General features: G+C 38.0%; 1 protein-coding gene across 2 annotated transcripts; it reads right to left on the bottom strand.

The window, feature by feature from the left end:
* Positions 1 to 15,175: 15,175 nt before the first annotated feature.
* On the bottom strand, positions 15,176 to 55,190 carry UPRT (uracil phosphoribosyltransferase homolog). 2 transcript variants are annotated; one of them, XM_027095603.1, is made up of 7 exons: positions 54,706 to 55,190; positions 26,432 to 26,474; positions 23,641 to 23,710; positions 22,507 to 22,569; positions 20,358 to 20,519; positions 18,361 to 18,459; positions 15,176 to 16,196 (listed from the first exon to the last, which is right to left on the bottom strand). In XM_027095603.1, the coding sequence occupies exons 1-7, from the start codon at positions 55,083 to 55,085 to the stop codon at positions 16,090 to 16,092; spliced, it is 924 nt and encodes a 307-aa protein (XP_026951404.1). In that variant the 5' UTR covers positions 55,086 to 55,190; the 3' UTR covers positions 15,176 to 16,089. The 2 variants fall into 2 exon arrangements, with proteins under 2 accessions (XP_026951404.1, XP_026951405.1); XM_027095604.1 differs by lacking the exon at positions 54,706 to 55,190 and adding an exon at positions 26,591 to 27,605.
* Positions 55,191 to 72,089: the final 16,899 nt, after the last annotated feature.

Below are 72,089 nucleotides of genomic sequence, written 5' to 3'. Positions count from 1 at the left end.
TATGTATATGTGTATATATATACATATGTATATGTTTATATTTATATTATTCAGCCATAAAAATGAGGAAATCCTACCATTTGCAACAACATGAATGGACCTTGAACACATTATGCTGTGTGAAATAAGTCAGGCCAAGAAAGACAAATACTGTATGATTTCACTTATAGGTGGAATCTAAAAAAACAAAACTCCCCAAAACCCCACCCAACTCATAGAAAATGAGATCAGATTTGTAGTCACCAGAGGTGGGGTTGGGGTGAGGGATAGGGAACTGGAGGAAAACAGTCAAAATGTACAAACTTCCTGTTTAAGACAAATAAGTACTAGAGATGTAATGTACAGCATGATGACTCTAGTTAACACTGCTGTATGATATATAGGAAAGTTAAGAGAATAGATTCTAAGAGTTTCATCACAAGGAGAATTTTTTTCTTTTCTTTTGTTGTATCTGTATGAGATGACATATGTTCACTAAACCAATTGTGATAATCATTTCACAATATATGTAAATCAAACCATCATGCTGTACACCTTAAACTTATAGAGTGATGCATGTCAATTATTTATCAATAGAATTGGAATAAAATAAAATAAGAAATGAAAGGGAGCCATTACCATCAACCTTACAGAAATTAAAAGGATTATAAGAGACTACTATGAAGAACTGTACACCGACTAATTAGATAACCTAGATGAAATGGACATATTCCTAGAAACACACAAATTATTTACACTGACTCAGAAAGAAACAGAAAACCTGAGCACCTATGACAAGTAAGGAGACTGAATCAAAACCTTCTAACAAAGAAAAGCCCTAGAACAGGTGGTTTCATTGGTGAATTCTACCAAGCATTGAAAGAAGAATTAACACCAATCCTTCTCAAACCCTTCCCAATAAGTGAAAAGGAAGGGACAATTCCTATCTCATTCTATGAGGCCAGTATTATTCTGATACCAAAGCCAAATAAAAATATCATAAGGAAAGAAAATTACATACCATTATCCATTATGGTTATAGATGGAAACATCCTTGACAAAATACTGGTAAACTGAATCAAATAGCATATTAAAAGGATTATACACTCTGACCAAGTGGGATTTATTCCAGAAATGCAAGGGTGGTTTAACATGAGAAAATCAATCAATACCTTATATTGATAGAACGAAGGAAAAAAAAAACATGATTATCTCAATTAATGCAGAAAGGCATTTGACAAGATCTAACACTTTCATGAAAGAACACTCAGAACATTAGAACAGAAAGGAAATTCCTCAGTATTATAAAGGGCACTAATGAAAACCCCAAAAGTAACCTCATATTCAATGGGAAAAGACTGAAAGCCTTCTCCCTAAGATCAGGGATAAGTATTCCCACTTTTGCCACTGTTATTCAACACTGTATTGTAAATTCTAGCCAGAGCAATTAGACAAAAGAAAGAAATAAAAGGCACCCAAATTGGAAAGTAAAATGTAAAACTACCCTATTTACAGATGATATGATCCTATATAGGGAAAACAACAAGGAATCTGCAAGAAAGCTACTAGAGCTAATAAATGATTTTAACAAAGTTGTAGGGTACAAGAACAATACACACAAATCAGTTTTGTTTCTATAAATCAGCAATTAACAATCTGAGAAAAGAAATAAAGCAATTCCATTTATAATAACATCTGAAAGAATAAAATAACTAGGACTAAATTTAACCAAGGAGATGAAAGTCCTGTACACTGAAAAACTACAAAACAGTGCTGATAGAAATTAAAGAAAACCTAAATAAATGAAGAGACATCAAGCGTTTATTGACAGGAATACTTAACATTGTCAAGACCTTCATACTACTCAAAACAATCTACAGATTTAATATAATTTCTATCAATATTCCAAAAGCCTATTTAGCGGATATGGAAAAGTTGATCCTTAAATTCATATGGAATTGCAAAGGGCTCCAAACAACCAAACAATCTTGAAAAAGAAGAACAAATTAAGAAGACTCACACTTCTTGATATCAAACCTTACTACTAAGTTATAGTAATGAAAACAGTGACAGTGTGCTGCTAGGATAAGGACTGACATATAGACAGTGCAATAGAAATGAGAGGCCAGAAATAAGCTCATATGTCTATGGCTGGTTGATTTTTCATAAGTGTGCTAAGTCCATTCAGTGAGGAAAGAATAGCCTCTCAACAGATGGTACTGGGATGACTGGATATCCACATGCAAAAGAATGAAGTTGGACACTTACCTCAAACCATATAAAAAAGTTAACTCAAAATGGATCAAAGACCTAAACATAGAGCTACAACCACAAAATTCTTAAAAGAAAACATAGAGGGAAATATTCATGACCTTGGATTTGGCAATGGATTCTTAGATATGACACCCAAAGTACAAGCAACAATAACCAAAACTACATAAGTTGCATGTCATCAAATTGAAAAGCTTTTGTGCATCAACAGATATTAACAATAAAAGCAAAAATATTATCTACAGAATAGGAGAAAATATTTGCAAATCATATAACTGGTAAGGGCTTAATATTGTTTATATAAGTACTCCCACAACTGAATAGCAAACAAACAACCCAATTTAAAAATGGGCAAAGAACTAGAATAGACATTTCTGCAAAGAAGATATACAAATGGGCAATAAGCACAAGAGAAGATGATCAAAATCCAGTCATCAGGAAAATTCAAATCAAAACTACAATGAGATATCACTTCACACCCATTAGGATGGCTATTATATATATAATTACAAGTGTTAGTGAGGATGTAGATAAATTGGAACCCTTGTACATTGCTGTTGAAAATGTAAAATAGTACAGCTGCTGTGAAAAGTTTACCAACTCCACAAAAAACTAAACATAGAATTACCATATGATCCGGCAATTCCACTCCTACATGTATGTCCAAAAAATTGAAAACAGGGACTCAAACAGATACTTGTATGTTAATGCCCACTGCAGCCGTATCACAATAGCCAAAAGGTAGAAGCAAGCCAAGTGTCCATCATCAGATAAATGAATAAACAGATACTGTTATTTACATACAGTGGAATATCATTCAGCCTTAGAGGAATGAAGTTCTGACACATGCTAAAATGTGGATGAACTTTGAAAAATTATGCCAGACACAAAAGGATACATATTGTATGATTTCACTTACATGAAATATCTAGATTAGGCAAATTCATAGAGAGAGAAAGAAGATATAAGGTTACCAGGGTCTGGAGGGAGAGAATGGGGAATTATTGCTTAATGGTTAGAGTTTCTGTTTGGATAACAAAAAATGAAATAGTGGCTTGGTTGTACAACACTGTAAATATAATTAATGCCAGTGAAATGTGCACTTAAAATGATTAAAATGGCAAGTTTTATGTTATATATATTTTACCATGATAAAAAACAGAAATAAATACATTCCTAGACAAACAAGAAAGAGAGAATATGTTGCTAGCAGGCCTGCTTAGTAAGAAATGTGAAAGAAAGTTCTTTGGTATGAAAACAAGTGACCTCAGACAGTAATTCAAATCCCCACACACACAGAGTACCAGTAAAGGTAATTATAATTATATGTAATATAAATATACACAATTAAAATTCATAATATAATTATAAATGTATAAATGCATATTTTTTCCTTTCTTAACTGATAAAAGCAATTGTACAAAACAATTTGTATACAATGTACTGTTGGACCTATAACATATAATAATATTATATATTTGGCAATTGAAGCACAAGGGAGGTAGGGGGGAGCAAAGCCATATCAGAGTAAGGAGATGATACAAGATAGTAAGTTGAATCTATACAAAACAATGAGAAAAGAAGAAATGATAAATAGGAAGGTTAATATAACAAACTCTGTGACTATATATTTATTCTTTCTTAGGTTCTTTAAAAGACATCAAATTATACAAAGTAACAATTGTAACAATGAACTGTTGGGTTTGTAACATTTAGATGTAATATATATAACAATAATAGCACAAAGAGGGGGAAGAGGGAATAGAGCTATACAGGAGTAACATTTCTATATGTCATTGGAATTCAGTATGAATCTAAAGTAGATTCTGGTTGAGATGTATATGGTAAGCCCTGGAGTCTAAAGTAACCAATAAGAAAATAACACAAAAATATAGTGAACAATAATTAAAGTATAATATTATAAAACTTAATGCAAAAGAAAGTAGGGAAGGGAGAATGGAGGAACAAGAAAGATATAAGACATACAGAAAAGAAAAAGTAAAATGGCAGACATAAACCCAAGTATTGATACATCGATAATAATATTAAATGTGAATGAATTAATCAATACAATTAAAAGGCAGAGATTGTCAGAATGGATAAAATAATATCCAACTACATGCTGTAAACAGGAGAGACAGTTTAGATTCAAAAATAAAAATAGGCTGAAAGTAAAGACATATCATGCAAAGAGCAACCTTAAGAAAACTGAAGTGAGTATACTATTATCAGCCAAAATAGACTTCAAACAAAACATGTTAAGAGAGATGAAGAGGTATACATTTTATAATGATACTCAATGATGAAATTCTGAAATTATCCCCCCCTAAGATCAGGAACAAGACAAAGATGTCTGCTTTCACCACTTCTTTTCAACATTATAATGGAAATTCTACCCACAAGAATTTGGCAAAAAAGAAATAAAAGGCATTCAAATTGAAAAGGAAGAAGTAAAATTATTTCTATATGCATATAACATAACCTTATATATAGAAAATCCTAAAGATTACACACACACAAAAACCTTTTAGTGCTAATAAACAAATTCAGCAAAGTTGCAGGATATAAGATCAACTCAGGGACTTCCCCGGTGGTCCAGTGGTTAAGACTTCACCTTCCAATGCAGGGGGTGTGGGTTTAATCCCTGGTCAGGGAGCTAAGATCCCACATGCCTCATGGCCAAAACACCAAGACATAAAAACAGAAGCAATATTGTAACAAATTCAATAAAGACTTTAAAAATGGTCCACATCAAAAAACTTTAAAGAAAAAAATAAACATCAACACAGAAAATCACTACTATACCTATACAGTAGCAATGAACATTCTGAAAGGAAATTAAGAAAACAATTCCATTTACAATGGCATCAAAATGAATAAAATACTTAGGGATAAATTTAACCAAGGAGGTACAAGACTTGTACAATGAAAACTACAAAACATTGTTGAAAGAAATTAAAGACACAAATAAACGGAAAGATCTCATGTTCATGAATTGGAAAACAATATTGTTAAGATGTCAACATTACTCAAAGTGACCTGCAGATTCAATGTAATCCATATCAAAATCCCAGTGGCCCATTTTGCAGAAATGGAAAAGCTTATCTTAAAATTCATAAGGAATTGCAAGGGATTCCAAGTAGCCAAAATAATCCTAAAGAAGAAAAAAGTAGAAGAACTCAAACTTCCTGATATCAAAACTTACTAAAAAACTACAGTAATCAAAACTGACATAAGGGTAGACATATACAACAATGAAACAGAATTGAGAGTCCAAAAGTATACTCTTACATTTATGGTCAATTAATTTTTGACAGGGTACCAAGACAATTCAGTGGGGAATAAATACTTTTTAACAAATGGTGCTGAGATAACTGGATAACTACAAAATGCAAAAGAATAAAGTCAGGAACTTCCCTGGCAGTCCAGTGGTTAAGACTCTGTGCTTCCACTGCAGGGGCTGCAGGTTTGATCCCTGGTTGGGGAACTAAGATCCTGCATGCCACACACAGCTCAGCCAAAAAGAAAAAAAAAGAATAAAGTCGAACTCTTTCCTTACAATATACATGAAAATCAACTGAAAACGGATCACATATTATACGATTACATTTATATCAAAGTTCAGAATAGGCAAATCCGAAAAGACAGGAAGTAGATTAGTGGTTTCCAGGGACTGATGGAGGGAAAATGGAGAGTGACTACTACAGTAAGTCCCCTACATACGAACCTTCAAGTTGCGAACTTTCAAAGATGTGAACGTATGTTTGCATGTCGAATCACGTAATTCACATGTCTGGCATATGTTGTCACATGTGTGTATCTTCTACAAGTGGTTGTGCTTTTGTGTACTTTATTGTACAGTACTGTATAGAGGACAGTAGTACAGCATCTTTATTTCAAGCCCAGGATGACGAGAAAAAAAGAGCTACTACCCAGACATCACTGGATCGTTTTTTCAAGAGGGTAGATAGAATTGAATCCAGCAAGGAACCAGAACCTGTGCCATCAACATCAGGTGTGAGTGAAACTGCAGCTTGCCCTTCGTCTCCTATTGCTGAGGATCCTTCAGCTCTACCATCTCCCACCTCCTCTCCCTCCTCCAGTCAGTAACTCTTCTTGCCTGTTCACTCGATGCCTGCCCCTGTATGCCAGCTGTTGTACTGGACTACTGTACTTTTCAAGGTACTGTACTGTAAGATTAAAAATGTTTTATTTTTTTGTGTTTATGTATTATTTGTGTAAAAAGTATTATAAACCTATTACAGTACAGTACTATACAGCCTATTGTGTTAGTTGGGTACCTAAGCTAACTTTGTTGGACTTACAAATTGGACTTATGAAAAATGCTCTTGGAACGGAAATTGTTCGTATGTAGGGGACTTTCTGTAATGAATACAGGGTTTCTTACTGAGTTGATGAAAATGTTCTGGTAGGCTTGTATCCCCACAGGAAATGACCTTACCTTGAGACAAGGAGGGCCCGGTGAGGCCTTTATGGCATACTCAGAGTAAATTGCATCTCGGTGTGACTACTACACATATAACCTTAGTATGGGGGAGCCAACATTTTTGGGTACAAAACATGTATCCTAATCAAACTCAGGCAATTAGTGTGCAATGGCAACAACATGCCTGGTAGATTGGTCCATGAGATAGGAGACATTGGTCATGATATAGAAGAGAGCTGTAGGAGAGATAGGTGCCAGTTTAAGCATCAAAGGGCAAACTCAATTCACTTTTTTTTTTTTTTTTTTTTTTTTTTTTTTTTTTTTAAATTTATTTATTTTTATTTTATTTTTGGCTGCGTTGGGCCTTCAGTTGCGGTGCGCGGGCTTCTCATCGCGCTGGCTGCTCTTGTTTCGGAGCATGGGCTCTAGGCACGTGGGCTTCGGTAGTTGTGGTGCACAGGCTTAGTTGCTCCGCGGCATGTGGGATCTTCCCGGACCAGGGCTCGAACCCGTGTCCCCTGCATTGGCAGGCGGATTCTTAACCACTGCGTCACCAGGGAAGTCCCTCAATTCACTTTTAATGAGTGGCAATCAGAAGAAAAAGTTGTGTTAGTGAGGACAGACCAATTAGAAGGGATTCTCTTTCAGAAGAAAGGAAAAGAATGGGAATCAGCCTGGGAAGATGATGAGGCTTTAGTGAACTAAACCAGGCAGATTCAATGAATAATGCTGGACAATGCTAGGCCTTGATGTTGGGAAAGGGCTTGTACCCTAATCCCCAACAGGGTCTCTTGATTATTTTAAAACAGATTCAGCCTTAAGTAGCAATGGAGCAATGACTCTTCACCTAGGGCACATTTATGAAAACTTTTGGACCTTCAGACGTATGGAAGTTCTCTAGGGGCAAAGAGTAATTTCCATTGATGCAACTCTGCTAGCCCTCATCCCAAGAATGGATCAAAATCAGATATACCCCGTAATGCAGTCAGCAGGAGTAAGAACCATACTGAATTACACTCTTGTCCTTGCCATAGGAAAGAGATGGGCCCTGCTACACAACAGCACATAATGGAAACAGTCTCAGTAAAATCATGTAAACGCCAAAAAGATGACTAGCTTTGTCTCCCTATTAGGGACAAAATCATATGTTGAAGCCTTAACCCCCAGTAACTCTGAGTGTGACTGTACAGGAGACAAGGCCTTTAAGGGGGTGATTAAGTTAAAGTGGGGCCATTAGGGTGGGCCCTTATCTAATATGACTGGTATCCTTATAAGAAGAGGAAATTAGGACACACAAGGGGAGACCAGGGATATGTACACACAGAGGAAAGACCATGTGAGGACAGAGAAGACAGCCATCTGCAAGCTAAGAAGAGAGTCCTCAGAAGACACTAAACCTGCCAACACCTTCATCTTAGACTTCTAGACTCCAAAACTGAGAAAATAAAATTCTGTTGTTTAAGCTACTCAGTCTATGATATTTTGTTATGACAACACTAGCAAATTAATACATGTGACTTAGAACCTGGAAATAACCCAATCCTGGCCAGTTGCGACAATACCCATCCATAATAACACCTTGTAAACGAGCAAAGGTCAGTTATGCTGGGAAGGTATAAGTACCTCTCTTGATTCTTACTGGCCTGTGGAATGAAACAAAACTGGACTATAACCATAGTGTGATACAGTTTAATATTGGCATTGCTCCTAAGATTCAATTATCTCATATATATATTGATAAGTGTATGTATTGGGAAACTGAATTAAAGCCTCGCCAGGATGTGAAATCAATGGGAAATGGTTGATGTTAAGAGGAATCTGATGTAGTTAACATCAGTTAATTAATGTGCTAAATAGTTCTACACAAGTTTATCATAAGGTACAAATAACTATAGGCCAAAGACAAATTAATAAAAAAATATGGAGATTTATATAATGGCTTTATAGGATGGACTAGTTGCTTCTTCATGTCTATCCCTATCCTGCACTGGCTCCTCCATGCTGGGCATACTCATGTTAATATATTACTACATCTTTTATATCAATATAAATGCTAAACTAAATGTAGGTACTCAGAAAAATACAATCATTTTCCTGTAAGAGAGCCAAAGGCCAAGAGGGTGAATTTTGCAGAAAGAGTTGACTTAGCAGGTCTAAGTTGCTCAAAATCTGCACATTCCCATTAAGAGTCTGTTTTCATAAATGGCCCTTGTCCAACTACCAGGAATTGAGCTCTTAGAATATTTTAACTCATAAAAGTGTTTTTGCACACTTGGAGGTTTGAAACACAGTCTATCAATATGTTTAGATAGTCTGTAAATAATGTAATTTATGGTGAACACTTGCTTTCCTTAAGGTGGTCTGTTTTGATAACTGTGATCAATCATGCAGGCATTGGGTACCTATGTGACCAAACCTCAATAAAAACTCTGGAATCTTAAGCAAGTGAACTTCTCTGGTAGACTACACTTCACACATGTTACAATCTATAGATAGAGGAATTAAGTGCATCCTGTGCAGTTCTACTGGAAGAGGACTCTTGGAAGCTTGTACCTGATTTCCTCCAGACTTTGCCCCATGTGCCTTTCCCTTTGCTGATTGTGCTTCATATTCTTTTGCTGTAACAAATCATAACCATAATTATAATGAATTCTGAGACCTAATGAGCCCTGAGAGTGGTCTTGAAGATATCTGACACAGGCACACTAGAAAATATCCAATTAACATAAAAGAAAGCAGTAATGGAGGAACAGAGGAACAAAATAGATATATAAGACATAGAAAACAAATAGCAAAATGGCAGATGTAAATCCTACTTTATCAGTAATTGCATTAAACATAAATGGAAGAATAACAGCAGACCTATCAATAACATGACAAGAAGGAGAGTGAAGCAACATCTTTATGGTACTGAAAGAGAAAAAACTGCCAAGCTAAAATTCCACACTGGAGAAATATCTTTCAAAAGCAGAGGTGAAATAAACTTTTTCATACACACAAAAGCTGAAAGAATCTCTTACTAGGAGACCTGCACTATAAGAAATGTTAAAGGAAGTCCTTTGGGTAGAAGGAAAATAATATGTGATGGAAACCTGGATCTACACAAAGAAATAGAAAGCACCCAAAATAGATAAATTAAAATGACTTCTTTTTTTTTTCTTATTTCTTTTTACATCTCTTTAAAAGATAACTGTTGAAAGCAAAATATAATAGCAATGAATTGTGGAGTGTAACACATGTAGAAGTAAAATGTATGACAATAATAGCACAAAGGCTGGGGAGGGGGGAATGGAAGTACAATATATTGTTTAAGTTCTGAAATGTGAAATAGATTGTGATAAGTTAAAGATGTATACTATAAGCCCGAAAGGAACCACTAAAAAACAAAGCATTATATCTAATAAGCCATTAAAAGAGACAAAATGGAATCATAAATATTCAATTAATCCAAAGAAGGTCAAAAAAGAGGAAAAAGCAAATGGGACTAATAGAAGACAAATAGCAAAATGGTAGATTTAAAAACCAAGCATATCAATAATCACATTAAATTAAAATGATCTAAACATCCCAATTAAAAAAGAGACTTGGATGAAAAAGCAAGATCCAACTCTAGGCTGCCTGCAGGAAATCCAGAATAAACATAAAACACAATAGGTTAAAAGTAAAAGGATGAAAAAAACAAATACCATACTAACACTATCAAAAGAAAGCTGGAATGTTTATATTTACAGCAGCCAAAGTAGATTTCAGAACAAAGAATATTACTAGGGATAAAAGGAGACATTTCATAATGACAAAGTATCAATCCATCAAGAGGACATAGCAATCCTAAAAGTTTATGCACCTAACAACAGAGCTTCAAAATACATGAAGGAAAAACTGATAGAACTGAAATGAGAAACAGACAAATCCAGAATTTAAGTCAGCGATTTCAACACCCCTCTCAATAATTGATAGAATAAACAGAAAATTTGTAAATAAATCAAAGACCTGAACAACACCATCAATCAACATGAGCTAACTGACATAGAACATTCCACCCAACAACAGTAGTATACACATACTTTTAAAGCACACAGGGAAGATTTACCAAGAGAGACTATATTATGGGCCATAAGACAAATAAATTTAAAATTGAAAAGGATTCAAATTATATGATGTATATTCTCTGAATTAAATTAGGAATCAATACCAAAAAGAAATCTAGAAAATCCAATAAATATTTGAAGATTAAATAGCACACTTCTAAATAGCCCTAGATCAAAGAAGGAATCAAAAGGGAAATGAAAAAAGTATTTTGACCCAAATGAAAATGAAAACACAACATATCAAAATTTGTGGGGTATAACCAAACCAGTATTTATAGGGAAATTTGTATAATTAAATGCTTATATAAGAAATGTCTCAAATCAAGTTGTGGCCACCCAACCAGCAACATCAGTATCACCTAGGAACTTAGATATGCAAGTCCTTGGGACCTACTCCAGACCTACTGAATCAGAAACTCTAGGTGTGAGGCCCAGCCATCTGTGGCCCTCCAGGTGATTCTGATGCACATTCAACTTTTGATAGACACTCATGTATACTGCTTCTTGTTTTTATTGTGTTAGGGTTTCTTTCTTCAATAAGGAATCTACACAGTTTATACTGTTGTGAAGTTCACGTCCTTAAAAACAATCTAGTTTAAAAAAAAACAATCTAGTTTTGAATAGACTGTTGATTTTGTGTCATTTAGAAAATTTCATGGGTTCAAAAGAGTCCTGCAATTGGTTAACCCTACAAATAATGCCTCATTTGCTAAAAAGATTCAAACTTCAAAAGACATAGTTACAACTGCTCTTGAAATCTGCAGAGGGGTAGAGGACAATCACCAGTGGGAAATGTGACCCCACTGAATAATTCCTACTGCTTATAGTAGGAATTCCGTTTATGTGGGAACCAAATGTAGTCAATTCCCAATCATGTTCAGTGATGAAAAGGAACAGAGACACATTAAATTTAAATGGCTGATAATATAAAATTAATTTGCTTGAAATATTTTTATACCTATACTCGAATATGAATTTGTCTAATGTTCTGGAAAGTCACTTCAAACAAAATACTGAAACCCTAATATAAGCACTAACTCAGAAGCACTGATTCCTACAGTGGTAGACATCACCTTTCCAAACTAATTCAGTGCATCAACCTGAAGCAGATCTGGTCTCTATCTAAATTTGCTGGCTCACATCTTTCCTGGGACAAGGAGATAAAGATCTTGGTTTTAATGGGCTTCAGTTAGAGCTTCTGCTAATCAGTAGTAAACAAAATCTACACTGTATCAACATACTTAACTGACAAATACAGATGATAATTTCAACAAGAACATGAGACCAACATTTGCCTTGGAAGAATTGTAATATGGGTAATCTATCAATTAATCTCAGTTTATTATGACAGTCTTCAAAAATAAAGGGAAAAATATAGTGAAGTCCTTCTAGGCTCCAAAGGGAAAAATGCAGTCCATTCTATACCAGCTTTCCTTCCTTTCCCGGAATTTTTGCTGACTTCTGTCAGCTTTGATTCTAAGAAATGGGCTTCTGTTCTTTTCTGCTTTTTTTTTTTTTTAAAAAAACAGAAGGCCACAAGAGCTGCCTATGGGGCTATAGGAGTATAATTAATCAAGTAATCAGCCAGCCACCATTGTTAAAATGTTTTAATATCAATGTAAAATGAGATCAGGGTTTTACAAGCAAGTTTCAGAACATGAACATCCTTTCCTAAAATGATTTATCTTCCTTTCAGAAGCCTAAATATGAACACATATAAATCTTAGGGATTTTTTTTTAATATCATGGTATTTTTTCCCATTTTAATACATCTAGAATTGACAAACATGCAAAAGAACTAAGTTCCAAATTAAAAGCCTCTAGTAGAAACATCCAAATTAAAAATGAAGCAGTTTATTTTTTTCACGTGGGAGATTTTTTTTTACATCTTTATTAGAGTATAATTGCTTTACAATGGTGTGTTAGTTTCTGCTTTATAACAAAGTGAATCAGTTATACATATACATATGTTCCCATATCTCTTCCCTCTTGCATCTCCCTCCCTCCCACTCCCCCTATCCCACCCCTCCAGGTGGCCACAAAGCACCAAACTGATCTACCTGTGCTATGCTGCTGCTTCCCACTAGCTATCTACCTTACATTTGGTAGTGTATATATATATGTCCATGCCTCTCTCTCGCTTTGTCACAGCTCACCCTTCCCCCTCCCCATATCCTCAAGTCCATTCTCTAGTAGGTCTGTGTCTTTATTCCTGTCTTACCCCTAGGTTCTTCATGATTTTTTTTTCTTAAATTCCATATATATGTGTTAGCATACGGTATTTGTCTTTCGCTTTATCACTTACTTCACTCTGTATGACAGACTCTAGGTCCAACCACCTCATTACAAATAGCTCAATTTCGTTTCTTTTTATGGCTGAGTAATATTCCATTGTATATATGTGCCACATCTTCTTTATCCATTCATCCGATGATGGACACTTAGGTTGTTTCCATCTCCGGGCTATTGTAAATAGAGCTGCAATGAACATTTTGGTACATGACTCTTTCTGAATTATGGTTTTCTCAGGGTATGTGCCCAGTAGTGGGATTGCTGGGTCATATGGTAGTTCTATTTGTAGGTTTTTAAGGAACCTCCATACTGTTCTCCACAGTGGCTGTACCAATTCACATTCCCACGAGCAGTGCAAGAGTGTTCCCTTTTCTCCACACCCTCTCCAGCATTTATTGTTTCTAGATTTTTTGATGATGGCCATTCTGACTGGTGTGAGATGATATTTCATTGTAGTTTTGATTTGCATTTCTCTAATGATTAATGATGTTGAGCATTCTTTCATGTGTTTGTTGGCAGTCTGTATATCTTCTTTGGAGAAATGTCTATTTAGTTCTTCTGCCCATTTTTGGATTGGGTTGTTTGTTTTTTTGTTATTGAGCTGCATGAGCTGCTTATAAATTTTGAAGATTAATCCTTTGTCAGTTGCTCCATTTGCAAATATTTTCTCCCATTCTGAGGGTTGTCTTTTGGTCTTGTTTAGTTTCCTTTGCTGTGCAAAAGCTTTGAAGTTTCATTACGTCCCATGTGTTTATTTTTGGTTTTATTTCCATTTCTCTAGGAGGTGGGTCAAAAAGGATCTTGCTGTGATTTATGTCATAGAGTGTTCTGCCTATGTCTTCCTCTAAGAGTTTGATAGTTCTGCCAATAAAATGTACAATCTGGAAGAAACGAATAAAGTCTTAGGAATTCACAACCTGCCAAGACTGAATCAGGAAGAAATAGAAAATATGAACAGACCAATCACAAGCACTGAAATTGAAACTGTGATTAAAAATCTTCCAACAAACAAAAGCCCAGGACCAGATGGCTTCACAGGCGAATTCTATCAAACATTTAGAGAAAAGCTAACACCTATCCTTCTCAAACTCTTCCAAAATATAGCAGAGGGAGGAACACCCCCAAACTCATTCTACGAGGCCACCATCAGCCTGATACCAAAACCAGTCAAGGATGTCACAAAGAAAGAAAACTACAGGCCAATATCACTGATGAACATAGATGCAAAAATCCTCAACAAAATACTAGCAAATAGAATGCATCAGCACATTAAAAGGATCATACACCATGATCAAGTAGGGTTTATTCCAGGAATGCAAGGATTCTTCAATATACACAAATCAATCAATGTGATAAACCATATTAACAAATTGAAGGAGAAAAACCATATGATCATCTCAATAGATGCAGAGAAAGCTTTTGACAAAATTCAACACCCATTTATGATAAAAACCCTGCAGAAAGTAGGCATAGAGGGAACTTTCCTCAACATAATACAGGCCATATATGACAAGCCCACAGCAAACATCATCCTCAATGGTGAAAAACTGAAAGCATTTCAAGTAAGATCAGGAACAAGACAAGGTTGCCCACTCTCACCACTCTTATTCAACATAGTTTGGAAGTTTCAGACACAGCAATCAGAGAAGAAAAGCAAATAAAAGGAATCCAAATCGGAAAAGAAGTAAAGCTGTCACTGTTTGCAGATGACATGATACTATACATAGAGGATCCTATATATGCTACCAGAAAACTACTAGAGCTAATCAATGAATCTGGTAAAGTAGCAGGATACAAAATTAATGCACAGAAATCTCTGGCATTCCTATACACTAATGATGAAAAATCTGAAAGTGAAATCAAGAAAACACTCCTATTTACCATTGCAACAAAAATAATAAAATATCTAGGAATAAACCTACCTAAGGAGACAAAAGACCTGTATGCAGAAAATTATAAGACACTGATGAAAGAAATTAAAGATGATACAAACAGATGGAGAGATATACCATGTTCTTGGATTGGACGAATCAACATTGTGAAAATGACTCTACTACACAAAGCAATCTACAGATTCAATGCAATCCCTGTCAAACTACCACTGGCATTTTTCACAGAACTAGAACAAAAAATTTCACAATTTATATGAAAACACAAAAATGAAGCATTTTAATTTACTTATTGGCCATACGCCCAGCAATAAACCATCCATTCCCCCACACCTCAGAAAAATCACCACCAATTCATTTCTAGGTCATTGATGGCATTAACAGTATTTAGCCCTCCCTTGTCAACATCCAGACATCCCTGGTTCAATCTGAGCAATTAGTGTTACATTTCCAGTTGCTGGAATGCCCCACCATCGTCTTCACTGCATTACACTTGACAAGGCACCTACCAACAATGCACATGGTAGGAAGTGAGCCATGAAGAACATAATGGCTTGAACGAAGAGCTAACTGTATACCCTGGATCTGCCAACTGAGTAAGGACACTAATGGAAACGTAAAATTATATGAGGCATTCTTTATTCATCCTCTCCAAGTTACCAGTGTGTATTGTACTAGGAAGTAAAGAGTAGAGGAAGGTGACAACAGCCACATATATGAAATCTCCCTAGAACTAAAAGCAAACTAAACAAAATGCAAACTAGAGTGGGCCAATGAACTGACTCCCATTTGGGTTTTACTTGTGGCTGCAAGCAACCTCTAAACTGAGGTTCATAAATTAGGGAACAGTTTAATGCACTGATGGATCAGCAATTTGCATAAGAACATTATTAAAATATTTTTGAAGAGCTGCGTGTGCTTCATTGCTGAATTTGGTGCCAACGGTCAAGAAATAGCTAAATAAAAAAACAAACCTCAAGTATTTCCTTTTAATATACCTATTTCCAAAACTTACAAAGTATCTTTAAAATGATTTTCTATGTCATTCCTCAAGTGAATTAGTCAAACAGGTAGAAACTCATAACTGTAATATTACACAATAGAATAATTTTCCTTCAATAACTTAGTCTGTTCCAAAGTATTTCTGTCCAAAATGTGTAGGTGCAACAGGATGAACTTCAGTAGTTAAAATTGTGATCTCTGGAAACTCTTGAATGATTGATTTGGCACCTTCAAAAAATAAAAGAGAATTGTCATTATGGCAGAATTTTTTGATAACATTACTTGGAATTCAGTAATTTTATAATCAGTCACTAGGTCTAATATTGACAGACCAAGAGCAATGACCTTTGGACACATAGTCAGACTTGGTTAATCTCTTAGTTTATATAATGTCTGTATCTGAAAAATTTTGATAGTAGTCAGACTATGTTTCCACCCACTCACTAATAAATTCTTAGAATCAAATTGTTTTCTATCCAAGATTTGAAAAATATATTCAGTTATAGCAACTTTTCCCCTGAAGGGTCTTTTTTTGTTTTATTTTAAAGGCAGCTGGAATACAGAGAATACAGTCCTTTCTGGAAACAGGATCATACATAAGATGCTGGTTTCTCAACTGGAACACTGTTGAAACAAGTGCAAAGACTTCTTTGTTATGTTAGAGAAAGCTAGCTTTTGAGAAGTTATGACTCTAGCTTGGGTGGGGAGGAGATGGAGGAAAAAAGGAAAGGGACTAGCTAGGATGCCAGTCAAACTAAAAAGCCATAGCAAGGCTGCCACGGAATAAGATTTTTTCATCTATAATGTCAAAGAATTAGTATACTATTCTAATGTATACTATTACAACTAACATGGTTACTTTTCTACTCCCAAAGACAGAAAACCCAATAATTATTTGGTTATCTCAGTGTTTACAATGCCACCTCTGTTATATGGATGGATAACCAAGCAAATTACCCTTTGTCACCATCAACATTTGAACTACAGGTAATTTTTTATTATGAAACAGCAAGATAATCAATGGCATACTAAATGCAGCCATCCCAACTGGTTTCTCTGTAGCCTCTTCAGGGTTGGCTGAGACTTGGAACCTTTGGAAATGAGGAAACGCCCTAACTAGAAGCCACATATTTCTTTCTTTTCGATTATGAAACAAATACAAATTCATTGTAGAACATTTGGAAAATACAAAAAAAAAGCTTAAAAAAGAAAATGAATCACTTAGAATCCCACCACCCTAAGACAACCACTATTAATATTATGTGATTTAAAATGAAAATTGAAATAGTATTGTGCATCTGTCTAGCCTTTCATGCTGAGGAAAGATTTATTAGGTCCCATCTTAATCCAAGTCTGATTTTGGTAGTCATAATAGTCATAATTTGTATTAGTCATCTCTAAACTTGGTGATGACATTTTATACTATTCTAATGCTGTTGTTTATTCTGCTCTTACATTTACCAGATTCTTTGATGTCATTAAATGTTTTTTCAAAAACATGATCTAACAGTTATATAATATTATACTCTTTGAATATACAGTTGACCCTTGAACAACATGGGGGTTAATCCATATATATAACTTATAGTTGACCCTCTGTATCTGCAGTTCCTCTGCATACATGAATTCAACCAACCATGGACTGTGTAGTACTGTAGTTTTCAGTATTGAAAAATATCCACGTATAAGTGGACCAACGCAGTTCAAACCCACGTTGTTCAAGGGTCAACTGTATATTTATTTAACCATTTCCAAGTAAGTCATTTATATACTTTCAAATTTTCTCTTACATGAAATACAGCTTTACAGTGACTATCCTAAATGCTGAATTTCTACATGCCTTTATGATTATTTTCTTAGGATACTTTCACAATCGTCTTAGATTACATGGCAAAAAAAACTAGGGTCGTAAATTAGGCTTACCTCTCTCAGGAAATAGAGGACACAAGTTCTTTCACTGTGCCCTTTGAGCAGAAGTCTAACTTTACAAACTTTTGATCTTTGCTTCACACTGCAAAGCTTACTTCAGTAAGACCACAGGGCTAGCTAGAACCTCGAGTTTCTTGCTGTTTGAGAGCAGTTTTCAGGCTCAGGTCGGGAGGCAGGAGAAATAGTGACCTTTCAGCCATTTGCAAGCTCTACTCAAACAGGGCCACCATGAAAACAACTGCAATCCCCTTCAATGGAATTAGTTCATACTTCTTCATTTGAATTTGAACAACAGTAGAATGGTGTAAAGTATTACCACTAAGCTTAGAGATGACAAACACAAGTTATAACTACCAAAATTCAATTTGAATTTAATGTGGAAGCAAATGAACTTTTCCTCAGGATAAGAGGCTGGGCAGATGTACACTTAACCACCCCATGACCATCAAGAGCATGAACTCACCATGAGGAGTGGAGAACAGACTGAGTAGGATAATAACACTAGGTTGAACTCCATGTTCTATGAGAACCTTTACAGCTTCAATTACAGTGTTTCCAGTGCCTGAAATAAAATGACAACCAAATGCATTGGCAACTTTAACATTCATCTCAAAATGTCTTTGAGTTTCTTTGAAGTAAAGGCAGTTTAGTAATGTAATACAAGATACTACTAGAGGGCTTCCCTGGTGGCGCAGTGGTTGAGAATCTGCCTGCCAATGCAGGGGACACGGGTTCAAGCCCTGGTCTGGGAAGATCCCACATGCCGCGGAGCAACTGGGCCCATGAGCCACAATTACTGAGCCTGCGCGTCTGGAGCCTGTGCTCCGCAGAGAACAAGAGAGGCAGCGATAGTGAGAGGCCCGCGCACCGCAATGAAGAGTGGCCCCCACTTACCACAACTAGAGAAAGCCCTCGCACAAAAATGAAGACCCAACACAGCCATAAATTAATTAATTAATTTAAAAAAAAGATACTACTAGACACCTTGAGAAAACCATAGTTCAAAAAGAGTCATGGACCACAATGTTCATTGAAGCTGTATTTACAACAGCCAGGACATGGAAGCAACCTAAGTGTCCATCAACAGATGAATGGATAAAGAAGATGTGGCACAACCTAGAGGGGTGGGATAGGGAGGGTGGGAGGGAGGGAGACGCAAGAGGGAAGAGATATGGAAACATGTATATGTATAACTGATTCACTTTGTTATAAAGCAGAAACTAACACACCATTGTAAAGCAATTATACTCCAATAAAGATGTAAAAAATAGATAAATAAATAAAAAATAAAATAAAATGATGTGGCACATATATACAATGGAATATTACTCAGCCATAAAAAGAAGCAAAATTGAGTTATATGTAGTGAGGTGGATGGACCTAGAGTCTGTCATACAATGCAGTAAGTCAGAAAGAGAAAAACAAATACCATATGCTAACACATATATATGGAATCTAAAAAAAAAAAAGGGTTCTGAAGAACCTAGGGGCAGGACAGGAATAAAGATGCAGATGTAGGGAATGGACTTAAGGACACAGGGAGGGGGAAGGGTAAGCTGGGACGAAGTGAGAGAGTGGCATGGACATATATACACTACCAATTGTAAAACAGATAGCCAGTGAGAAGCAGCCGCATAGCACAGAGAGATCAGCTCGGTGCTTTGTGACCACCTAAACGGGTGGGATAGGGAGGGTGGGAGGGAGATGCAAGAGGAAGGAGATATGGGGTATATGTATATGTATAGCTGATTCACTCTGTTATAAAGCAGAAACTAACACGCCATTGTAAAGGAATTATACTCCAATAAAGCTGTTAAAAAAAAAAGATACTACAAGACAAAGCTTCATTTGAAGGTGCCTGTTTTTTATCAATGATGTTATTTTCAATAACAGACATAACCCATATACTTTTCAGTTTTCAAATGCACAACAAGCCCTAAATTCGTTCAGTATTTGAGATATCAAATATAACACCCACCCACCACCCCTAACCCCAGGATATGAGTAAGCTTAGGAAACAGACTAGAATAGGAAAAAAAAAATTACCTCCAAAGAGGATAAATCCTTGAGAAAATCATTGCTATACTCATTGGGCTAGAGAAGGGACATATTTCAATGTATTTTCTGTGTTCTATATATTTTGCCTCATTAAATCCTTTGCTTCAATGTGTTAATTTTAAGATAGAAGTTTTTGGAGCTAATAAAGTTTGACTAATGTGTATTCTCTTATTACACAATAAGAATTCCCCAGAGAACTGCCCAGGGCAACTCCAAATCAAAACAAAACATTTAGAACAAAACAAAACATTTAGAAATGGCTTTCTAAAGAATGGTTTTTGAGAAAAACAAAAAACACATTTAGAAATGGTTTTCGCCTTTATATAAGGGTACCTAGAAGGCAGGCACTAAGTTGAATTTAAACCCTAACCAAAGGTTACAAATTAAACACAAGCCACTCACTGAGAATCGGATACATCAGAAGGACTTTTCTCCTGTAAATGTCTGGGGGGAACTTGGCATAATATACTTTGGCTCTTTGTGTCTCCTCATCACTCTGAATCAGGATCTTTCCAATTCGTATGGATCGACAGCAGTCTCGTAAACCTTGTTCCATTGCCTCACCTTGAAGAAGGAAATAAAAAAGAAGGAAAGAGGGATTAGGAGGAGATACAGTGAAAGTCCAAGAATAGGCCAAAGCAGAGTTTTTGACTGTTATTAATACAATAAATAAAGACATTGTCAAAATGGAAGCAATTCTTCTTAAGCTAACAGCTTTTACTTCGGATATGCTCATATTTTATACTTAGTTCAGGTCAATGAAACTAGGATACGCTAGTTTTATTGCTGGCTTGCAAGTTTTAGAGCTGTCATGCTTCCATGATTACAGTAAATAAAGTGTTTTATTAAGCTGCTCCTTGAACTTTTCTAATATCAGGAACATTTTACTCCTATTATTTTAAAGAAACTGTGTTACTTTCATCTGGCAAAAATATAAAATATTTATGGAAGAATGGGGGCTACAGACCAAAGGCTCTCCATTTAGATTAAGCTGGCGTCAAGAGATATCACTTAGACCCAGCAATGACTTCAATGGCAGAGGCTTCATTGGCAAACAGTGAAAAAGTAATATATGTTCCCTCTCCCCGCTAGAGAACCACAACCAACACCACCACCACACCCTTGGTTTCTGAACACAGAGCTATTTTTGAGTCTGAATTCCTTTAAGGAAGTGTTTGCCAAAGGTCAACCATTTTCATACCATCGTCAAGATTTTAGGCCACATCAAAATTCTACTTGTATGGTTATTTACTTAATATTTTTCTTTAAATTAACTGGTTTTTTTACATTTATTTTAAAAGGAAACTTTATATCACTAGTGAAAATATAAAAACAGTTTCTTTCTATTAGGTATGAAAATCAACCAATAGCTATTAAGGTTAAAAACACCCTGTCTATGCATCACCCCCAAGGTCATCCTGTATACACTAGGGGTGCGAGGACCATGCTGCTGCCTTTAGGGCAGAAGCTGGACTAAAACAGAAGAAATTGTGCCTTAAAAGCCCATCTCCATTGTCTTCACCAGTTTTAAAAGGTTGAACACCATTGTCCTGAAAATCCTATCGTTGCTTAAGAGCTACCTTCTATAAAAAAGGGAGCTTAAAGCTCCTATTTTATTGGAGATATTCAATTGTTCACAAACAGAACTTCATAGCCAGAGAAGAAAAGGGAATGTTTATATGTGAAATAAAAATCCGGGGACTTCCCTGGTGGTCCAGTGGTTAAGACTCCATGCTGCCACTGCAGGGGACACAGGTTGGATCCTTAGGGGAACTAAGATCCCACATGCTGCATGGTGTGGCAAAAAAAAAAAATCTGTTTCCAATGCAAGCAAGTGGGGCTTCTACCATACCTTGGATCCTGTACAAAGAATAATTAAGGAATTAAGTTGCTGAACGGAAATAATCATCCCCATGTAACAGGTATAGGTCCTAATTACAGGCATGTGATTTTGCTGCACAAAGGTTGGTTTAGAAGGATAATCGGTTGGACTCAAAACACAAATATTTATAAGACTAGCAATTGGAAATACCTAGAGTTAATCACAGTTAAGTTCTTTTGCCTACATAGTCACATACTCATCAAATATAAAACTAAAAATATTAAACAAGCCATTCAGTCCAGTTCCTGACAGGGTAGGACTGTTCCTCACAAAAGAAATTAAAAAAAACAGAAAAAAGATTTTCTCTAGTTGGGTGCTCAGAGTTCTGCAGGCCTGAATTTGTGCTGTATTCCCTCAAAATTCAAGCTGCCCTGTTCTCTCCAAGATAGCATCATTGCATCCTCTTGTTCTCCCACCCTCCTCTGAATCTTTCAAAGCTGGCTTGCCCATGGGGATAGGCCACTAGGGAAGATGCTCTGCAGTTAAAATTAGCCAAACTCGGCGATACATAGGCTATGATTTCAAGGCACCATGAGGATAGACAACACAGGTGGTGAGATTTAAGCTAAGGAAGGCTGCAATTGTGACAGACAAGACCGCCTCTCTCCTGGAAAATAGCAACTGCATCTATGCACGCAAAGAGACAAAGTCACACATATGCAAACCTACCGCTTCTCATTATGCTGACCCCACAGTTTCCCTTCTCAAATTTCACTCCTTCATACTTGTACCCTGTTGGGGAATAAAACCAAAGAATTTATCTTTCATCATTGGAGAGACCTACTTATTTAATAAAGTATCTAAGCTTTAAAGCAGATGGGTACAGAGCAACTCTTGTCCAGACATACTGTATAACATCATAGGTTCCCTGTGAAAGTAATAAGAAGAGCCATGATTTTTCATATTTACTTTTTAATTCTTCATAAAAAACCTGTGGGAATAATTGGGAGAGAGGTAGACTTCATCGACTGGGAACAGGCCTTATGATAGAATGATATTCACATACATGTTCCTCAAACTGAATTCAGACAAGAATTGTACTCCAAGAATGCTAGAAAGCCCATCAATTCAAACTGGGACCCCACTGTGAGCCACAGCAGAGAGCCTCCTCATTCCGGTCCCTTTTTATGAGCCTCCATTCTGCATTAAAAAGCAGAAGAGAAAGGTTGAAGTAATTATCAAGACATGTTCATGCCTTGGTCTCATCCTGAATTTGTATCAATTATGATGCAGCAAATTCAGCCCCCAATTTTCATAAAATCAACCTTTGGATATAACAGCTTCCATTATTTACTAAAGAACCAAATCAGAATTTCAAATCCCTAAAATAGGGATCCTTGGTTTCTTTCTATTAGAGCAGAACAAAGCCCCTTCTCTAATCCTCATCATTTTTAGTTTTCCTTTTTTTTTTTTTTTTTTACTTTTCATCCCTTTACCTGGAGTTTCAATGCCAAACCAGCCCACCCATTTGTTAACACCAGAAGCTTCCCTACAGAGGTGAAGATAAGCTGCCAGCAATTCTTAGCTCTGGTCCCAATGTGCCATCATCAAAGGCAACACCTGCATGCTGAAGAATATTTATTAACCTTTAACTTGAACTGACCAGCAAGCCATTAACAAAAGGTCATCCACATAAATTTCTTTGCTAAATGTCTCCAAGTTTATTAAGTTGTTTAAAAGAACAGCTCCACATAGACTCCTCATTTTGCATACTGATTTACTCAGACTGCTTTTTTTCCATTTTCCCCCAATTCTATCTCAGAATTTTTATGAGGCGAATATGAGAGTAACAGCCCTGGTTACCTGTTGGAGTGGTCACCATGCATTCTTTATATGGTAGCTGATTCAATCCCTCTTCCACAACAAGTCTGATCTAGAGAGTCAAAGGAAGAATAAGTTGAGAACTTGCTAAGAATCTCCTGTTAGCTGTAAGCCTCAGGAGCTGAAAACTAGGCAAAAAGTCAGTAACATACTAGGCAAGGATTTAGCTTATGGAAGTAGGAAGGGGGCCCCTATCATGTGTTAGATACAGAGATAGAAACAAATGCCAGGCTGCTTGCTGCTAGGTATCCAACCTCGGTTAGGCACATGATTGCCACTAAAAGGCTCAAGTATGCTTTCTGATTCTCATTCAGTCAGTCCAGGCTATATTATGAGAAATGCAATACTACAGCAAGTGTCAAGAGTCATGGCAGGAACACTTGGAAGTAATATACTTCTGGCTACTCTAGAAATAGTGCTCACTGGAAACTTCTTTGCCTTGTTTAGTACTCTGAAACTGTCAAGTCAGATACTTTTTAACAAAGGCCCACCATAATGCAAAATAAAGCCTGAATTTCTTAGGAGGAAATAAATGAGTGGATGGGGCTGAACCAATTTACTGAACTTGAAGAAGGATCCAGTCGAATGCATTGGGACTTCCCAGCTTAAAAAAAAAAAAAGGCTCCTAATGATCTTAATATGTGGTACAGAGGAAAGAATCCATCAGAACTACTAGGAATAGCCTCCAAAAACCACCGGTTATGGTATTTCTATGACTACCCAGAGCCCATTACAAAAAGGCAGTGCTGAGTCTGCAAAGCACATTTTCTCCAATCAATATTACATTACTGATTGAGACTCAGGAACATCAGGGAGAAATGTCAGGCCCCATGCTCTGTTATCACAACAAAACATCCTGCTGCCATTAAAATGATCAATGCTAAATGGGCCAGCACTTTGTCAACCTGCAGCACCAGAGGGTCAAGGAAGCTCATGAATACCGTGTGTGTGTGCATACTCACCTCTAGCCACCACCTTCTGTGGAGGTTAATGTTTCTTACGAGCAAAAAGTACAAGGGAAGAAGAGGATCATTTTCTTTGAAGAGCCTAGTTCTCCTAGTAACACTCCTCTAAAGAGTCTTACCTCCTGTCCATCTCCTGCAACTCTGGGACAGAAACTAGTGTGTCCAAGCCTTACAGGAGAACATAAAACCAGAAGAAGGGTGACTAAAATATAAAGAACTCAAGATCTGAGCGCCAGGAGAGCCAATCCTGACAAATTCAGGATAGAATTAATGTCCACTATAACAGGACCCTTGTGCTAGAAGAGACAGTGTACTAGAAATCCTCAACACTAGAAACCTCAACAGCTCCTGTCCCTACCACAATCACAACTGACCCTCCACACCTCCCACCCCCAATATCAGGACCTTCAAATCCAACTGCAGAGAACAGACAGGTCCTAATTACCATCCCCTGAGGTGAATTATGCCCTGGATCCTTATTATCTCACTTGACTAAGATAATACTTGCCCTTCCAGGCAAGCATTTTACAATAACCATGAACTTACTTCCTATGTTCTCCAGAAAAATGGAACAAGGAGAGCAAAAGAAAGAGCAATCATTTTCTACCAGTGAACACCAAGACCTCTGTTTTCCCCACAGCAGCCACTGACACAATTGCCTTGAACCTGTCCCTTTGGTTTGATAAAAGCATAAAGACAGAATAACCTATCACTCCAAGAATGTCAACTACATTTATCTTGATGCAGTCCAAGGATTATTACTGGCCCTGGAAGCTCAAATAGAAGTGGCCTTTGAACCAAGAATACTTAAAGTCAAAAATGGAACAGGAGTTGTCTACACTCTTTTGGAATAAAGATTTCCCTAGGGAAAAGGTAAATAAAGAGTTTCGCGCCTCCCCCCACCAACACCATCACATTCCCTTTAATAATATATCTTCTACTATCTGATTATAACTATAAGCTTAATAAGTCACTTTTCTTTCTTTCCCAAACTAAATACTGAGAACAGTATTTAGATTGTAAACCCCACAATATCAGACACCATGCTATATGCTTTACCACTGTATCTCCTCCCCCCACAACACAGTCTAGCACAGTGTCTGACTCACATGAGTTCAATGTATATTTCATGAACAGATGAATACTAATAACCACAGCAGAATATGTGTCAACCTCATTCTAAGCACTGAACAAATTTAGATATAAACACAAGAAGTAAACAGGGCTTACCCAAGACAGCCCAATGTGGCCTGAGAACCTCTCAGATGACACTAACTAAACAGAATTGGGCTTGGTCAATTCTTAACAGCAAGTCCCTGAGCATAGACAGTACAACTTAGTATTTCACGTGTGAGGATACTACAGAAAAGAAGAGGCAAAATAGATATCCAACCCCATGTAAACTACAAGCTAGGTATTAGTTTTTGTGCATTCGATGGATCCCACAAGGGTAACTACTACGTCTTTTACATCTTTGATTTCCTTTTAATTTACTTCACTTCACTGCCCTAAGAGGAGGCATTTAAGCCTCAGGATCAGGTTACCAAGATCCACTTGAAAGGTAGTAAGTGGTACCTCAGAACTACAGAGAATTAGTTCATGGACAATGCTTTGAGGTGAATGGGACTGAGGCAGAGCTTTAATGCAACAGTAGAAACAACACTTGCAAAGTCTAGCAAGATGTGGGTTACTTGGTACAATCTCTTTTGACCCCAGAATGCTCTAGAACAAAAAAGCCCCTTGGCCTACTACGATTGTATCACTAGGAACAACAGTGAAATGAAAATGGAAAGCCTCCATCCACCTACCAAACGATCCGCAGAAAACATGAAGTCCCCTCTACTGGCTGTCCTAAAAAAAAAGTACAAGTTTTAGTCTAGATTAGAGCTTTAAAGTGAAATATTACTTAATATATATAGTAACTCTGATATTAAAACGTATTACATGCTAAAAGCTTAAAGGCTTACCTGTAACAGACTATTATTGAGACATGACATTTTTCACTAGGATACAGGAACCTAAATGGAATGACTTGGTAAATATTATTGAAAATGCTCATTTGATATTAACACTAGAGAGAGGAATTGAAAAGATCATGCAGTCTCCCACGGAACTGCCCAAGTATATACTCTTCAATCAGGAGATGAACAAGTTCCCCCTGGAAGATGGCAGCAAGTCCAGAGCTCAAGTTAAGAAAAAAACTTTGCAGTTAGAAAACCAGGTTCTCCCCATTCTCGCGCACCATTCACCTTGATCTAAAACCCTATTACCAACATAAGTAACCCATCTATTGATACTCTGTCTCTAATCCTTTTTGGAATGAGAATGGCACAAACAAGTAAATCCTCTGTTTCTGCCATTGCTTTCAAGAAGACATAACCTAATTTCCAAGACCTTTCTCAAACTATTGATAACTTTTTCCCTTTGCCTGTTTTTCAACCAAATAGTTTATTCCATACATCTTTCTACCTACTTCCTGTACACTTCCTTCTGGCCAGTACTTTCAGATCCTGAGGTACCCAAGTAATAATAATCGAGGGTTGCACCTACCCACAAACTGTTACCCAGCCAAAAGAAGAATGTTTATAAGGCTGACATTTTTTCTGTATGTAAAAACCTAGCATTGTTCCTCCTCTTTCTCTCATGTAAGTTAAACAATCTGACAGACTTACAGTTTATGTACTTAAAAATCCCCATCTGCCTATCCATAGCATACCTAAAATATTCCCCAACACAGCATCGAAATGGCATATGCAAGCATATATTATCTCACTATACGATTAATCATGACTCTTTTTCAACCTTCATTTACTTTCTCTGACAGGGAAAAGCAATGAAATACCCCTGACACAAATGGCATTAGGTTTCGTAGAGTAACCACAGTTCTATCATTATTACAGATACTAACTCTCTAAAATATGGACTATAATTGAGCAATAGGAAGAATATAGGCCTGTATTCTTTTTTTAATTTTAATTTTTTACATCTTTATTGGAGTATAATTGCTTTACAATGGTGTGTTAGTTTCTGCTTTATAACAAAGTGAATCAGTTATACATATACATATGTTCCCATATCTCTTCCCTATTGCGTCTCCCTCCCTCCCACCCTCCCTATCCCACCCCTCCAGGTGGTCACAAAGCACTGAGATGATCTCCCTGAGCTATGCGGCTGCTTCCCACTAGCTATCTACCTTACATTGGGTAGTGTATATATGCCCATGCCTCTCTCTCGTTTGTCAAAGCTTAGCCTTCCCCCTCCCCATATCCTCAAGTCCATTCTCTAGTAGGTCTGTGTCTTTATTCCTGTCTTACCCCTAGGTTCTTCATGACATTTTTTTTCTTAAATTCCACATATATGTGTTAGCATATGGTATTTGTCTTTCTCTTTCTGACTTACTTCACTCTGTATGACAGACTCTAGCTCTATCCACCTCATTACAAATAGCTCAATTTCATTTCTTTTTATGGATGAGTAATATTCCATAGCATATATGTGCCACATCTTCTTTATGCATTCATCCGATGATGGACACTTAGGTTGTTTCCATCTCCGGGCTACTGTAAATAGAGCTGCAATGAACATTTTGGTACATGACTCTTTTTGAATTATGGTTTTCTCAGGGTATATGCCCAGTAGTGGGATTGCTGGGTCATATGGTAGCTCTGTTTGTAGTTTTTCAAGGAACCTCCATACTGTTCTTCATAGTGGCTGTACCAATTCACGTTCGCACCAGCAGCACAAGCGTGTCCACACCCTCTCCAGCATTTATTGTTTCTAGATTTTTTGATGATGGCCATTCTGACTGGTGTGAGATGATATCTCATTGAAGTTTTGATTTGCATTTCTTTAATGATTAATGATGTTGAGCATTCTTTCATGTGTTTGCTGGCAGTCTGTATATCTTTTTCGGAGAAATGTCTATTTAGATCTTCTGCCCACTTTTGGATTGGGTTGTTTGTTTTTTTTGTTATTGAGCTGCATGAGCTGCTTATAAATTATGGAGATTAATCCTTTGTCAGTTGCTTCATTTGCAAATATTTTCTCCCATACTGAGGCTTGTCTTTTGGTCTTGTTTATGGTTTCCTTTGCTGTGCAAATGCTGTGTAGTTTCATTAGGTCCCATTTGTTTATTTTTGTTTTTATTTCTGTTTCTCTAGGAAGTGAGTCAAAAAGGATCTTGCTGTGATTTATGTCATAGAGTGTTCTGCCTATGCTTTCCTCTAAGAGTTTGATAGTTTCTGGCCTTATATTTAGGTCTTTAATCCATTTTGAGCTTATTTTTGTGTATGGTGTTAGGGAGTGATCTAATCTCATACTTTTACAAGTACCTGTCAAGTTTTCCCAGCACCACTTATTGAAGAGGCTGTCCTTTCTCCACTGTATATTCCTGCCTCCTTTATCAAAGATAAGGTGACCATATGTGCCTGGGTTTATCTCTGAGCTTTCTATCCTGTTCCATTGATCTATCTTTTTCATTTTGTGCCAGTACCATACTGTCTTGATTACTGTAGCTTTGTACTATAGTCTGAAATCACAAAGCCTGATTACTCCAGCTCCGTTTTTTGTTCTCAAGATTGCTTTGGCTCTTCAGGATCTTTTCTGTCTCCATACAAATTGTGAAATTTTTTGTTCTAGTTCTGTGAAAAATGCCACTGGTAGTTTGATAGGGATTGCATTGAATCTGTAGATTGCTTTGGGTAGTAGAGTCATTTTCACAATGTTGATTCTTCCAATCCAAGAACATGGTATACCTCTCAATCTATTTGTATCATCTTTAATTTCTTTCATGAGTGTCTTATAATTTTCTGCAAACAGGTCTTTTGTCTCCTTAGGTAGGTTTATTCCTAGATATTTTAATCTTTTTGTTGCAGTGGTAAAGGGGAGTGTTTTCTTGATTTCACTTTCAGATTATTCATCATTAGTGTATAGGAATGCCAGAGATTTCTGTGCATTAATTTTGTATCCTGCTACTTTACCAAATTCATTGATTAGCTCTAGTAGTTTTCTGGTAGCATCTTTAGGATTCTCTATATATAGTATCATGTCATCTGCAAACAGTGACAGCTTTACTTCTTCTTTTCCGATTTGGATTCCTTTATTTCCTTTTCTTCTCTGATTGCTGTGGCTAAAACTTCCAAAACTATGTTGAATAAGAGTGGTGAGAGTGGGCAACCTTGTCTTCTTCCTGATCTTAGTGGAAATGCTTTCAGTTTTTCACCATTGAGGATGATGTTGGATGTGGGCTTGTCATATATGGCCTTTATTATGTTGAGGAAAGTTCACTCTATGTCTACTTCCTGCAGGGTTTTTATCATAAATGGGTGTTGAATTCTGTCGAAAATTTCTCTGCATCTATTGAGATGATCATATGGTGTTTCTCCTTCAATATGTTAATATGGTATATCACGTTGATTGATTTGCGTATAATGAACAATCCTTGCATTCCTGGAATAAACCCCACTTGATCATGGTGTATGATCCGTTTAATGTGTTGGATTCTGTTTGCTAGTATTTTGTTGAGGATTTTTGCATCTATGTTCATCAGTGATATTGGCCTGTAGTTTTCTTTCTTTGTGACATCCTTCTCTGGTTTTGGTATCAGGCTGATGGTGGCCTCGTAGAATGAGTTTGGGAGTGTTCCTCCCTCTGCTATATTTTGGAAGAGTTTGAGAAGGACAGGTGTTAGCTCTTCTCTAAATGTTTAATAGAATTCGCCTGTGAAGCCAACTGGCCCTGGGCTTTTGTTTATTGGAAGATTTTTAATCACAGTTTTAATTTCAGTGCTTGTGATTTGTCTGTTCATATTTTCTATTTCTTCCTGATTCAGTCTTGGCAGGTTGTGGATTTCTAAGAATTTGACCATTTCTTCCAGTTTGTCCATTTTTTTGGCAGAGGGCTTTTTGTAGTAATCTCTCCTGATCTTTTGTAATTCTGCAGTGTCACTTGTTACTTCTCTTTTTTCATTTCTAATTCTATTGATTTGAGTCTTCTCCCTTTTTTGCTTGATGAGTCTGGCTAATGGTTTATCAATTTTGTTTATCTTCTCAAAGAACCAGCTTTTAGTTTTATTGATCTTTGCTATCGTTTCCTTCATTTCTTTTTCATTTATTTCTGATCTGATCTTTATGATTACTTTCCTTCTGCTAACTTTGGGGTTTTTTTGTTTTTCTTTCTCTAATTGCTTTAGGTGCAAGGTTAGGTTGTTTATTTGAGATGTTTCCTGTTTCTTAAGGTAGGACTGTATTGCTATAAACTTCCGTCTTAGAACTGCTTTTGCTGCATCCCATAGGTTTTGGGTCATCGTGTCTCCATTGTCATTTGTTTCTACGTATTTTTTGATTTCCTGTTTGATTTCTTCAGTTATCACTTCATTAGTAAGTCATGTATTGTTTAGCCTCCGTGTGTTTGTATTTTTACAGATATTTTCCTGTAATTGATATCTAGTCTCATAGCGCTGTGGTCAGATAAGATACTTGATACAATTTCAATTTTCTTAAATTTACCAAGGCTTGATTTGTGACACAAGATATGATCTATCCTGGAGAATGTTTCATGAGCACTTGAGAAAAATGTGTATTCTGTTGTTTTTGGATGGAATGTCCTATAAATATCAATTAAGTCCATCTTGTTTAATGTATCATTTAAAGCTTGTGTTTCCTTATTTGTTTTCATTTTGGATGATGTGTCCATTGGTGAAAGTGGGGTGTTAAAGTCCCCTGCTATGAATGTGTTACTGTTGATTTCCCCTTTTATGGCTGTTAGTATTTGCCTTATGTATTGAGGTGCTCCTGCGTTGGCTGCATAAATATTTACAATTGCTATACTTTCTTCTTGGAGCAATCCCTTGATCATTATGTAGTGTCCTTCTTTGTCTCTTCTAATAGTCTTTATTTTAAAGTCTATTTTCTCTGATATGAGAATTGCTACTCCAGCTTTCTTTTGCTTTCCATTTGCATGGAATATCTTTTACCATCCACTTACTATCAGTCTGTATGTGTCTCTAAGTCTGAAGTGGGTCTCTTGCAGACAGCGTATATATGGGTCTCGTTTTCGTATCCATTCAGCCAATCTGTGTCTTTTGGTGGGAGCATTTATTCCATTTACATTTAAGGTAATTATCGATATGTATGTTCCTATTCCCATTTTCTTAATTGTTTTGGGTTCGTTGTTGTAGGTCTTTTCCTTCTCTTGTGTTTCTTGCCTAGAGAAGTTCATTTAGCACTTGTAAACCTGGTTTGGTGGTGCTGAACACTCTCAGCTTTTGCTTGTCTGTAAAGGGTTTAATTTCTCCATCAAATCTGAATGAGATCCTTGCTGGGTAGAGTAATCTTGGTTGAAGTTTTTTTCTACTTCATCACTTTAAATATGTCCTGCCAGTCCCTTCTGGCTTACAGAGTTTCTGCTAAAAGGTCAGAGGTTAACCTTATGGGGATTCCCTTGTGTGTTATTTGTTGTTTTTCCCTTGCTGCTTTTAATATGTTTTCTTTTTATTTATTTTTTGACAGCTTGATTAATATGTGTCTTGGCGTGTTTCTCCTTGGATTTATCCTGTATGGGACTCTCTGTGCTTCCTGGACTTGATTAACTATTTCCTTTCCCATATTAGGGAAGTTTTCAACTATAATCTCTTCAAATATTTTCTCAGTCCCTTTCTTTTTCTCTTCTTCTTCTGGAACCCCTATAATTCGAATGTTGGTGCGTTTGATGTTGTCCCAGAGGTCGCTGAGACTGTCCTCAGTTCTTTTCATTCTTTTCTCTATATTCTGCTCTACAGTAGTTATTTCCACTATTTTATCTTCCAGGCCACTTACCCATCTTCTGCCTCAGTTATTCTGCTATTGATCCCATCTAGAGTATTTTTAATTTCATTTATTGTGTTGTTCATCATTGTTTCATCTTTAGTTCTTCTAGGTCCTTGTTAAATGTTTCTTGTATTTTCTGTATTCTATTTCTAAGATTTTGGATCATCTTTACTATCATTATTCTGAATTCTTTTTCAGGTAGACTGCATATTTCCTCTTCATTTGTTAGGTCTGGTGCGTTTTTATCTTGCTCCTTCAACTGATGTGTGTTTTTCTGTCCTCTCATTTTGCTTATCTTACTGTGTTTGGGATCTCCTTTTTGCAGGCTGCATGTTCATAGTTCCCGTTGTTTTTGGTGTCTGTCCCCAGTGGCTAAGGTTGGTTCAGTGGGCTGTGTAGGCTTCCTGGTGGAGGGAACTAGTGTCTGTGTTCTGGTGGATGAGGCTGGATCTTGTCTTTCTGGTGGGCAAGTCCACGTCTGTTGGTGTGTTTCTGGGTGTCTGTCGACTTATGATTTTAGGCAGCCTCTCTGCTAATGGGTGGGGTTGTGTTCCTGTCTTGCTAGTTGTTTGGTATAGGGTGTGCAGCACTGTAGCTTGTTGGTCGTTGGGTGAAGCTGGCTGCTAGTGTTGAGATGGAGATTTCTGGGACATTTTCGCCATTTGATATTACGTGGAGCTGGGAGGTCTCTTGTGGACCAGTGTCCTGAAGTTGGCTCTCCCACCTCAGAGGCACAGCACTGACTCCTGGCTGCAGCACCTACAGCCTTTCATCCACACGGCTCAGAATAAAAGGGAGAAAAAGTAGAAAGAAAGAATTAGTAGAAGTAGAAAGAAAGAAAGGAAGAAAGGAGGGAGGGAGGGAGGGAGAGAGGGAAGAAGGAAGGAGGGAAGGAAGGAAAAAAGAAAGAAAGAAGATAAAGTAAAATAAAATAAAGTAAGATAAAATAAAAGAAAGTTATTAAAGTAAAAAATAACTATTAAGAAGAAAACATTAAAAAAATGGACAGATAGTACCCTACAACAAATGGTGGAAGCAAAGCTATACAGACAAAATCTCACACAGAAGCATACACATACACACTCACAAAAAGAGGAAAAGGGGAAAAAATCATAAATCTTGCTCTCAAAGTCCACCTACTCAATTTGGGGTGATTTGTTGTCTAAAGGAGGGAAGGAAGGAAAGAAAGAAAGAAGATAAAGTAAAATAAAATAAAAATAAAATAAAGTTACTAAAATAAAAAATATTAAGAAAAAAATTTTTAAAGAAGGATGGATAGAACCCTACGACAAATGGTGGAAGCAAAGCTATGCAGACAAAATCTCACACAGAAGGATACACATACACACTCACAAAAAGAGGAAAAGGGGAAAAAATCATTAATCTTGCTCTCAAAGTCCACCTCCTCAATTTTGGATGATTTGTTGTCTATTCAGGTATTCCACAGATGCAGGGTACATCAAGTTGATTGTGGAGCTTTAATCCGCTGCTTCCGAGGATGCTGGGAGAGCCTTCCCTTTCTCTTCTTTGTTCTCTCAGCTCCCGGGGCTCAGCTTTGGATTTGGCCCCGCCTCTGAGTGTAGGTCGCCGGAGGGCATCTGTTCTTTGCTCAGACAGGACGGGGTTAAAGGAGCAGCTGCTTCAGGGACTCTGGCTCACTCAGGCCGCGGGAGGGAGGGGTATGGAGTGTGGGGTGAACCTGCGGCGGCAGAGGCCGGCGTGATGTTGCACCAGCCTGAGGCGCGCCATGCGTTCTCCCGGGGAAGTTGTACCTGGATCCCAGGACCCTGGCAGTGGCGGGCTGCACAGGCTCCCCGGAAGGGGCGTGTGGATAGTGACCTGTGTTCACACACAGGCTTCTTAGTGGCGGCAGCAACAGCCTTAGCATCTTATGCCCGTCTCTGTGGTCCATGCTTTTAGCCGCGGCTCACGCCCGTCTCTGGAGCTCCTTTAAGCAGCGCTCTTAATCCCCTCTCCTCCCACACCAGGAAACAAAGAGGGAAGAAAAAGTCTCTTGCCTCTTCGGCAGGTCCAGACTTTTCCCCGGACTCCCTCCCGCCTAGCCGTGGTGCACTAACGCCCTGCAGGCTGTGCTCATGCCGCCAACCCCAGTCCTCTCCCTGCACTCTGAACGAAGCCCGAGCCTCAGCTCCCAGCCCTGCCCACTCCGGCAGGTGAGCAGACAAGCCTCTCGGGCTGGTGTGTGCTGGTCCACTGATCCTCTGTGCGGGAATCTCTCCACTTTGCCCTCTGCACCCCTGTTGCTGTTCTCTCCTCCGTGGCTCCGAAGCTTTTCCCCCTCCGCCACCCACAGTCTCTGCCCACGAAGGGGCTTCCTAGTGTGTGGAAACCTTTCCTCCTTCACATCTCCCTCCCAGTGGTGCACGTCCTGTCCCTATCCTTTTGTCTCTGTTTATTATTTTCTCTTTTGCCCTACCCAGGTATGTGGGGAGTTTCTTGCCTTTTGGGAGGTCTGAGGTCTTCTGCCAGCATTCAGGAGGTGTTCTGTATGAGTTCTTCCACGTGTAGATGTATTTCTGGTGTATCTGTGGGGAGGAAGGTGATCTCGCATCTTACTCTTCTGCCATCTTCCAAAATCCCTAAGTCTGTATTCTTTATATATAAATACTCCCTAAACTCAGAAAACTCTATCCACACACCTACACATAGACAGCCCATTTAAAACAGGCTTTATGTACTGTGGTTTTCAAATGAAACTATACTAATAATATTACACTTTCACCTTTCATTTCTATAATTAACCTTCACAACATGCTTGTCAAAGAAGTAAAAGTCAGCGAACTACCAAGAAAAAAGAAAAAAAGACTGACGCCTACTTCCCCATTTGCTAGACCTACATAAACTTGTCTAAGTAGCCAGAACACAGTTTTTCAATAGGGAAGATAAGTCTGGATTTGTCTTAAAGAAATAGTATATCTTGAGAACACATCTGAAATGTTTGTCTTTAATTTTTAAACAGTTACACAAATATATTACATAGAAAAGTTAGGTTAATTGATCAGAGTTGCCCAAATTCATTATTTTACTTTAGAAACAGACATTGTAACATCTTCACACTCTCCTCAAAAGTATCAGCATCATCTGATAACTTCTGGATGATAAGCACTTCTCTACATTCCAAAAAAGGTACACACTATGAGAACCTAATGTGAACTGTTATCTCTTCATAGCTATTTGACTTCCAGTTAAAGCAGTCACTGCTCCAGGTCATCCCACTACAAACAGTAATTACTAACTTATCCCCTGATGTTTTTGACAGGCTTCAGATGGACACTGTTTACTTAAATCAATTTAGAAATTAAAGTACAGTTAGAATACAGTAAGTGGGTTGCATTCCTTAAAAACCCACAGTCACATCGCATGGGTTTGTGACCAGGGGCTGTCGCAGTCCTCATTCTGGGTTATGGTTTTATGTTTAAATTATCCACATCAATCAGCAGCATCATTTGGGATTTCTGAGCAGACACTTCAAGCACAATTTCTGGACTGAAGGGGCGAAAAATGTCTGACAGCAATGCAAGCTTACTCCGTGCTGCCAGAGCAGGCAACTTAGACAAAGTAGTGGAATATCTCAAGGTGGGCATATACATCAATACCTGCAACCAGCCGTGTGGATGAAAGGCTCTTGGTGCTGCAGCCAGGAGTCAGTGCTGTGCCTCTGAGGTGGAAGACCCAACCTCAGGACACTGGTCCACAACACACCTCCCAGCTCCACATAATATCAAATGGCGAAAATCTCCCAGAGATGTCCATCTCAACACCAACACCCAGCTTCACTCAACGACCAGCAAGCTACAGTGCTGGACACCCTATGCCAAACAACTAGCAAGAGAGGAACACAACCCCACCCATTAGCAGAGAGGCTGCCTAAAATCATAATAAGTCCACAGACACCCCAAAACACACCACCAGACGTGGACCTGCCCACCAGAAAGACAAGAACCAGCCTCATCCACCAGAACACAGGCACTACTCCCCTCTACCAGGAAGCCTGCACAACCCACTGAACCAACCTAACCCACTGGGGACAGACACCAAAAACAACGGGAATTACGAACCCGCAGCCTGCAAAAAGGAGACCCCCAAAACAGTAAGATAAGCAAAATGAAAAGGCAGAAAAACACATAGCAGATGAAGGAGCAAGATAAAAACCCACCAGACGTAACAAATGAAGAGGAAATGGGCAAGCTACCTGAAAAAGAATTCAGAATAATGATAGTAAAGATGATCCAAAATCTTAGAAATAGAATACAGAAAATACAAGAAACATTTAACAAGGACCTAGAAGAATTAAAGATGAAACAAGCAACGAAGAACAACACAATAAATGAAATTAAAAATACTCTAGAAGGGATCAATAGCAGAATAACTGAGGCAGAAGAACGGATAAGTGACCTGGAAGATAAAATAGTGGAAGTAACTACTGCAGAGCAGAATAAAGAAAAAAGAATGAAAAGAACTGATGACAGTCTCAGAGACCTCTGGGACAACATCAAACGCACCAACATTCGAATTATAGGGGTTCCAGAAGAAGAAGAGAAAAAGAAAGGGACTGAGAAAATATTTGAAGAGATTATAGTTGAAAACTTCCCTAATATGGGAAAGGAAATAGTTAATCAACTCCAGGAAGCACAGAGAGTCCCATACAGGATAAATACAAGAAGAAACACACCAAGACACACATTAATCAAACTGTCAAAAAATAAATAAAAAGAAAACAAATTAAAAGAAGCAAGGGAAAAACAACAAATAACACACAAGGGAATCCCCATAAGGTTAACAGCTGATCTTTCAGCAGAAACTATGCAAGTCAGAAGGGACTGGCAGGACATATTTAAAGTGATGAAGGAGAAAAACCTGCAACCACGATTACTCTACCCAGAAAGGATCTCATTCAGATTTGATGGAGAAATTAAACCCTTTACAGACAAGCAAAAGCTGAGAGAGTTCAGCACCACCAAACCAGCTTTATAGCAAAGGTTAAAGGACCTTCTCTAGGCAAGAAACACAAGAGAAGGAAAAGCCTTACAATAACAAACCAAAACACTTAAGAAAATGGGAATAGGAACATACATATCCATAATTACCTTAAATGTAAATGGACTAAATGCTCCCACCAAAAGACACAGACTGGCTGAATGGATACAAAGACAAGACCCATATATATGCTGTCTACAAGAGACCCACTTCAGACCTAGAGACACATACAGACTGAAAGTGAGGGGATGGAAAAATATATTCCATGCAAATGGAAAACAAAAGAAAGCTGTAGTATCAATTCTCATATCAGGAAAAATAGACTTTAAAATAAAGACTATTAGAAGAGACAAAGAAAGACACTACATAATGATCAAGGTATTGATCCAAGAAGAAGATATAACAATTGTAAATATTTATGCACCCAACATAGGAGCACCTCAATACATAAGGCAAATACTAACAGCCATAAAAGGGGAAATCGACAGTAACACAATCATAGTAGAGGACTTTAAAACCTCACTTTCACCAATGAACAGATCATGCAAAATGAAGATAAATAAGGAAACAGAAGCTATAAATGATACACTAAAAAAGATGGACTTAATTGAGATTTATAGAACATTCCATCCAAAAACAACAGAATACACATTTTCTCAAGTGCTCATGAAACATTCTGCAGGATAGATCATATCTTGGGTCACAAATCAAGCCTGGTAAATTTAAGAAAATTAAAATTGTATCAAGTATCTTTTCCGACCACAATGCTAGGAGACTAGATATCAATTACAGAAAAAGATCTGTAAAAAATACAAACACATGGAGGGTAAACAATACAGTACTTAATAACGAAGTGATCACTGAAAAAATAAAAAAGGAAATCAAAAAATACCTTGAAACAAATGACAATGAAGACACGACGAACAAAAATCTATGGGATGCAGCAAAAGGAGTTCTAAGAGGAAAGTTTATAGCAATACAATCCTACCTTAAGATACAGGAAACAACTCAAATAAACAAAGTAACCTTGCACCTAAAGCAATAAGACAAAGAAGAACAAAAAAACCCCAAAGTTAGCAGAAGGAATGATATTATAAAAATCAGATCAGAAATAAATGAAAAATAAATGAAGGAAATAATAGCAAAGATCAATAAAACTAAAAGCTGGTTCTTTGAGAAGGTAAACAAAATTGATAAATCATTAGCCAGACTGATCAAGAATAAAAGGAAGAAGACTCAAATCAATAGAATTGTAAATGAAAAAGGAGAAGTAACAACTGACACTGCACAAATACAAAAGATCATGAGAGATTACTACAGGCAACTCTATGCCAATAAAATGGACAACCTGGAAGAAAAGGACAAATTCTTAGAAATGCATAAACTTCTGAGGCTGAACCAGGAAAATATAGAATATATGAACAGAAAAATCACAAGCACTGAAATTAAAACTGTGATTAAAAATCTTCCAACAAACAAAAGCCCAGGACCAGATGGCTTCACAGGTGAATTCTATCAAACATTTAGAGAAGAGCTAACACCTATCCTTCTCAAACTCTTCCAAAATATAGCAGAGGGAGGAACATTCCCAAACTCATTCTACGAGGCCACCATCACCTTGATACCAAAACTAGACAAGGATGTCACAAAGAAAGAAAACTACAGGCCAATATCACTGATGAACATAGATGCAAATATCCTCAACAAAATACTAGCAAACAGAATCCAACAACACATTAAAAGAATCATACACCATGATCAAGTGGGGTTTATTCCAGGAATGCAAGGATTGTTCAATATACGCAAACCAATCAATGTGATCCACCATATTAACAAATTGAAGGAGAAAAACCGCACGATCATCTCAATAGATGCAGAGAAAGCTTTCGACAAAATTCAACAACAATTTATGATAAAAAGTCCTGGAGAAAGTAGGCAGAGAGGGAACGTTCCTCAACATAATAAAGGCCATGTATGACAAACCGACAGTCAACATCGTCCTCAATGGTGAAAAACTGAAAGCATTTCCACTAAGATCAGGAAGAAGACAAGGTTGCCCACTCTCACCACTCTTATTCAACATAGTTTTGGAAGTTTCAGCCACAGCAATCAGAGAAGAAAAGGAAATAAAAGGAATCCAAATTGGAAAAGAAAAAGTAAAGCTGTCACTGTTTGCAGATGACATGATACTATACATAGAGAATCCTAAAGATGCTACCACAAAACTACTAGAGGTAATCAATGACTCTGGTAAAGTAGCAGGATACAAAATTAATGCACAGAAATCTCTGGCATTCCTATACACTAATGATGAAAAATCTGAAAGTGAAATCAAGAAAACACTCCCATGTACCATTGCAACAAAAATAATATAATATCTAGGAATAAACCTACCTACGGAGACAAAAGACCTGTATGCAAAAAATTATAAGATACTGATGAAAGAAATTAAAGATGATACAAATAGATGGAGAGATATACCATGTTCTTGGATTGGACGAATCAACCTTGTGAAAATGACTCTACTACCCAAAGCAATCTATATATTCAATGCAATCCCTATCAAACTACCACTGGTATTTTTCATAGAACTAGAACAAAAAATTTCACAATTTGTATGGAAACAAAAAGACCCCAAATAGCCAGAGCAATCTTGAAAACGAAAAACGGAGCTGGAGGAATCAGGCTGCCTGACTTCAGACTACAGTACAAAGCTACAGTAATCAAGACAGTATGGTACTGGCACAAAAACAGAAACATAGATCAAAGGAAAAGGACAGAAAGCCCAGAGATAAACCCACACACATATGGTCACCTTATCTTTGATAAAGGAGGCAAGAATGTACAGTGGAGAAAGGACAGCCTCTTCAATAAGTGGTGCTGGGAAAAGTGGACAAGTACATGTGAAAGTATGAGATTAGATCTCTCCCAAACACCATACATAAAAATAAGCTCAAAATGGATTAAAGACCTAAATGTAGCACCAGAAACTTTCAAGCTCTTAGAGGAAAACATAGGCAGAACACTCTATGACATAAATTGCAGCAAGATCCTATTTGACCCTCCTCCTAGAGAAATGGAAATAAAAACAAAAATAAACAAATGGGACCTAATGAAACTTCTAAGCTTTTGCAGAGCAAAGGAAACCATAAACACGACCAAAAGACAACCCTGAGAATGGGAGAAAATATTTGCAAATGAAGCAACTGACAAAGGATTAATCTCCAAAATTTATAAGCATCTCCTGCAGCTCAATAACATAAAATCAAAAAACTCAATCCAAACATGGGCAGAAGACCTAAATAGACATTTCTCCATAGAAGATATACAGACTGCCAACAAACACATGAAAGAATGTTCAACATCATTATTCATTAGAGAAATGTAAATCAAAACTACAAGGAGATATCATCTCACACCAGTCAGAATGGCCATCATCAAAGAATCTAGAAACGAGTAAAGGGAACACTCTTGCACTGCTGGTGGGAATGTGAATTGGTACAGCCACTATGGAGAACAGTATGGAGGTTCCTTAAAAAACTAACAATAGAGCTATGATATAACCCAGCAATCCCACTACTGGGCATACACCCTGAGAGAACCATAATTCAAAAATAGTCATGTACCAAAATGTTCATTGCAGCTCTATTTACAATAGCCCGGCGATGGAAACAACCTAAGTGTCCATCATCGGATGAATTTATAAAGAAGACGTGGCACATATATACAATGGAATATTACTCATCCATAAAAAGAAACGAAATTGAGCTATTTGTAATGAGGTGGATAGAGCTAGAGTCTGTCATACAGAGTGAAGTAAGTCAGAAAGAGAAAGACAACTACAGTATGCTAACACATATATATGGAATTTAAGGAAAAAAATGTCATGAAGAACCTAGGGGTAAGACAGGAATAAAGACACAGACCTACTAGAGAATGGACTTGAGGATACGGGGAGGGGGAAGGGTAAGCTGTGACAAAGCGAGAGAGAGGCTCTCTCACTATATATATAGTGTATATATATATACACACTGCCAAACGTAAGGTAGATAGCCAGTGGGAAGCAGCTGTATAGCACAGGGATATCAGCTCAGGGTTTTGTGACCGCCTGGATGGGTGCTATAGGGAGGGTGGAAGGGAGGGAGATGCAAGAGGGAAGAGATATGGGAACATATGTATATGTACAACTGATTCATTTTGTTATAAAGCAGAAACTAACACACAATTGTAAAGTAATTATACTCCAATAAAGATGTAAAAAAAAAAGAGGAAATCAACAGTAACACATTCATAGTAGGGGATTTTTACACCCCACTTTCACCAATGAACAGATCATCCAAAATGAAAATAAGTAAGGAAACACAAGCTTTAAATGATCCACTAAACAAGAAACACTTAATTGATATTTATAGGACATTCCATCCAAAAACAACAGAATACACATTTTTCTCAAGTGCTCATGGAACACTCTCCAGGATAGATCATATCTTGGGTCACAAATCCAGCCTTGGTAAATTTAAGAAGCTTGAAATCGTATCAAGTATCTTTTCCGACCACAACGCTATGAGACTAGATATCAATTACAGAAAAAGACCTGTAAAAACTACAAACATATGGAGGCTAAATAATGCACTACTTAATAACGAAGTTATCACTGAAGAAATCAAAGACGAAATCAAAAAATACCTAGAAACAAATGACAATGGAGACACGATGACCCAAAACCTATGGGATGCAGCAAAAGCAGTTCTAAGAGGGAAGTTTATACCAATACCATCCTACCTTAAGAAACAGGAAAAATCTCGAATAAACAAGCTAATCTTGCATCTAAAGCAATTAGAGTAAAAAGTACAAAAAAAATCCAAAGTTAGCAGAAGGAAAGAAATCATAAAAATCAGATCAGAAATAAATGAAAAAGAAATGAAGGAAACGACAGCAAAGATCAATAAAACTAAAAGCTGGTTCTTTGGGAAGATAAACAAAATTGATAAACCATTAGCCAGACTCATCAAGAAAAAAAGGGAGAAGACTCAAATCGATAGAATTAGAAATGAAAACGGAGAAGTAAGAACTGACACTGCAGAAATACAAAAGATCATGAGAGATTACTACAGGCAACTCTATGGCAATAAAATGGACAACCTGGAAGAAATGGACAAATTCTTAGAAATGCACAACCTGCCAAAACTGTATCAGGAAGAAATAGTAAATATGAACAGACCATCACAAGCACTGAAATTGAAACTGTGATTTAAAATCTTCCAACAAACAAAAGCCCAGTACCAAATGGCTTCACAGGTGAATTCTATCAAAAATTTAGGGAAGAGCAAACACCTATCCTTCTCAAACTCTTCCAAAATACAGCAGAGGGAGGAACACTCCCAAACTCATTCTACGAGGCCACCATAGCCTGATATCAAAACCAGACAAGGATGTCACAAAGAAAGAAAACAACAGGCCAATATCACTGATGAACATAGATGCAAAAATCCTCAACAAAATGCTGGCAAACAGAACCCAACAGCACATTAAAAGGATCATACACCATGATCGAGTGGGGTTTTTTCCAGGAATGCAAGGTTTCTTCAATATACACAAATCAATCAATGTGATACACCATATTAACAAATTGAAGAAGAAAAACCATATGGTCATATCAAGAGACGCAGAGAAAACTTTTGACAAAATTCGACACACATTTATGATAAAAACTCTCCAGAAAGTAGGCATAGAGGGAAGTTTCCTCAACATAATAAAGGCCATATATAACAAACACACAGCCAACATCGTCCTCAATGGTGAAAAACTGAAAGCATTTTCACTAAGATCAGGAACAAGACAAGGTTGCCCACTCTCACCACTCTTATTCAACATAGTTTTGGAAGTTTCAGCCACAGCAAACAGAGAAGAAAAGGAAATAAAAGGAATCCAAATTGGAAAAGAAGTAAAGCTGTCACTGTTTGCAGATGACATGATACTATGCATAGAGAATCCTAAAGATGCTACCACAAAACTACCAGAGCTAATCAATGACTTTGGTAAAGTAGCAGGATACAAAATTAATGCACAGAAATCTCTGGCATTCCTATACACTAATGATGAAAAATCTGAAAGTGAAATCAAGAAAACACTCCCATGTACCATTGCAACAAAAATAATAAAATATCTAGGAATAAACCTACCTAAGGAGACAAAAGACCTGTATGCAGAAAATTATAAGACACTGGTGAAAGAAATTAAAGATGATACAAATAGATGGAGAGATATACCATGTTCCTGGATGGAAGAATCAACATTGTGAAAATGACTCTACTACCCAAAGCAATCTATATATGCAATGCAATCCCTATCAAACTACCACTGGCATTTTTCACAGAACTAGAACAAAAAATTTCACAATTTGTATGGAAACAAAAAAGACCCTGAATAGCCAAAGCAATCTTGAGAAAGAAAAGCAGAGCTTGAGGAATCTGGCTCACTGACTTCAGACAATACTACAAAGCTACAGTAATCAAGACAGTATGGTACTGGCACAAAAACAGAAATATAGATCAATGGAAAAGGATAGAGAGCCCAGAGATAAACCCTCACACAGATGGTCACCTTATCTTTGATAAAGGAGGCAGGAATGTACAGGAGAGAAAGGACAGCCTCTGCAATAAGTGGTGCTTGGAAAACTGGACAGGTACATGTAAATGTATGAGATTAGATCACTCCCTAACAGCATACACAAAAATAAGCTCAAAATGGATTAAAGACCTAAATGTAAGGACAGAAACTATCAAACTCTTAGAGGAAAACATAGGCAGAACACTCTATGACATAAATCACAGCAAGATCCTTTTTTAACCACCTCCTAGAAAATGGAAATAAAAACATAAATAAAGAAACTGGACCTAATGAAACTTCTAAGCTTTTGCACAGGAAAGGGAACCATAAGCAAGACCAAAAGGCAACTCTCTGAATGGGAGAAAATATTTGCAAATGAAGCAACTGACAAAGGATTAATCTCCAAAATTTACAAACAGCTCATGTAGCTCAATAACAGAAAAACAAACAACCCATTCCAAAAATGGGCAGAAGACCTAAATAGCGATTTCTCCAAAGAAGATATACAGATTGCCAAAAAATACATGAAAGAATGCTCAACATCATTAATCATTAGAGAAATGCAAAGCAAAAGTACAATGAGATATCATCTAACACCAGTTAGAATGGCCATCATCAAAGAATCTAGAAACAATAAATGCTGGAGAGGGTGTGGAGAAAAGGGAACACTCTTGCACTGCTGGTGGGAATGTGAATTGGTACAGCCACTATGGAAAACAGTATGGAGGTTCCTTAAAAAACTACAAATAGAACTACCATATGACTCAGCAATCCCACTACTGGGCATATACCCTGAGAAAACCATAATTCTAATAGAGTCATGTACCAAAATGTTCATTGCAGCTCTATTTACAATAGCCCGGAGATGGAAACAACCTACGTGTCCATCATCTGATGAATGGATAAAGAAGATGTGGCACATATATACAATGGAATATTACTCAGCCATAAAAAGAAACGAATTTGAGCTATTTGTAATAAGGTGGATGGACCTAGAGTCTGTCATACAGAGTGAAGTAAGTCAGAAAGAGAAAGACAAATACCGTATGCTAACACATATATATGGAATTTAAGGAAAAAAATGTCATGAAAAACCTAAGGGTAAGACAGGAATAATGACACTGATCTACTAGAGAATGGACTTGAGGATATGGGGAGGAGGAAATGTAAGCTGTGACAAAGTGAGAGAGTGGCATGGACATATATACACTACCAAACGTAAAATAGATAGCTAGTGGGAAGCAGCCGCGTAGCACAGGGAGATCAGCTCGGTGTTCTGTGACCACCTAGAGGGGTGGGATAATGAGAGTGGGAGGGAGGGAGATGCAAGAGGGAAGAGATATGGGAACATATGTATATGTATAACTGATTCACTTTGTTATAAAGCAGAAACTAACACACCATTGTAAGGCAATTATACTCCAATAAAGATGTAAAACAAACAAACAAACAAACAACAACAAAAAACCCACAGTGGTCTGCAATATCCACATCTATATCCCTTACACTGTTAACACTAGAGTTTCATAAAACAGATATTTACTTGTTGGATCAATTGAGTTGCACATAATCTTTGGACCCCTACTTTAGGCCCAACACTGGACTAAAGTATGTGTTAATAAAGATGTTTTAATGTAAACCAGACCCCAGGTCTTATTGACTCCATATGCTTTGTTTCAAATCATAACTCTATACACTTTTGTCTCAAAACCACTTTTAAAAAAAATCTATCATACTGGAAACAAAGTTTTGAAAGAGATTTTAATCATCTTGTATCTGATAACTGTCCCAAATAATATCTAATGCAAAATTATCACAAAGCAACACACACACTGACACACATCCCTGGAATATTCTAAAATATATTCAAATATTTAAACAGTGAGATCCAGGTGCTCATAATTCAGAGCATAGAAATCTAACTAATGTTAAGCAGAGTATCTTTTAAATTGTGCAAACCCCATATAGGATTAACAATGCAGACCTAACCATACCTGAGAATATACTTTTCTTGACACTCCCCCCAACAAATGTGTCACACATCTATAGTAACAAAATGAAAGCCAAAGGTAGCCATTTTTTAAAAAAATGATCTTCACACAGAAACAACAAAAGAATGAGAATCATACCAGAAGCCAAATCCTCATTTTAATGTGGATTTGGTAAACCAGACTCTTCCCTACTTAAGACCATCTATAAAGCACTTTAAAATTTCCAGAGAGGCTATAGCAATTGTATATTTATATATTTTAAGACACGTACATCTCATAGCAAACCCCAACGAAGATGAAATCAAGAGAAATCTCTGACCTTTCTTCCAAAAGGCTAATAGGTATTTACTTATCATCCATAACATATGGAACTATGAGAGGAATGTCTTTATAATATTAAAAAATTAAGACTTCAAGTAGAGATCCTCTCCCCTCTTCTTACTAGACCTCACTACTACTACTGCTGCTGCTGCTATTACTACTACCACCACCACCATCACCACCACCATCATCACCACCACTAGAGGGATTCTCTAGTGTGTTGGAAGACATCCTCTCCTGGGGCAATTACACTTCAATTTCTACAGCAGAAACTTCCATTTGATCACTATCTGCTACTTCTCTCTATTCAGAATAAACTTGACAACCTCTCCTCTTCTTTTTTAAAGGAAATTCATTTAATAACTGTACACACACACACACACACCCAAGTGTACAAGATTTATTTAAAAGGCTTTTCTTAAAAGGTCCAAAAGTTACAGCAGGTACGTAATATTATACATATATTACTCCCTTCGTTCCCACAGGTCATCATTTATTAAAAGCTTCTTTGGTGCCAAGTATTAAGCACTTTTCGTGCATTACCTGGTCTAATCCTCACATAATCTTAAAAGGTAGATTCTATTCTTACCACCTCTTTAGTGAAGAAAGTAGTGAGGCTTATAGAGGTGAAGTATTCCAAGGTTCTTCCCAGACTGAAGCTCTCTTAAGTCCCTGAGTAAAGCCATTATCTATATTTTGCTCTAATAAGGGAACGTTTACTAAAAGGTAACCAGTTTTTAGGTGTATTTTAATGAGATTTCTCTCCCTGTCAATCAGACTGGCATGTACATACAATGCAAATAATGAAATAAAGAGACTGGCCGGCACATAAAACATCATTAAAATTTTCCTTCTCAAGATAGAGAAGCTGCTATTATAATGTGGTTTGTAAAGAGTATGTAATTAAGGTTAAAACAAGAATACACCCTTTTCAAATGATTAAATTAAAACCTCTGACTCATAACTTAAAAAACAATTTAATTTAAATCCAAGTAGTACTGAATTAGGTGTCATTTTTTTCTCTAAATATTTTTTTTATTTCCTCTTTGATTTCTTCAGTGATCTCTTGGTTATTTAGTAACGTATTGTTTAGCCTCCATGTGTTTGTATTCTTCACATTTTTTTCCCTGTAATTTATTTCTAATCTCATAGTGCTGTGGTCAGAAAAGATGCTTGATATGATTTTAATTTTCTTAAATTTACCGAGGCTAGATTTGGGACACAAGATGTGACTTATCCTGGAGAATGTTCCGTGTGCACTTGAGAAGAAAGTGTAATCTGCTGTTTTTGGATGGAATGTCCTATAAATATCAGTTAAATCCATCTGGTCTATTGTGTCATTTAAAGCTTCTGTTTCCTTATTAATTTTCTGTCTGGATGATCTGTCCATTAGTGTAAGTGAAGTGTTAAAAGTCCCCCACTATTATTGTGTCACTGTCGATTTCCTCTTTTATAGCTGTTAGCATTTGCCTTATGTATTGAGGTGCTCCTATGTTGGGTGCATATATATTTATAATTGTTATATATTCTTGGATTGATCTCTTGATCATTATGTAGTGTCCCTTCTTGTCTCTTGTAACATTCTTTATTTTAAAGTCTATTTTATCTGATACAAGTATTGCTACTCCAGCTTTCTTTTGATTTCCATTTGCATGGAATATCTTTTTCCATCCCCTCACTTTCAGTCTGTATGTGTCCCTAGGTCTGAAGTGATTCTCTTGTAGACAGCATATATATGGTTTTTTTTTTTTTTTTTTTGCTGTATGTGGGCCTCTCACTGTTGTGGCCTCTCCCGTTGCAGAGCACAGGCTCCGGACGCGCAGGCTCAGCAGCCACGGCTCACAGGCCTAGCTGCTCCGCAGCATATGGGATCTTCCCAGACCGGGGCACGAACCCATGACCCCTGCATCGGCAGGCGGACTCTCAACCACTGCACCACCAGGGAAACCCTACATGGGTCTTTTTGTATCCATTCAGCGAGCCTGTGTCTTTTGGTTGGAGCATTTAATCCATTCACATTTAAGGTAATTATTGTTATGTATGGTCCTATAACTATTTTCTTAATTGCTTTGGGTTTGTTTTTGTAGGTCCTTTCCTTCTCTTGTGTTTCCCACTTAGAGATGTTCCTTTAGCATTTGTTGTAGAGCTGATTTGGTGGTGCTGAATTCTCTTAGCTTTTGTTTGTCTGTAAAGCTTTTGATTTCTCCGTTGAATCTTCAGGAGATCCTTGCCAGCTACAGTAATCTTGGTTGTAGGTTCCTCCCTTTCATCAAATATATCATGCCACTCCCTTCTGGACTGTAGAGTTTCTGCTGAGAAATCAGCTGTTAACCTTATGGGAGTTCCCTTGTGTGTTATTTGTTATTTTTCCCTTGTTGCTTTTAATAATTTCTCTTTGTCTTTAATTTTTGTCAATTTGATTACTATGTGTCTTGGCGTGTTTCTCCTTATCCTGCCTGGGACTCTCTGTGCTTCCTGTACTTGGGTGGCTATTTCCTGACCCATGTTAGGAAAGTTTTTGACTATAATCTCTTCAAATATTTTCTCGGATCCTTTCTCTGTCTCTTCTCCTTCTGGGATCCCAATAATGTGAATGTTGTTGCATTTAATGTTGTCCCAGAGGTCTCTTAGGTTGTCTTCATTTCTTTTCATTCTTTTTTATTTATTGGTTCCATAGCAGTGAATTTCACCATTCTGTCTTCCAGGTCACTTATCCATTCTTCTGCCTCAGTTATTCTGCTATTGATTCCTTCTAGTGTATTTTTCATTTCAGTTATTGTATTGTTCATCTCTGTTTGTTCTTGAATTCTTCTAGGTGTTTGTTCTTGAATTCTTCTAGGTCTTTGTTAAACATTTCTTGCATCCTCTTGATCTTTGCCTCCATTCTTTTTCCAAGGTCCTGGATGATCTTCACTATCATTATTCTGAATTCTTTTTCTGGAAGGTTGCCTATCTCCACTTCATCTAGTTGTCTTTCTGGGGTTTTATCTTGTTCTTTTTATCTCGTTCCTAAATAGTCCTCTGCCTTTTCATTTTGTCTGTCTTTCTGTGAATGTGGTTTTTGTTCCATAGGCTGCAGGACTGTAGTTATTCTTGCTTCTGCTGTCCTAGGTCTCATTTTTGAAAATGAGGATTATACACAAAGATTGTATTTAGCATTGGGGGTGGGAGAAGTTAAGTCTGGGCATAAAGTTGCCAGATTTAGCAAATAAAAATACAGGACACCCAGTTAAATTTGTATTTCAGAAGTATGTCCCATACAATGTTTAGGATATACTAAGAAAAGTATTCATTGTTTATCTGAACTCAACTTTAACTGGGTGTCCTATATTTATCTAGCAATCTAAGCTAAGGAGGAAGAACTAAATGGACTCAGTTTTAGCTCTAATATGTTCTTGGTTTTTTTTTTGTTTGTTTTTTTAAGCAACAGTTCAAAGGGAAGTAAAAAATATAAGCTTTTCTGGCAGGTTTAAACCAAAGGAATGTTTCACTTAGAGTTAATGTTTAGTGGAAGCTCTGAAAACACAAGCACTACTTCCATAGCTACTTTGTTATGTGATCATTAAAATAAAGAAGCTCTAAGCTCAGTCTGTCATTGTATACAGATGATTTATAAATGATTTTCCTCCTCCTTCCTTCCCCCTCAAAAAAAACAAAATGCAGTGAAGTACTTGCAGCAAACCTAATCTGATGTGAAAACCAAAACAAACAACAAAAAAAATGAAAATAGCTTTTACTACCTGCCAGGTGCATGTCATCAGGGCCACAGATCTTCAGCACCTTCTTAAGAATCTCATAAAATAGTGTCATTAATTATTTATTTGCACCTCAAAGCAGAGTTCAATGTAAACATTCGAGATCAGGTAGAAAAAGAAGAGAAGCTATCATTTTCCTTTAGAACCCAGGCCTCAGTCATTCAAGTTGATTTATTAATTTTTATAATGATGGGAACATTAATTCCCCTATATGCCAGGTACTGTGCCAGGCCACACTTTCTTTCTGCCTCCCCAGAGTCCAGACTAGCTGGTAAGAGATTACTAGGATATGCCCAATAAATATTATAACAGAGGTATGTATAAAAAGTCGACTTCCTCACTCCTGGCCTAAAAGCCAGTTAGAAAATTCACATGGAAAACCAAAACCATGTCCGTGATTTATTGATAAATAACTTGTAGGTCATAGTGTTTTCTGTGGTGGACATTTTGGTTTTGTATAAGTTGAAGGGAACAGTTCTGAGATTCCTCCAGTCTCAGGGTGATACCAGGCCAGGTTCTCTAGGCTGGTTCTGTTTAGTTTAGAATCCTTGGCTCAGCCTACACCCTAAATCCAAAACTAGCCAAATCACCACGCAAGGGAGAATGGCCATTCTCCCGCAGGCAGTGGCCCAGCCTGAGCACAGCACAATAACCTGTGGTGTTTGAAAAGCTACAAGTGCTCAGGTTCCACCCAAGACTACTCTACTACTCCACTCTAAGGATGGGTTCCAAAAAAAAAAAAAGACTCCCCAAGCAATTCAAATGTACAGCTTTGGTTAAGAACACTACCTAGCCAAATGACGCAAATCACATCAGGCTGTGCTCATATTAGGGCTGCACAGGATGTTCATCCATCCTGAGGTTAATTGTCTCCCCACCAGGTGACTAAAAAAAAAAAAGTCACAAGAATGAATGTGTTCTTTCTTTAGCGCTATTTCATGGACTAAAATACTCTAAGATGGCTCAACTTTCATCCAAGCTGCCTGCTGAGGCCATGGTGAAACCCCTTTGAGGGCAAATATACAGGAAACATTCAATAGCTCATGAAACAGCTTTACTTTAATGTTTCAGAAAACGAAAGAAAACAAAAACTGGGGCTAGGAGATGATCTTTTAAATACACTGCACTGCCTTATATATGAGGTCATGAACTGTGTTCAAGGGAACAGTGCATTACACTCAGATTTTGCTGGGTTTAGTATATAAAGGAGGCAGAAAGGGAAGGATGTGTGGTTTAAATCCACTGCAACAACAAAAACTGCAAATGAAGCAGTCATTTCTTCCTGAGTTCATGAGTGACCCCTGTGTGACAGAGTAAATTATCTGATCATTTGATGTTTAGACTACTGCATACTCAAATAGAGAAAAAAACATTTCCTTGAAATTCAATAATACCACCAACATTTTATGCTGCAAATACAGCACATTTCAAAAAAATAAGTAAAAAGATATTTTAAATAAGTCCAATGTTCTCAATCTTGCCTGCTTTATGTATTTACAACAACATGCAGTTCTCTGGCTCAACCCCATTTCCCCATGCCAAAGTCAATTCAGAAAGCAATCCCTTCACTAGATAGACACTAAGGACCAGGAACAATAAAAGGAATAACAAGTACTTCAATGGCCTCTATCATCAGACAGTTCCATAGTGCACATATATGATGTCACATCAAAATAGAGAAGAGCATAAGGGTACAAGGAAGACAGACTGATAACTGATGGCACCTTCCATAACTAGATCCCTGTAAATATAGCTCCTCTAACCACGAGCACTCCACACCAGCCCCGGATAAAACAGGTCCTGTTTGTGTGAGGGGATGCCAATTTTTTAAGATAAAGGAACAGAGGCCTCCATTAACAGATTTGATTAACAGAAACAAAACTAAAACTCTGTCTCCACCCTAAATAAGCATCAATTAGTTATTAAAAATTGTAATGAGTTTTTCTATTCTGTATCATAGCAGGATAAAAATAATCTAGGATCTCTCAGTGTTGTTTTTTAAAATAAGAATGTGCATTCTATGTAGTTAAATTCCTTTTACTGTCTCCCAAAAGCTGAAGAAACCAGCACTTACGGATACAATCTGAACCATGCACAAATCTAAACATAAAGGCTTGAAATGCCGTAAATATGCATACTGTTCACAGTTTACAACAAATGTTCATAGACAGTATCTTGTTTTAGCCTCCCAGGAGCTTCATGAGATATTAGGAACATCCTCATTTTACAAATGATAAAGCTGAAGCACAGAGATGCTAAACATCTTGCCTAAGATGATTCTGGATCCTGCTGTCTCCTCCCAAACTCAGAAAAAAAAAAAAGAAAAAAAATATTTTGCTTACACCCAGGTTTACTACACCACCCAGGCTTTTCTGAGTAATGCAGTAAAATCAGGTATTAATACTGTCATATATGAATGCTGAATGTCATGCCCTCTCCAAGTTCTATAGCAACTGTTCACTTTTACATGGTCAGGAAGACCCCTTTGTGAAATCTAATGAAAGCGAAGGAATCCCCACCCCATAAAAAAGCACATATGCAAATGTTCATAGTAGCATTATTCATAATAGCCAAAAAATGGAAACCAAACCACCCAAATGTCCATCACCTGATGAATGGATAAACAAAATGTTGTATATCCATACAGAGGAATATCATTCAGCCAAAAAAGAAATGGTGTACTGATACAAGATGGATAAAGCTTGAAAACATTATGCTAAATAAAAGAAACTAGCCACAAAAGACCACATGTCATATGATTCTATTTACATGAAACAACCAGAATAGGCACATCAATAGACACAGAAGGTAGATTAGTGGTTGTCTAGGGCTCTTGGTGGGTTGGAGGGAAGTGGGGAGTGACTGCTCATGGGTGTGGGCTTTCTTGTTGAGCTGATGAAAATGTTCTAAAATTGTGTGGGTGGCTGCAAAGCAATAAACATACTTGAAAACCACTGAATTGTACACTTTAAAAGGTGTATTGTATGGTATGTAAATTATAGCTCAATAAAGATGTTATGGGACTTCCCTTGTGGTGCAGTGATTAAGAATCTGCCTGCCAATGCAGGGGACATGGGTTTGAGCCCTGGCCTGGGAAGATCCCACATGCCCATGGAGCAACTAAGCCCGTGTGCCACAACTACTGAAGCCCGTGCACCTAGAGCCCATGCTCCACAACAGAAGAAGCCACTGCAATGAGAAGCCCGTGCACCACAACGAAGAGTAGCCTCAACTCGCCGCAACTAGAAAAAGCCTGCATGCAGCAACCAAGACCCAATGCAATATTTTTGTATTTATTTACAAAAATAAATAAATTTATTTTAAAAATACTAAAAAATAATGCTATTTTAAAAAATCATTTAAAATGCACATACAAATAACATTTCCCAGATAATTTCTGAGGGTTTGCTAAAGCCCAGAAGCCCATCTACAGGTACAGCACAAGGTCCAAGACAGCACAGGTCCAAGACACAAAGTCAGTAACTCTTGCTCTATAGAAACAAGAATCATCCTATTTTCTTTGTTTTACAGATTAAGTCTTATTTCAGTTCCCCCCACCACAACTACCAAGCCTGTCTCCTACTTTTTAAGATCACTACTTCATTTATTGGTTCATGTGACCACAGTTTTCAATATTAATTCATTAAAAACCATTAAATACTTTCATAAATATAACTTTAACAGCTACAAAGAACTTTTAGTAATTGAATGACTACTGCTTGCAAGGCATAGTTGGAATTCAAAAATGTAAAAGATACTTCTGCCCTCAAGGAGCTTAAAATCTAACAAGTGCGATAAGAGCGAAACGAACAACAATACACAAAACAGAAGGTGAATCTTGCACTAAAAAGGCCAGGGAAGATCAGTGAGGAAGAATGATTGAAGGAAAGCTTCTTGGCAGAGGTGGACATTTAATGCTGAATGTTGAAGAGTAGGTAGGATTTGAACATGCAGAGGAGTAAAGAGAATTTGAGATGCGAGGAGAAGTGGGGATGTTTCAGAATAGTTCCTAGGGACCACGAAGATGGGCCTTAATGTCAAGCTAAGGATCCTGACTTTATTTGGTAGGCTCAGAGAAGCCAAAGAAGGCTGCTGAGTACGGTAGTTAGCGAATCAAAGCAGTATATTAAGAAGATTAATTGTTCAGTCATGTGTGGGTACACGTAGAAGAGAGAAATGGAGACAAGGAAACAAACTGGGAGTCTATTAAACAGTATGAAGTGAAAGGGCTACGCTCTCTGCCCTGTGTCTGTTCACGTGGTAAACCTACAACCCAGAAATGGTTACTGCCCACGAGAACAGGCACAGGGCAGATCAGCACGTTTACCTGACTGGAATGACTGAGTATTCCGCTCATAAGAGACAAAGAGGAAACAGGAGGTTACCTAAAATGCTTCCAAACTACACAAAGCGATGTTAAACACAGGTACTGGGAAAAAGGGTAGGAGGCCTGAGTCAAGTGACACCGCCCCGCAAAGAAAATGCCCTGCCGAAATCTCCAGACCAGCTTCCCTAGGCCAAGAACCTTCGCCCTTTTACTTCCAATCCCCGCCCAACCCCTGAGAGACCCTCCACCTCCCCTTCCCCTTCCGCTCTGGCTCACTTGTCCCGGATGATGGTCTGCAGCTCCCGGATCTGATCATTCATTGGCAGGAGCTTAAGCTGCGCCCCGATCTGTCGGGAGAGTTCGCAGTCCCCTAGGAGGGAGTCGCTGGCTGGCGCGTCAGAGTTGCCAGTGCCACCGTTGCTCTCTGAGTTGAGGGTGGCGCCGCCGCAGGCCTGTGAGTCCCGCTCAGCCGGTACGCTAGAAGAGCTTACTCTCCCCCTGAGGAGAGTCAGCTTGCCCGCGAAGTCGCTGTTTCCCCCGGCATGGTCCGGGATCAGTTCGCCAGCTTGCTGCGGCTCGGGGTTTTGGGTCGAGGCACAGTTTACTTGCTGGTTGTGACAGGGCATGGAGTCCAGACACCGTAACTCCGTGGCCATACACCAGGCACCAGGCCGTCCCCGACCCCTAAGGATAAAGGAGAGCAGGGAGAACGGACCAAAGCTCCTATGCTCTCCCGGTCGCCCCGCCTCCTCGCAACCTCTAACCGCCGCTGCCCTCTCACCCCTTTGGCCTCCACCGCTTCCCTTTCGCACATTACGTCCCGGCCCCGCCCACACCAGACTTACAGCCCGCCTAGACACTCGATTGGCTTTGCTCCCTGCCACTCTGCAGCGAACGGCTTGTTAACCCTTTGCGTTGCCCCAGCTGCGTGGGGATCCCACACCGAACTTGGCAGACAAGGTGAGGCCAGGGATATTTGGTTTCCGGGTCTCCCGGGAGCCTCTAGGGATTCTGCCTGCAGAACTTTGAGTGAGTGAGAGAGCCGGGAGAAAACTAGGGCTGGAGAGTGCTAAAATGATGACACACAAAGACCCATGTTTTCAGACTTTGTGTCTTGGCAGAAAAGTTAAACTTCAGTAACTGCATCTACTGTATGCTTGTCTGTGTAGCCCAAAAAGGAAGTTTAAAAATGCCTAGCAGCATGCTGAAGAGCCTGCCCTCTACTAGACTGTTGTACCAGCTGCAGCTTCCCAAGTGTGCTTGACTACTAGAGCTTTCCTTATCTTTATTGGTTGGACCCTACACTGTACAGTTACCATGAGGATTCTGACAGCATTTCAGATCCACTACCGCTTTGCTTCTTTTAAATACTTGGAAAGACACTTTGTTTGTTTGTTTGTTTGTTTTTAACGTGAGGATATAGTATAAAGGCTTGAGCTAAGAATGTCTAGGGCAGTGCTTTTCAACACCTTTGTGTGTTAGAACAATTATAAAGTTTGTTAAAATGCAGGTTGTCGTGGCCTACCTTTGAGATTCTGATTCAGTAGATCTGAGATGGGACCCAAGAATCTTTATTTTTAACACGTAACCCAACAATTCTGATTTTTTTTAAATGGTACTTTTTGAGAACAGTGGCTTACAGGCTCCCTTTTTGAAGAGCTACAAAGTCAGAAACCTGCTAATTCTACTAAAAAATTATTGAGCAGTATTTAACAATTTCCCTCCCGTCTCTGGACTTGACTTTGTCCATCTATAAATGAGATGCATTAACTATTTGACCCCTAAATGTTCTTCCAATTTTGACATTCTGTAATTCTATTTTGCCTTCCAAAAGCCAATTCTTAAAATTCCTTGTTCCACACCAGAACATAACCAGCATATGCAGAGATTCAAACAAATATGAGTAACAGATAACAGGAATATCGAGGCCTTTGGTGAGACTTGAGCCTTGATCTGGCTCCCTTTTCCATTTTTTCTTTGTTTGTTTGGTTTTTGTTTTGGTATCAGTATTAATGGTATTTTTCTCCCTTTTTTCTCTCCCATATTCTCTGCTTTGTGTCTTACCCTCTAGGTCAGTACACTGTTAGCTGTAATTATAGAGAGTTTAAATTTGATTGGATGATAAAAATTGCAGCCTTAAACTGTAATCCCACTCATTTTTGAAAGCCTGTGCATCTTTTCTCCTAGCACACAATGTGACTCAAAGGATCTCTGGGTTTAAAAGCTGAATCTGATAACATGAAGTGGGCAGGAGCAGTTAAATGGCTACTTTGCCAATGAATACTCTAAGGAAAACAATGAATACAATATTTTTCATTATCAGTACTTTAAATGCAGTAATGAATTTAAAATGGTATTGTGAGACATCCCAGGACCAAAACTGTACTGAAGTCATTTTTGTCTAGTGTTTCATCAGGCAAATGACCTTGTTCTCAGTGCCACAGAATATGAATTAGAACAGTACAACCACCAGTGTGTCTTGTGTTTTCACTCTTATAAGAAACACCCATGCATATACTTACCTATATTAACCAATAATCATTAGCAAATCTATTTATCTAGTCAATTTAATTATTTAAGATGCTATTGAAGTAAAATTCACTGATGATTAATGATAACACCTTAAATTTAGTGGTTTATAACCTACAAAGACCTTCTATACATTCTCAAAAAAAAGTTTGAGGATTACCAAGCCCTGTTTATAGATGATAACTATGTAATTCTTTTTCCTAAAGTGACTTCTCCAAGGTCACACATCCAAAATGGAGAAAAGCAGAGACAGAAACCCCAGTCTTTTCACTTTAAATCCAGTCTTTTTTACACATACCTACAGATTCATGAAATCATTTAGTTAACAAATATTGGTTGAGTCCTTACTATTTGCCAATCATGTTTCTAGGTGCTAGAACAGATACAAAGAAAAATGAATGAAGATCTTAAAATTCTCCATGGTTGTAGAGGGCATGGAGGTCATGGATAATATGGATCTTTGAAAACCAAAGGATAATGTTAGGCAGCATGGAAGCCTACGCTAAAGATACTAACAGCAGAACTGACAAATGTGAATATAGCTCTCTTGCTTCCCACTTTTTGATGGAGGTACAAAGCCAGATAAAGCAAAAAGCTGGAAAATTCTCCTGTAATAATTGAGATGACTATAAACTTCATTTTAGGTTTTGAGTTATAAATTTGAGATGATCCCTAAAAATTATGGGAAGCAGTAAACCAATTGCATGTATCAGTAGATATCCTTCACATGCGTCTACACAGTGCCTTTACAAAACACTTTTATATAGGTTAGCTCATTCGACATTGTGGAGCAGTTGGCCTCAGTATTACAATTCCTGTTTTACAGGTGAGAAAATTGAAACTTAGGAGCCGAATTTATAGTCACATCATAAGTAGTAGAGTTAGGAGAAGGCAGAAGAATTAATTTATTATTAAATTATTAATACTAAACTCTATTTTCCATGCAGTATGCTTTAGTTATCTCATTTAAGCCTTTCAACAACCTTAGGAGGTAGGCTCTATTTTGTTATCCCCATTTTATAGATAGGAAAATAGATGTAGTGAGATTGGGTATCTTGATAATGTCACACAGGTGATAATTGCAGGAGCAGGGATTTGAACCTAAGTGTGATCAGGTTAATTTGTTTCTATAACCCAGGTCCTTAGAGTAGCCCAGGTTATATTCCTCTACTGTACACCATACTTTTTGCTTGTACTATATAGTATCTCACCTACAATACCAGATTTAACCTATGAACCCAAAATTGTACTTTATGACTGACCTGGGGAATTCCGATATAGTTTTCTATTAATGCTTAGCACTCTGATGAACTCCTTGACAATCCCTTCGTGCCATAAGCTCCAGCAGTTCTCTAACTGAAGTTGACTTGGTGATGCTTACACCATTGCATTGTAATTTCTTGTGAACAAAAATCTATTAATTAAAAGAATAGCCAATGTTCTGAGAAAATAGTGTGATTCACTTTGCTTTCAAAATGAATAGCTGTATCACCTTTCAGATGTATACCTTACCTTTGTTCTGTGGTTCCCAATGACCTCAAAATGTCTATTTGGATATCTTTTCAGATATATATATCATTTCTTCTTTACCATTTACTCCCCATAGATTCAAAAATTTTTGAATCACTTTTCAAATACATATTTACAGCCTTATGAAGTTAGTTTACTTGTGAATACAAAACCTCTCCTGTAGATCTTAAACAATTCCTGGCAGATGTGTGGGGCAGGACAGGCAGATTTTGTATAAAAGATTATACCATCTTCTATAAAAGAGAACCTGTAAAAATGATATATTAAGAACTGAGGTGTCTCCCTTTGTGTTTTGTTGATTTTTTGTATTGACATGCTTTGATTCCTTTCTATTCTTTTGTGTAAATTCTAGAGGTATTTTTGTTTTCTGGTTACCTTGGGACTTACATAAGATATCTTATAACAGTCTAACTTAGGTTGTTAACAATTTAAGTTCAATCACATACAAAAACTCTACATTTTAACTTCTCTCCCACTTTAAGTTACTGTTGTCACAATTTACATTCGTTCCTAACATGTATCTTTAAACATATTTTAGTTATAGCTATTTAAAATAATTTTCTCTTTTAACTTTTATATTTGAATTAAAATAGATTTACCTACACCATTACAGTAATAGTGTTCTTTATTTGCCTGAATATTTACCTTTACCAATGAGTTTAATATTTTCTTATGCTATCATGTTACTATCTAGCACCCTTTTGTTTCAACTTGAAGGACATCATTTAGCACTTTTTTTCCTGACGTATAGTTGACTTATAATATTATATTAGTTTCAGGTGTACAGTATAGTGATTTGATATTTTTATAGGTTATACTCCATATAATGTTACTATAAAATATTGGCTATTTTCCTTGTGCTGTACATTACATCCTTGTGTCTTATTTATTTCATAACTAGTAGTCTGTACCTCTTAATCCCCTTCACCTACCTTGCCCCACCCCCACTACTGTCCCCACAGGTAAGCACTAGTTTGTTCTCTGTATCTGTGAGTCTGTTTTGTTATATTCGTTCATTTGTTTTATTTTTTATCTTCCACATATAATTTGAAAACATACAGTATTTGTTTTTCTCTACCTGACTTATTTCACTAAGCATAATAACCTCCAGGTCCATCCATGTTGTTGCAAATGGCAAAATTTCATTCTTTTTTATGGCTGAGTAATATTCCAGTGTGTTTGTGTGTGTGTGTGTGTGTGTGTGTGTGTGTGTGTGTGTGTGTGTATACCCCACATCTTTATATTGCTACATTCATCTGTTGATGGACACTTAGGTTGCTTTTATATCTTGGCTATAGCATTTCTTATAAGGCAGGTATAGTGGGGATGAACTTCCTCAGCTTTTGTTTGGGAAAGTGTTTATCTCTCCTTTATTTTTGAAGGACAGTTTTACTACATATAGTATTCTTGGCAGTTTTTGTCTTTCAGCACTTTGAATAAGTCATCCTACTCGCTTCTGGTCTGCATGGTTTCTGCTGAAAAATCCACTGATAGTCTTATGGAGATTCCGTTGTATGTGGCCAGTCACTTTGCTCTTGATGCTTTCGAATTTCTCTCTTTGTTTTGACTTTTGACAATTTGATTATAAAATGTCTCATTGTGGATTTGGGGGGGATTCATCTTATTTGATGATTTTGGGACTTTTGCATCTGGATATCTGTTTCCTTCTATAGATATGGGGAGTTTTCAGTCACTATTTCTTTGAATAACCTTTCTGGTCCTTTCTCTCTCTCTTCTCCTTTTGGGACTCCCTTAATGTGTATATTGGATGTTGTGATGGTCTCCCATAAGTCCCTTAACGTTTCTTAACTTTTTTTCATTCTTTGTTCTTCTCGTTACTCTGACTGGATTATTTCCAATGACTTGTCTTCAAGTTTACTGATCCTTTCTTTGTTTGATCTAGTTTGCTGTTGAATCCCTATAGTGATTTTTTCACTTAATTATTGCATTCCTTAGCTCCTTAATTTATATTTGGCTTTAAAAAATATTTTCTATTTCTTTGTTGCAATTCTCGCTTACAATTCTCTTGACCTCAGTGAGCATTTTTGTGACACCTAGTTTGAATTCTCTGTCAGGTAAATCATATAGCTTCCTTTTATTAGGGTTGATTTCTGTAAACTGATCTTGTTCCTTTGCTTGGAACATCTTTGATTGATTTTTCATTTTTATTGATTCTCTATGTTGATATCTTTGTGTTAGACAAAGTAAGCACGTCTCCTGGTCTTCACACTGACTTGTACAGGAGACAACTCTTACCAATCAGCCCAGCCCAAGATTCTGGGGTCCTCTATCAACCATTTCCCTCCCCAGGGAGAAGGAGGCAGCTGTGGTTTTTGTCAGGTCACTTTATGGTGAGCCAGCAGGGTGACCTATGGTGTCTTCCAGCCCAAGCTGCCATTTCCATTCTCCCCCCAGACTGCTTGACTGTGGTGGACCTGGCTGAGACTGGCAGGACAGAGGTCAGTACTCTGGGAGTGAGGTCTTGGAGAAGTTGGGTCATTGTACACAGAGCTTGACTCTTTCCCTCCCCAGGGGGAAGCAGAGAGCTCAACCCTTTTGTCCACATGCTCTGTACTGGGCAGGAGTGGGAACTATGGTGTCTGCAAGCTACAAGGATCATATACCATGACTAAGTGGGATTTATCTCTGGAATGTGAGGGTGGTTCAATATGCTAAAATCAAATAATACATCACATCTAGAGAATAAGGGATAAAATCACATGACCATATCAATAGATGCAGGAAAAGTATTTGTCAAAATTCAACAGTTTCCTGTTAAAAACTTCCAGCAAACTAGGAGTAGATGGAAAATACCTCAACATAATAAAGATCATATATGAAAAACCTACAGATAACATCATGCTCAATCGTAAAAAACTGAAAGCTTTTCCCCTAAAATCAGGAACAAGACAAGGATGCCCACCTCTCAGCACTTCTATTTAACATAGTATTGGAAGTCCTAGCCAGAGCAGTTAGGCAAAAAAAGAAATAAAAGCTATCCAAATTGGAAAGGAAGAAGTGAAATTATCCCTGTTTGCAAGATGGTATGATCTTATATATAGAAAACCCCAAAGACACCATTTTAAAAAAACTATTAGAACTAACAAATGGGGACTTCCCTGGTGGTTCAGTGGTAAAGAACCCACCTTCCAATGCAGGGGACATGGGTTCGATCCCTGGTTGGGGAACTAGGATCCCACATGCCATGGAGCAACTAAACCCACGCGCCACAACTACTGAGCTTGTGTGCCTCGACAAGAGAGCCCGTGTGCTGCAAACTACAGAGGCCACACACTCTGGAGCCCACGTGCCACAACTACAGAGCCCATGTGCCCTGGAGACCGTGCACAACAACTAGAGAACCTGCATACCACAACCAGAGAGAAGCCTGTACACTGCAACGAAAGATCCCACGTGCCGCAACTAAGATGCGACACAGCCATAAAAGTAAAGAAAATAAATAAATTTTTTAAAAAATGACCATGGGTTCCTTTAAAAACAAAAGTAACAAATGAATTAAATAAAGTTACAGGATACAAAATCGACATACAAAAATCATTTGCATTTCTATACATTAGCAACAAACTATCTGAAAAGGAAATTAGGAAAATAATCATTTTTTATAATAGTACCAAAAAGAATAAAATACTTAGGAATAAACTTAACCAAGGAGGTAAAAGATTCATATACTGAGAACAACAAAATATTGATGAAAGAAATTAAACAAGACCCAAACAAATGAAAAGACAACTTGTGTTCACGAATTGCAAGACTTAATATTGTTAAAATGTCCATACTCCCCAAAGAAATCTACGAATTCAATGCAAGCCCTATCAAAATTCCAAAGGTATTTTTTAGAGAAATAGAAAAAACAATTTTATAATTCATATAGAACCACAAAAGACCATGAATAGCCAAGCCTATCCTAGAAAGAAGAAGAAAGCTAGAGGCATCACACTTCCTGACTTCAAAATATAGTATGAAGCTACAGTAATAAAAACAGTATGGTACTGTCATAAAGACAGACATATAGACCAATGGAACAGAATAGAGAGTGCAGAAATAAACCCACGCTTATTTGGTCAACAAATCTTTGAGAAAGATGCCAAGAATACACAACGGAGAAAGGATTGTCTTTTCAACAAATGGTGTTGGGAAGACTAGATATTCACATGTAACAGAATGAAATTGGATGCTTATCTTACACCATACACAAAAGCCAACTCAAAATGGATTAAATCTTAAATATTTTTAATAAAATAAGCTACAAGGATATATTGTACAACATGGGGAATATAGCCAATATAATAACTATAAATAGAGTATAACCTTTAAAAGTTGTGAATCACTATGTTGCACACCTGTAACATATAATACTGTACAACTATACACTTCAATAAAAAAATAAAATTTAAAAAACCTTAAATATAAGACCTGAAAATGTAAAACTCCTGGAAGAAAATATAGGAGAAAAGCTTCATGACATTGGTTTTGGCAATGATTTCATGGATATGACACAAAAAGCACAGTCAAGAAAAGCAAAAGTAAACAAGTCATACTACATTGAATTAAAAAGCTCCTGTACAACAGAATAAAGGCAATCTGTGGAATGGGAGAAAACATTTGTAAAGCATATATCTGATAAAGGGTTAATCTCCAAAATATAAGGAATTCATACAACTGAATAAGCTAATAACCTCATTTAAAAATGGGCTAAGAGGGCTTCCCTGGTGGCGCAGTGGTTGAGAGTCCACCTGCCAATGCAGGGGACACGGGTTTGTGCCCCGGTCTGGGAAGATCCCACGTGCCGCAGAGCGGCTAGGCCCGTGAGCCATGGCTGCTGAGCCTGTGCGTCCGGAGCCTGTGCTCTGCAACGGGAGAGGCCACAACAGTGAGAGGCCTGTGAACTGCAAAAAAAAAAAAAAAAGACAACGAATGTTGGTGAGGATGTGGAGAAATTGGAACCCTTGCACACTGTTGGTAGAAATGAATAATTGTGTAGCTGCTATGGAAAAAAATATGGATGTTCCTCAAAAAAATTCAAAATAGAACTGTACGGTCCAGCTATCCCACTCCTGGGTATATATCCAAAAGAATTGAGATCAGTATCTCAGAAAGATATTAGCACTCCCATGTTCATTGCAGCATAATTCACAGTAGCCAAGATATGGAAACAACCTAAGTGTCTGTCAATGGATGAATGGATAAAGAAAATGTGGCATATACATTCAATGGAATGCTATTTAGCCTTAGAAAAGAAGAAAAATCTGTAATATGTGACAATATGGATGCAATTTGAGGATATTATGCTAAGTGAAATAAGCCAGACATAGAAAGATAACTACTACATGATTCCACTTGTATGAAGTATCTTAAATAGTCAAATTCATAAAATCAAAGACTGGTTACTTTGGGCTGGGGGAGGGGAAATGGAAAGATATTAATCAATAGGCATAAAATTTCATTTAAGTAAGATGAGATCTGCTGTACAACATTGTACCTATAGTCAACAGTAATGTACTGTACACTTAAAATTTGTTTAGAGGATAGATTTCGCATTAAGTGTTCTTACCACAATAAAAGTTTTTATAAAGAACTGAGGTGTTATGGCTCCTGGCTTTTGGCTTCTGGTCAGTCTCCCTCACTTCTTCCTGCCTGAAGATTTTAAGTAATTAACAAAAGCCGTATTTCAAAACCAAAAAGAAAGAGAGTGCAATTCTGCTGAACCCTGCTACAGGCTTAATACTGCAAAGAGTAAGACAAGGAATGAGTTAAAGAAACCAGTTGGAGGTGGCAGTGTGGGGAATTGGGAGAAGACCAATATAAAGGAAGGAAAGTGTGAATACTGTAGTGTGTCACCCTCACCCCCTTGTGAAGGACTTAGGCACTCATCCCTGCAGCTACCTGCCAAGCTCACAACTTATTCTCTCTACAGGAACTGTCCTATGCTGAGGAATTTGCCTCCACACAGTGCTACACCCCTTTCTCCTCTCCAGGGGAAGCCTGCATCCACTGACAGCTCCATGTGAGGATACAAAGACTCAGACCCCTTGCTTCAATTTGAAACATCTCTGAAAGGCCATCCCAACCTCAGAGCTTCTCATGAAGTTGTCTGAGTCCTCTGTTGCAACTTTTTTCTCTACAATTCTGCTTCCTTTATTCCTAAGTGTGGTTCTCAAAATCACTCCATATTAAACTTCTTGTACACAGATCTCTACTTCAGAGTCTGTTTCCAAAGGCACACAACTTATGATGGAAAGAAATATAATTCCAAACAATCCCACTATCATACTACCTGTGTAAACCTGATGCTTCAAACTGTCAAAACAATCAAAAGGAAAGAAACAATGCTGTAGCTGTTTAGACTCCTACTTTACAAATTACAGTATCAAACCTAGTTATCAGTGAGTTGGAATGACAAGATTAATTAAATGTGTTCTGCTTTGATTTGTTAAAAGGAAGTTAGAAGACTATGATCTCATACGTACCTGCTTGCAAAAGTCTTGACACAATCCTCAGTTATTGCTGAGATGAAATACTCTGGCACCCTGTTTCATATTGCATTTGGCTTCTGTTACAATATTTCTGTTGACTTTAGAGGTTCTCTGAAATTAGAGCACCCCACAAGAAAGAAGTCAATGTCTACTGCTTGAAAGAGCATGAGCTTAGCCTATCTTAGATGTGCTCAGAACACTTACATTAACCTACAGTTGGGAAAAATCATGTAACGCAAAGCCTATTTTATAATAAAGTGTTGAATATTTCATGTAATTGATTGAATACTGTTAATAAAAGTGAAAAACAGAATGGTTGTGTGGGTACAGAATGGTTGTAAGTGCATTGGTTGTTTACCCTCATGGGATGTGGCTGACTGGGAGCTGCAGCTTGCTGCAGCTTCCCAGCATCATGAGAAAGTATTGTACTGAATATCACAAGCCCAGGAAAATATCAAAATTCAAAATTTGAAGTACAGTTCCTATTGAATGTGTATCACTTTCACACTATTGTAAAGTGGAAAAATCATAATTCAGGGACTGTCTTTACTACTGTTATTCCAAGGTGACTGTGGCACACACAAAGCTGTGCTCCCCTGAGAAGCAAAACCAGAAACTTAACAGTGTTGAAGATGGAGGAGGAAGCAGACTTCACTAAAAAAATTCAACCAGTCTCTAAACAAATAAAGAAGCAAATAACAAGTTGGAGAGGGATAGCAGTACCTAGAGTTGCTATAATATATTATCCAAAATGTTCAGTTTCCAACAATAAATTACAAGGCATGCAAAGAAACAAGAAAATATGACCTATACACTTGGGAAAAAACAGGCAACAAAAACTACCTGTGAGAGTGACCAGATTAATATTGAAGTCGAAAGTACAATAAGTAAAATTTTTAAAAATCTTTATGGGGACTCAACACTACACTCAAACTGGCCTAAAAAATAACCAATAAACTTGAAGAGATATTGATAGAGATTGTGCATGCTGAACAACAGAGGGGGAAAAACTTGAAGAAAACATGAACAGAGCCTCAGAGAAGTGTGGGATACCATTAAGTACACCAACATACTCATAAATGAAATGCAAGAAAGAGAGGAGAGGAAGAGAAAAGAGAAGAAAAAATTGAAGATAGAATGACTGAAATTCACATTTACTGAAAAAAGCCCCAGAATTGTTTACACATCCTGAAAACTCAGCAACCTCTAAGAAGGTTAAATGCAAGGAGACCCACAAACAGACACATCATAGTAAATATACTGAACATCAATGACAAGGACGCAATCTTGAAATCAGGAAGAGAAAAACCACATGTCACGTAGAAGGGTACCCCCGTAATATTAACAGCAGACTTCTCAGTAGAAGCAATGAAGGCCAGAAGGCAGTGGGATAACATATTCAAAGTGCTCCCCAAGAGGAGGGAGTGTCCAAGATGGCAGAGTAGGAAGACACTTAGCTCACCTCCTCCCATGGGCACAGCAAAGTTATAACTACTTACAGAACAACTATTGATGAGAAAAACTGGAAGGCTAGAAGAAAATATCTTCTACAAGATATAAAGAAGAAACTACAACTAGACAGGTAGGAGGGGTGGAGACATGATATAATCAGGACCCATACCCCCATGTGGGTGACCCATAAACAGGAGGATAATTACGACTGCAGAGGTTCTCCCTAAGAAGCAAGTGGTCTGAGCCCCATATCAGGCTCCCCAGCCTGGGGGTCCTGTAACAGGAAGATGAGCCCCCAGAATGTTTGGCTTTGAAGGTGAGTGGGGCTTACTTTCAGGAGAGCCAGATGGCTGTGGGATATTCTTAAAGGGGGCACACAAAATTTCACCCACTCTGGGGCCCAGGGCAGAAGCAGTAATTTGAAAGGGTCCTGGGTCAGAACACCTGCTGATCTTGGAAAGCCTCCTGGAGAAGCAGGAAGCAACTGTAGCTCACCCTGGGGACATATACACCAATGGCAGCCATTTTGGGAAGCTCATTCTGCTACATGGACACTGGTGCTGGCAAGTGCCATTTTGGAATACTCCCCCTAGCTTATCAGCACCAAGACCCAGCCCTGCCTACCAGCCTGTCATCGCCAGTACTAGGATGCCTCAGACCAAGCAACTACAGGCCTGCTGCCTTAAGAACCCCTGAACCCATAGTTGATCTGGAACCTGGTGCCACACACCAGTGTGCCAGCACTAGCTCCAGGACTACTAGGGACCTGCAGCCAGGGACACTGGGACCTGGCTCCATCCACCAGTGGGTAGGCACAAGCCCTAGGACCACCTGACCTCTGACCCTGCCCACCAGCAGGCTGAAACACCAACTCCAGGACCCACAGGACCCTGAAGACAGAGACCCTGGGGAGCCAGCTCTACCCACCAGTGAGCTGGCATTAGCCCTGGGACACCCCTGAGCCTTGGCCCCACCCACCAGTGGGCCCACACCAGCTCCAAGAACCTCGGGCCCTACAGCAAGAGACCCCAGGACCTGGCTCAGCCCATTAATGGGCCAACTCTAGCCCCAGGATCTGGCCTCACACACCAAGGGGTGGGCACCAGCCCTACGAGCCCCAGGACCCAGCATACCCACCAGAAGGCTGGCACCAGCTCTGAGACACCTTAGGCCTCTCAGCCAGCCAACCTTGAGTCTGGCCCCACCCACCAGCTGTTCAACACCATTTTCAGGGCACCCTGGACCCCACAGCCATATGTGTCAAGAAATGGCCCTGCCTACCAGAGGGACAACAACAGCTCCAGAACCCCCAAGGCCCTGCAACCAGTGACCTAGGAACCCAGCTTTGCCCACAAGTGGGCCAGCACTTGCCCTAGGACCCCCCAGGGCCCCACAACAAGCACCCTTATGACCTGGCCCCATCTACCAGGGCCAGCAGCCTCCACACAAGGCAGGGCCTGGCAACAAACCTGAGTGGTTACCAGCCACACCTACCAGACCACCCACAGTAGTCAGCCCACCACAACACAAAGACTCATGCAGCCCAAATAAGGGGCACCCCTAGAACATGTAGCTCTGGTAACCAGAAGGGAGTGCACTGCTGGGACACATAGGATGTCTCCTACAAAAGGCCTGTTCTCCAAGATCGGGAAACATAACCAACCTACCAGATACATAGAAATAAAAACAGCAAATTAGGCAAAATGAGGCAACAGAGGAATATGTTCAAAATGAAGGAACAAAATAAAACCTCAACAGAACTAAGCAAAGTGGAGATAGGCAACCTGCTCAATAGAGTTCAAGGTAATGATCATAAAATTGTTCAAAGAACTCAGGAGAAGATTGGATTAATGGAGTGAGAGGTTAGAAGTTTTTAAAAAAGAGTTAGAAAATATAAAGAAGAACTAAACAGATGAAGAATACAATAAATGAAATGAAAAATATACTAGAAAGAATCAACAATAGAGTCAGTGATACAGAGGAAGGGATCAGAAAGCTGGAAGACAGAGTAGTGGAAATCACTGAAGTTGAACAGAAAAAAGAGAAAATAATAAAAAAAGGAATGAGGACAGTTTAAGATACCTCTGGCACAACAAAGCATACTAACATTCACATTACAGAGGTCCCAGAAGGAGAAGACAGATAGAAAGGGGCAGAGAACACATTTGAAGACATAATAGCTAAAAAAATTCCCTAACATGGGAAAGGAAACAATCACCCAAGTCCAGGAAGCTCAGAGAGTCCCAGGCAGGATAAACCCAAGGAGGAATACACCAAGACACACTGTAATCAAAATGACCCAAATTAAAGATAAAGAGAATATTAAAAGCAGCAAGGGAAAAAGCAACAAGTTGCATACAAGGGAACTCCCATAAGGCTATCAACAGAAAGGACTTTTCAGCAGAAATTCTACAGGCCAGAAGGAAGTGGCACAATATATTTAAAGGGATGAAAGGGGAAAATCTACAACCAAGAATACTCTGCTTGACAAGGCTTTCATTCAGATTTGATGGAGAGATCAAAATTTTATAGACAAGCAAAAGCTAAAAGAGTTCAGCACCACCAAACCAGCTTTACAACAAAGGTCAACAGGACTTCTCTAAACGAAAAAGAAAAGGCCACAACTAGAAACATGAAAATGATGAAAGGAAAAATCTCACTGGTAAAGGCAAATATATAGTAAAGGTAGTAAATCAGCAGTGTATAAAGCTAGTAGAAAGGTTAAAAGACAACAGTAGTAAAATCATCTGTATCCTCAATGAGTAATTAAGTGATACACAAAACAAAATGATGTAAAATATGATGTCAAAAACAGTAATTGTCAGTGGGAGGAGTGAAAATGCAAGGTTGTTAAAATGTGTTTGAACTTAAGAGATCAGCAACTTAAAATAATTATATATATATAATATATATATATATGGCTACATACAGTGTGGGGAATATAGTCAATAACTGTAATATCTTTGTAATGGTGACATAGCATAATAGACTTATCATGGTGATCAGTTTGAAATGTATAGAGATATCGAATCACTATGTTGTGTAACAGGAACTAACATAGTGTTGTAGGTCAATTACACTTCAAAAATAAACCAAAATCATTGAAAAAGTGATCATATTTGTGGTTACTAGAGGGGATTGGGGGGAGGGGGAATTGGATAAAGGTGGCCAAAAGGTACAAACTTCCAGTTATAAGATTCCAGTACTAGGGATTTTATGTGCAACATGATAAATATAATTAACACTACTCTATTTTATATATGAAAGTTATTAAGAGAGTAGATCCTAAGAGTTCTCATAATAGGAATTTTTTTTCTATTTTCTTATTTTGTATCTGCATGAGATGATGGATATTCACTAAACTTATTGTGATAATAATTTCATGAAGCATGTAAGTCAAATCATTTTGCTGCACACCTTAAACTTATACAGTGCTGTAGGTCAATTATATCTCAATAAAACTGAAAGAAAAATTAAAATAAACAAAAGAGGATTCTTTAAAAACAAAGTGCTCAAAGAAATAAAACTGTTTAAACAATAATCCTATATCCAGCAAGACTATTGTTCAAAAATGAAGAGGAAATAAAGACTTACCCAGAAAAAGAAAAGTTGAGAGAATTCATTGCTAGAAGACACACCATGCAAGAAATGCTAAAGGAAGTTCTTATAGCTGAAAGCAAGCGATCCCCAGATGGTAATTCGCATCCACAAGTACAAACAAAAAGCACCAGTAAGGTAATTATGCAATTATAACATGTATTATTAATGCATTTTCTCCTTTCTTTTCTTAATGAACTTAATAAGCAATTGTATAAAATAATATGCACATTCCCACCAACAGAGCACAAGGGTTCCAATTTCTTCACATCCTCACCAACATTTGCTATCTTTTGTCTTTTTGATAATAGCTGTCCTAACTAGTATATGGTGATATCTCATTGTGGTTTTGGTTTGCATTTCTCTGGTGATTAGTGATGTTGAGCACCTTTTTATATACCTGTTGGCCATTTGTATATTTCTTTGAAGAAATGTCTGTTCAAATCCTTTGCCTATTTTTTTTTTTTTTTTTTTTTTTTGCGGTACGCAGGCCTCTCACCGCTGTGGCCTCTCCCGCCACGGAGCACAGGCTCCGGACGCACAGGCCCAGCAGCCACAGCCCACGGGCCCAGCCGCTCCGCGGCACATGGGATCCTCCTGGACTGGGGCACGAACCTGCGCCCCCCGCATTGGCAGGCGGACTCCCAACCACTGCACCACCAGGGAAGCCCCCTTTGCCTATTTTTAAATCAGGTTTGTTTGTTTGTTTTGCTATTGAGTTGCAGGATCCAGGAATCTCACTCTTGGGTACATATCCAAAAGAATTGAAATCAGGATCTCAAAGAGGTATCTGCACTCCCATAGTTATTGCAGCACTATTCAAAATAACCAAGATTTGGAAACAACTCAAATGTCCATTGACAGACAAATGGATAAAGAAAATGTGATATATACATACAATGGAATATTATTCATCCTCTAAAAAGAAGGAAATCCTACCATTTGTTGCAACATGGATGGGCGAGGAAAACATTTTGCTAAGTGAAATAAGTCATTCACAGAAGCACAAATACTGCATGACTCAACTTACATGAGGTATTTTAAACAGTCAAACTAATAGAAGTGGAGATTAGAATGGTGATTTCCAGGGGATGAGAGGAGAAGGAAATGGGGAGCTGTTCAATAGGTATAAATTTACAGTTATACAAGATGAAAAAGATCTAACTGGGGGTCCTCGGGCGAGTGCAGGTGCACTGGTGTGCAGGGCCGGGTCCTGGGCCCTCTGGTGGATGCTGAGTCTCAGGGTGGGCTGTGGGCTCAGGGGGTCTTAAGGCAACAGGCCTGCTGGTGAGTCGGGCTGTGTCTCTGCCTGGCTAGTTGCTTGGTTTAATACATCTCATTACTGGTGCTGAAATTCTGATGGGCGGGGCCAGGTCCCAGCGCTAATAAGCTAGAGGGAGGATTCCAAAATGGCATTTGCCAGTACCAGCGTCCTCTTGGTGGAATGAGCTCCCCAAAATGGCTGCCTCCAGTGTCTATGTCCTCAGCATGAGCTCCAGTTTCTTCTTGCCTCTTTGGGAAGCTCTCCAAGATTAGCAGGTGGGTCTGACCCAGGCTCCTTTCAAATTACTGCTTATACCCTGGGTCCTGGAACATGTGAGATTTTCTGTGCACCCTTTAGGAGTGGAATTTCTAGTTCCCACAGCCCTCTGGCTCCCCCAAAATAAGCCCTGCTGGCCTTCAAAGCAAAACATCTGGGGACTCATCTTCCCAGTGCAGGACCCCCAGGCTGGGGAGCCCGATGTGGGTCTGGGGCCACTTGCTCCTTGGAGAGAACCTCTGCAATTGTAATTATTTTCTTGTTTGTGGGTTACCCACCTGGGGGTATGGGTCATGACTATACCACCCCTCCTAACTATCTAATTGTGGTTCCTTCTTTATATCTTTATTTGTAGCAGGACTTTTCTGCTAGTGGTCTTTCTCATCAGTAGTTTCTCTGTATGGATAAACAACAAGGTCCTACTGTATAGCACAGGGAATAATATTCAATACCCCGTCATAAACCATAATGGAAAAGAATATGGAAAAGAATATACATATATATGTATGACTGAATCA

Source organism: Aethalodelphis obliquidens, unplaced genomic scaffold (assembly GCF_003676395.1).
Source record: "Aethalodelphis obliquidens isolate GAN/ISIS:26980383/991018 unplaced genomic scaffold, ASM367639v1 scaffold92, whole genome shotgun sequence".
Lineage (NCBI taxonomy): Eukaryota > Metazoa > Chordata > Mammalia > Artiodactyla > Delphinidae > Aethalodelphis > Aethalodelphis obliquidens.
Note: the sequence above shows the minus strand (reverse complement) of the source record. Positions and strands in the feature narration are given on the sequence as shown.

What these genes read in the sequence shown, in the direction of transcription:
- UPRT (XM_027095603.1), bottom strand. Translation starts at nt 55,085, where the DNA reads ATGGCCACGGAGTTACGGTGTCTGGACTCCATGCCCTGTCACAACCAG. An exon ending in CAGACCATCATCCGGGACAA is followed by an intron (nt 26,475 to 54,705) that starts GTGAGCCAGAGC and finishes CTTTTTTTTTAG; the next exon opens with GACAGCCAGTAGAGGGGACT. An exon ending in TGTTTTCTGCGGATCGTTTG is followed by an intron (nt 23,711 to 26,431) that starts GTAGGTGGATGG and finishes TTGACTCTCTAG; the next exon opens with ATCAGACTTGTTGTGGAAGA.